We start from the raw sequence: 69,068 nt of genomic DNA on the forward strand, positions 1-69,068 counted from the left end.
GTGTGTGTGTGTGTGTGTGTGTGTGTGTTCTTTGCACTTTAAAATGTGGGTCGGACACAGTGTACTAAATATGACTTCGCTGCAGGTCTGTACCTGAGCCGGTCGCCATGGTGACAGTGTTTTGTGTGTGGCTGCACTTGGCAGTGTCTCGGCCAAACGGGCGTGTGCGTGTGTTTGTGTGAGCAGACCACATGCAGGGCGGGGCCGGCAGTTCTCACCCCTGCAGCTCAGACGGGGGGTCAGAGGAGCAGCAAACGACCCCGAAGAGCCAGGGAGCTCCGAGGCGCTTCAACATCATGTCCCGGATTATCGGATTGATTGAAGCTCGTGGCGCTTTGGGGCTCTGTAACACAGATTTTAAAGGAGCAAGTTGCTGATTCTTCATTTTTATTTTCAGACAAAAACATTAGTTCCCATTGATTTCTAAGATTCGACAATTGAGATTCCAGAGACGTGTAATTAGTCACAGGAAACATCCAGTTATTTGGTAATAATGTTACATAACTGTCATGCACTTTAAAGTAAACAATGTATCATACGCTGCATTCTGTGCAGTGACCAGCAGGGGGCGACTCCTCTGCTCCCATAGACGTCTATGAGGAAATGACTCTACTTCTCTGTAGTGACCAGCAGGGGGCGACTCCTCTGCTCCCATAGACGTCTATGAGGAAATGACTCTACTTCTCTCTGGATTTATTCCCTCAGTAAACATTGTAAACATGAGTTTATGGTCTCAGTCTCTGGTTCCTCTTCACCCCCCTCAGTCCACATATATTAGCTTCTGTTATTTGCTTCAAAAAACCACAACCGTCAGACAGACTTTACCTACATCAGCTCCTCTGTGTGAAAGAGGCTAGTTGGCTACTAGCCGGTGAACACGGTGAAGCATTTAAGCTGCTTTGGTCCATTCATACAATAGATATTATACACGGAAATAACTGGAACCGACGGCTCCGTAGGATCACTCGAGAACACTGTAACGCCCGACGGATCAGCTGGCGTCAACCGGCCCCGTGTTCTCGTGAGCTTTACGTTTGGGAGTTAGGCCTGTTTCACAGGTCGGAGAGGACGGGCTGCTGGGTAAAGTGGGCCAGCCGGTTTTATTAGTGACACGCAGGCCGATGTTTGTTGTGCTCTTCAGTCGCATCCTGGCATCCGCTCGCTATCAATTAGCGCGGCGACGCGTGTCTTTCTGGGAAGCAGCTGCACGTAACTTCCCCTGTAAAAAGCAAACAAGTGACTTCTCTCTCCCAGTCACTGCGTGCACGCAGCAGCGTGGCGCGTGTGTGACTTGCAGAGATGAAAGTGGGTCATCTGAACACGGAGGTCCTGGAGGCCTCATTGAGGAACGGGTCAGGCGTCTATTTATAGCCGTCGCCGCTCCGACTGTTTCCTCGTGCTTGTTGACCCTCTGCCAGCTTTCTCTTTTATTTCGCCTCGGTTCAGTTTTGCCCGGTGCTTTGGAAGGTGACGCACAACTTCCACGCAGGCCGCTCTGCAGCGAGCGGCGGGCAGCAGAGATGACGGCAGTGATGTCATAAGTGGAGGATGACGATAACAACGTTTTATGAAAGAATTACCACACTATCTGAAGCCTGTTTCCAATTGGACCAAATTAACATTTACTCACATTATTGTAATTTATCATTTATGTACATTTTACTTAGCAAGACATAACTTAAACTTACCAAACAATACCAGATAGAACTTGTTTGTTTGTGTAGTTGTGGTATTGATTACGACAAGAGAATCTAATTCAACATTTAAGAGAGCTGGGGCCAAAAAGGTGACTTCCTGACTCACATCCCTGTATATTAACTTTCCAAAGGTCAATAGAAAGTTGATTTTGAGCCGCTGTTCTCAACCATTGGGTCTCCACGGCGCCCTCCGGTGGCCGCGTGACGCCAATGAGCCAGACTCAATAAATACATGCAATTAAGATGGTTATGTTTAAAATTGAAAGGCATGATTTCAATGACCATCTGGGTTTGAGTATCACCAGGCCGACGGAGACAAACCCGTTTAGTCAGCGGACGTTTCCAATGTAGAAACAAAACGAAAAGAGAGAACTGAAACGTGACCCCGAACATGAGTCGATAAAAGCAAGCAGACGTTCGGCACAATATCTATTAAGCCACCACAGCACATTCTGTTTCTCTCTCCTTTTATTGCCGTGTTGTGTTTTTTTCCCTCTGTTCCTTTGAGAAAGTGGTTCCCTGATTATTTCCAATCAGCTTTCACACGTCTGTCCCCCGAGACCAGGGCCACGCATTCGGGGAACGTCCTAATCTCCCTTTGTCAAAGTTCAAATCGTGATGGAGACGTGCGTGTCGACGTGAGGCTTTCACAGGACAAACGCTCAAAAACAAAAAACCTATGAAACAAACCAAACGCTCCAATAAAAACTGACCAGAAGAGGAGATTTCTGCCTGTGTTTGAAGACCTTTTATAACTCTGTGATATTTCACAGCAAATGAAGCAGGAAGTGAACTGCTAGGTTGGCGGTTTGAATCGTGTCCCTGATGTCAGTCACTGTCCTGTGATGTGAAGGTGAAGGAGGAAGGGAGGGGAGGAAGCGGGCCGCAGGAAGGATCTGGACGGGGTGGGGTGGCAAGAAGAAACCCACGGGAACGGGTGGAACAGGAAGGAGATTCTGTAAAGGGGCGAGAAACCGTGTTGGAGGATTTGCTGAGTACGCTTTTTTTCTCCCTCGTTGATCCTCTCGACCTTCTTCGGGTCCCAGGGGCCTGGTCCTGGCAGGTACAAAGAAACCCTAAATTATTACACATATACTCTAAACAACACCAAAAATACTCCAAACAACCACAAAGATACTCAAAACAAAAATAAGCAAAGCAAATACAAATATATTCAATATAAAAACAAGAAGGAGCTTAACAACTACGAGTCGGGACTCCTTTGGAAAGGTTGTCGTAATGTGGAGAAAGTCCTGCAGCGAACCGGCGGTGGCTATCGGCGTAACCATGGCGACTAAACCTGCGACAGATGTGTACCATTAACGCTCCCTCTTTCCCACTATCCCATCCCTCCACATCCACAGGCGCCGCCCTCCTTTCTCTGTTGAATTATTGAACTTCAACCCGGAAGCTAAACGTCATTGCAACAGATTTTATTAGGAGTGGTTTGTTGACTTTTTTTCAAAAACTGGAAAATGAAATAAATGATATGCAGTCAACCTGGGGACAGCGTTATGTAGTTAAATGGTCATAAACCCCCATAAATGTTAAATGTGTACGATATTAACGCCGCACAACCAGTATTTCACTTAATATTTATAAATACCACCTTTTTCTACCACTAGACAAAGATAATAAAGAATAAATACAGAAACGCAATCTGCTCTAACGGTGGTAAATATTCACAAACAGTTTGACCGAAAATAAAATCTCTTCTGGTGAGACCTGGCAGATTTGTCATGGATCACAAACACTTTGCATTCTTATTTGTTATTTAGCGTCTTTGATTTACTTTATATAGTTTAACAATGTCCATTACACGTTTGCACTGCGTTAACTGCATCTGTAAACCCGATGATGTGCGCGTGTACCAATAATAATAAACCGTGTCTGACTTTAAAAAAAAGGAAAGTTCCAGCGCTCACTGCGCATGCGCGTAGAGGAAACCGGAAGTAAGCATCATGTCGACGGAGGACCCGTTTTTCGTCGTGAAGGGGTAAGAGACGGACGAATTAAGACCCGAATTCGCGGGTATCTCGAGCTGCGTCACGCGGGTGTTCACCCGGAGTCGAGCGAGGCAGAAAAGTGGACGTTGTCCCTCTAAAAGTAACGTTTATATCGGCCGAGTCGGGGCTAAAGGTAGCTGTAGCTAGCTAGCATGGGGCGCTACCCAGCGGCGGCCACTTTGTTGACATTTCGTTTAAAGAGTCTGGAGGCCTAAAATTCGCTCCTGTCACCTCCTCCTCCCCCTCCTCCTCCTCCTCCTCCTCCTCCTCCCCCCGCTGGAGCTCCGTGGGAGTCCGCAGGCCGGCAGGTAGCGAGGCGGCGCTGGTCCACAAGGACGCCAACGTGGAGCTGCTGTTTGTTTTGGTTAACGGGTTAGCTAGTTAGTTAGTTAGTATGACCTAACTGAGATACTTAACAAATGTGTCTGCCCCCCTCCCTCCCCCCTCCTTCCCCCCTCCTCCCAGGGAGGTGCAGAAGGCCCTGTCCCGTGCCCGGGCCCTGTTTGACAGATGGGAGGAACTGCTGCAGGATGGGACCCAGGTGAGCTTCCCCCCCCACACCGAGCAGGAGGAGCTGCTGACGGCGGACACGTGACACGAGCCAACCAATCAGAAACGGTTTAGCAACTTGCTGCACCTTCCGTGGCTGCAGCCTGTATAATGTTATATTACATACATGACGTGTGCCTTGTAGCCTATGTTGCTCCTCCCCAACATGTCTTAACCCCGTGTTGCTTTAAGTCTGGATGAAGTGCCCTCAAACGCTCCCCTTCCCACTACCACAGTCCCACGGGGGGAAAAGGGGCTTCCTAAGGAACGCCGCCCGCGTGTCCCCATTTGTTACAACCCAGAACGTGTGACCGTGAGAACGCTTCTGTGGTTGGGCGGAGTTGACGGTTTGTACCTGCTGTCTGTGGCCTGAAGGTGAGTCGGGACGAGCTCGACTGGAGCGCCAACGAGCTGAGGAACTGCCTGAGGGCCATCGACTGGGACCTGGAGGACCTCAGTGAAACCATCAGTATCCTTTCAGCAGGAGGAGATGCTCCCCGCACCACCGCCCCCCCCCCATCTGTCCACTCATTGAACCTTCTGAAGACCCAACGTTTTTTAACTCCAGTGATACGCAAATCAGAGACCTTTCATTTATTGTCTCCTTTAATCCTGTTGTAAATAAATAACTGAACAGGTGATTTTTCTTTTCTTGGGGGCTGCGTTCCTGAGTTCTTCTGGTCGGCTTCCTTAACCCGCTCAGGTATCGTGGAGTCCAACCCGGGGAAGTTCAGACTCGCCGACAGCGAGCTTCAGGAGAGGAGGGGCTTTGTGGAGCGAACGCGGACATCCGTCCAGGTAAAAGCACCTTTTCTTTGTTTACTGGTGTACTCGTTTTCTTTAGAGTGCAACAGAGTTCTCTTCTAAAGGGACACGCTGTGGAGATGTAAATAGTGTGTGTGTGTGTGTGTGTGCGCAGGAGATGAAGGATCAGTTGTCCAGCCCTTCTGCTGTGGCTCAGGCAGAGAAGAAGAACAGAGAGGTTGGTTCAAGTTTAAACACACACATGTTGTGTTACTCTCCCGCCTCTTTGCAGCATCTTGTCGTCCACGTTGTTTCTCACTTTTTGTTTCAGCACGTTGCTTTGACACTTGTTTCCTTCATTAACTGTGTGTGTGTGTGTGTGTGTGTGTGTGTGTGTGTGTGTGTGTGTGTGTGTGTGTGTGTGTGTGTGTGTGTGTGTGTCTCCAGGCTCTGCTTACTTCCTCGGGTCAGGACCGCTCAACGGGTCTGGAGGCCCATCTGGTGTCGGCCAACTCCAAATACCTCCAGGAGCAACAGGAGCAGCAGCAGGTAGAGAGGAGAGGATGGAGAGGAAAGAGGAGAGAGGAGAAACTGAGAAGGGAGAGAGAGGGAAGAGGAAAGGGAGGATGGGGAGGAGAGGGAGGAGAGAGGGAAGAGAGGGAGGGAGGGAGGAGAACGAGGCAAGAGGAAAGTGAGGGAGGAGAGAGGGAAGAGGAAAGGGAGGATGGAGAGGGGTAAGGGAGGGATGAGAGAGGGAACCTTAACTATGAGGTGTGTGTGTGTGTGTGTGTGTGTGTGTGTGTGTGTGTGTGTGTGTGTGTGTGTGTGTGTGTGTGTGTGTGTGTGTGTGTGTGTGTGTGTGTGCGTGCAGCTGATTGTGCAGGAGCAGGACGAGCAGCTGGAGTTGGTGTCGGGCAGCATCAGAGTCCTCAAAGACATGTCGGGACGCATCGGGGACGAGCTGGACGAGCAGGCTGTGTGAGTGTAAACACACGACGCATAATTCCATCCAGCGTTCACACAGGCCTCATTATATTCATATAACGTTATATTTTATATTGTTTTAACGGTGTGGCCCCTCAATGTAGTTCCTCCCGTCCTCTCTAGTGTTATATTGTTGCATCCAAGCATTCTCTGTAGTGACCAGCAGGGGGCGACTCCTCTGCTCCCATAGACGTCTATGAGGAAATGACTCTACTTCTCTGTAGTGACCAGCAGGGGGCGACTCCTCTGCTCCCATAGACGTCTATGAGGAAATGACTCTACTTCTCTGTAGTGACCAGCAGGGGGCGACTCCTCTGCTCCCATAGACGTCTATGAGGAAATGACTCTACTTCTCTGTAGTGACCAGCAGGGGGCGACTCCTCTGCTCCCATAGACGTCTATGAGGAAATGACTCTACTTCTCTGTAGTGACCAGCAGGGGGCGACTCCTCTGCTCCCATAGACGTCTATGAGGAAATGACTCTACTTCTCTGTAGTGACCAGCAGGGGGCGACTCCTCTGCTCCCATAGACGTCTATGAGGAAATGACTCTACTTCTCTGTAGTGACCAGCAGGGGGCGACTCCTCTGCTCCCATAGACGTCTATGAGGAAATGACTCTACTTCTCTGTAGTGACCAGCAGGGGGCGACTCCTCTGCTCCCATAGACGTCTATGAGGAAATGACTCTACTTCTCTGTAGTGACCAGCAGGGGGCGACTCCTCTGCTCCCATAGACGTCTATGAGGAAATGACTCTACTTCTCTGTAGTGACCAGCAGGGGGCGACTCCTCTGCTCCCATAGACGTCTATGAGGAAATGACTCTACTTCTCTGTAGTGACCAGCAGGGGGCGACTCCTCTGCTCCCATAGACGTCTATGAGGAAATGACTCTACTTCTCTGTAGTGACCAGCAGGGGGCGACTCCTCTGCTCCCATAGACGTCTATGAGGAAATGACTCTACTTCTCTGTAGTGACCAGCAGGGGGCGACTCCTCTGCTCCCATAGACGTCTATGAGGAAATGACTCTACTTCTCTGACAGCATGTTGGGAGACTTTGGGGACGAGATGGACCAGACGTCGTCCCGAATGGACTCGGTCCTCAAGAAGTTGGAGAAGGTGTCTCACATGACCAGCAGTAAGCTCTCAGACACACACACACACACACACACACACACACACACGCACATGCACGCAGGTGTCTAAAGCTCTCTGCTGCCCCCTCAGGTCGGAGGCAGTGGTGCGCCATCGCCGTGCTCGTTGCCATCATGATCGTGGTCCTCTTCCTCTTCTTCGCTCTCTGATGGCGGCCAAACTCTGACCGCCTCCGACCACTCGCCAACACCTCCCCCGGACGGAAACCGGACGATGAACGCCGCCCCCCCCACCCCATGTCCTTCCCTTCCTCTCCACTGAGGAGTCTGGGTCTTTTCTCTGCTTTAAATGAATCAAGTGGAGAAAAAACACAAGAACAGAGGAGCTTAACGGAGGTGTTATGATGTCATCAGTGATTTTGGTTGTTGTTGATGGTACTCAATAGGGAGGGGGTGTGGGGGGGGGGTCAGTGTTGCCTTAAATCTATTTTTATATTGTGGAAATGTGCAGTATGTCTATGTGCCTACATGTGAGTCAGGGTGGAGGAACACTACCAAGTTGTGTAAACAGAGGGGGGGGGGTCCTTTGTCATCACAAGTCTGCATTTTTCTATTCTCGTCCCCTCTGAAATCAGCAAACCCCCCCCAAAAAAAATCCAAATTCTTGGAATGAGAAGTGGAGGGAGGCTGGGGGGTGGAGCAGGTGGGAGGGAGGCTGGGGGGTGGAGCAGGTGGGAGGGAGGCTGGGGGGGGTGGAGCAGGTGGGAGCGGCGGTTGCTGGGCAGGATGCGTCTCCAACTCCCACATGCAGGAGGACGGCGCCCTCTGCTGGAGGCGGCGGGTTGCGTTGCTCCTTTGTGTCATTCCAGGTGACGACACCCACGCGTGGATCTCTGCTCAAGAGGCTCCAGCTCGTCTGCCAGGTTTTACACCATCAGAGGACCCGGTCCAGAGGACCCGGTCTAATGGACCCGGTCTAGAGGACCTGGTCTAATGGACCCGGTCTAGAGGACCCGGTCTAAAGGAAATCAATTGTTACTTATAATGTTTTGATTGTAATTAAATTCTGAAAATGAATCCAATCTTTATTTCCGAGGTTCCATTGTTTGTTGTTTCCATCCCGCCCCCCGCGGAGCAGAGAGGCTCTATTACAAATAACCAAACAGTCTTTTTTACCATTTTTTCTTTTTGTGCGATGTTTTATTGTCGCGTCTCCTTGACGACGAGGGTGCGAGTGCGTGACCGGCTGCCGTTGTGCCGCTGAGCGTCAAACACACGTCTCCTGCAGATCTACGGCTTCTGCTGGCCAGAAACGGACGGCGGGTTTTATGTGCTGACTTTTCACTAAACATTACGTGGAGAATAAATGTGACAAAGACAACGTGATCGTCATAAAACGCTTTTCTCTTATAAACGCTAGAAGTCTAAATCAAAGGTGTGAATGAAAGTCCGTCAGGAACTCAATATTTCTTTGAATAAAGTAAAACTATTGTTTTGAAAAAGTCAAAATACTTTTATGAAGTTCAATAATTTCTTGAAGTAATTAGAGAAAAAGTAGAAATTTCATAAAATCTATATTCCCTTTTCTAGAAAAGATAAAAAGTCAATGTTTTATAATCAATGAATAAAAGTAAAACTTTCTTGAAAAAGTTAAGATAGTATGTCAAAATAATGTCATGGAAAGTTACGTCAAAATAGTTTAAAGAAATTCAAATTTCTTAGTCATAATATGGAATTACATACATTACATTACAGGTCATTTAGCTGACGCTTTTATCCAAAGCGACTAAATCATTAGTTTTATCAAAACAACTCATAGTCGAGTACGTTGAAATAATCTATTAACATTTCATGAAAAATGTACATAGATATAGTATGTGAAAGAATTCTGACTGCTGATGAAATGTTGAAAAAGTCCTAGAATAAGTAAAAAAATATGTGTGTTGAGAAATGTCAAGAACAGAGAATAGAAGATGTAGGAAAAAACCTCAACAAGAACACAACATTTTGTCAAAGTTGAATATGTAGAACAATGTTTAAATCATTTTTAATGGTCCAAAGTCCACTGAAAAAAAGATTATTGTACGGTAGAAAAAAGGCCTGAATGGAAATTCCTTCATACTTTCACCTGAAAGCAGAACCTTCATTGCAAAGTCAGTCATAGTTTAGTGGAAGCACATTTTCTACATTCATTATTCGGCCTTGTCCTACACATCTATGTGGGGGGGGGGGGGGGGGAGAAAGACGCAGCGGGACGTTTGTTAAAAACCTTTTATTAAGATATTCAGATTTGTCCTCATGTTTAATCAGTCGGGTTTCTTTTTCTCTTTACAGTAGTTAATGTGCAATCATCTTTATTACTGGGTCACAGTTAGGAATTCACAAAGTTATTGGCACTTGGAACACATGGGGAACACTGGCATGTACACGGGGGCGTGTGGTCGGATTGGAGAGGGGGGGGTTAACACGGTAGGGTTGGGGTCTCTGGGGGGGGGGGGGGGGGGCATTATCAGAAGACACTACTGTATTGTTCTGCTTTTGTCCTTTTTTTTTTCATCCGTTTGCCTCCGAAAAATCTGTTATTTCACTTTGTCATTTGTCTGCGTTCTGGAGAATAATAAAGGAGAACTCATGCTGCGAGTGCACATCGAACAACCGAACTTCCATAGTGCTTCTATGTCATAATGTACAGCGTATATATTTATATATTTATAGTGGGGGGAAAGCAAACAGAAAGAAGAGCTCTGCAGGATATCTTATTATTTTTCTGAACCCAACAGCACCAGAGACATGAAGAGGACGACTGAAACACGCCAGTCACGCGTAAGCCCCGCCCCCGCCCCGTCAGGAGGACTCTGAGGTAAGACTGTGTTGACTCTCGCCGTGTAAAAACCCTGCGCTGAATGCATTCAAATGGTCCGGAGGGAGGGAGGGAGGGAGGAGGGAGGGGGGTGGCGGCCCTGCTGAGGCCCCGCCCCCCCCCCCCCTCGGGGGCCCTTCCTGAAATCAAAAGGAGACTATGTACCTGCTTGGTTACGCTGCAGGGTCGGCTATGGCTGACGGCTCCCGAGGTAAACTGGTACTGGTTTTTATAAACTGCATCAGTGACGCAAAGACGAGCTTCTGCATCTCAGAGGTTTCCCTGTTTCTGTTACTTTATACATATACAGTATATACGCAGATATACATACATACATATATATATATGAGGGTGTGTGTGGTGTCTCTGGTGTGTGGGGATTTGGGAAAGAGCAAAGTACATGTTTACTGGAGAGGAGACCTGGGCTGGGGGGGGGGGGGGTGGAGATGGGGGGGTATCATGATGTAGATGTAGTCTCACATCGCTCCTCAGTTCTTAAAAGTCGAGCCGAGCTTCATCTGGAGACAGGAAACACCTCGCCAGATGAATCTCAGCGGGTGGAATGTTCCCCCGAGTGAAGCGATGGACTCTGAAGACGTTTGAAGAAGAAGAAGAAGAAGAAGAAGGTCACACAGATCCCTCCCGGCACCCAGCAGCCAATGGGACAAATGAAAACGCGGCGAGCTCTTTGAAAGTCCGCCTCCCGGGTGTGAGCCTCGGCCCATCATCTCAGAGGTCCGGAGCTCGCTCCGTCAGAACCGCCCGTGCAGGGGAGTGTCTGTGCGCTCACAGGTCGATTACATCATCATCGTCTTTTACAGTAAACAGACGTCATAAAGAGAAAAGTTACAAAATAAAAAAATGGAAATAGTACAAAAAGATAAAAACAACCAAAATAAGGACAAAAAAAATAAAAAAAGAACCCTTAACCCCCCCACAGAAAGTCCGGCACAGCATCCGGACCTCCGACAGGAAGTGACATAGTGAGCGTGCTCAGAAAGGTGCTTTTATTTAGAGGATCGTCCCGCTCGGCCCTCGTGACGTCACTTCCTGTCTGCGGGCCGGTGGCGGGAACCAGACGGGAAGCGGACGGACGGGTTCACGCACGCAGCCGCTCTCTTTTTTTTTCTTCTCTTTTGGAAAGTCAAGTCCAGTCAGCAACTTTCCATCGACTGGCGGACGTTTATTCGGCGCCGCGTGGAATCGGTAAAAGGGGGCGTGGCAGCAGAAGCGTCCGGCGGGTCTGCCGCTAAGGTGCTCGGAGGATACAGTGATGGAGACTCTGGCATTACAATCGTAGCCTGCTTCTTGGGACGGGACACGCCCCCTGGTGGGCGTGGGCAGCTTCTGGAGCCCCTAGCCCCCCCCCCCCCTCAACACACAGTCACACGTCTCTGGGCTGCAGTAGCTGCTTCTAGCCACCAGGGGGCACAACGACAGCGTAGCTCATTCTGCGCGGTGACGCCGGTGAAGAGGAGCTCAGGGTCGGTTCTTCGTCAAACAGACATTCAGGCGTCGGCCCTTTAAGCGATGGGAGCCGCGCAGCGTCTCCGTGACCTCGTCCGTCCGCCCCCCCCCGACAAAAACAAATCTGGTCCAGCGTTAAACCCCCCCCCCCCCGTCCACAGCACCTCAGTCGTACAACAATCGCAATGAAAAAATATGTGGTTCTCTTTTGTCTTTCGTTACCGTGGAAACAGTTAGTAGCATCTCTCTACAATCCAACCGTAAAGGACTTCAGCACAGCAGCTCAACAGAAAGGGGAGGTCAAAGGTCACCGTTTCAGATCTCAGATCAGAGAGAATATCCCCCCCCCCCCAAGACGACTTAAGCCTCAACTTTCACAACTTTAACATTATTTTCTAAAACGGTGCACAGTGAAAACAAAAACATACTTACTGTAGATACTGTGTGTTTCAGTGTCTGGGGCTTTTATTGTGAAAGGGAAGAGCTGGAGTCTGGTTTGCCCTTGTCAAGGTTAACGAGGATTAACAGTTTCTCCGCTCGACCTGATTGGCTGATGACGATTGCGATCGATTACTTTCCTTATTGATCGAGGACTTACTCATCGAATATCCAAATGTCATCAACATTCAACCGATCGATTGATCGATCCGAGGGAGCCGCGTGTAGACGGGTTGTGTGTCCACAAAGGTGACAAATAACACAACTTATTCTTATAATTAACAATGAGGGGAGGAGCCTCCCCCCCCCCCATCATGTGATGGCAGACTGCCGCAATGCCTCATCTGTCCTGGTGATTCTTAACAAACGTCTCCTCCTCGGGAAGAAAAGCAGCTCCTCCTCCAGCTCCCCCCCCTCGTCTCCCCCCCCCCCCAGTCCTCCCCCCTCGTCCCCCCTCCCTGTCTGAGATGATTAGAATCATCCTTTTGTCTGGCTGATGTATTCGTCTCTCTTCTGATTCGTCCTGGAGACACTTCTCCTCGTCAATAGTCAATCGATTTAAAGGTGCAGGAAACCCAAAACGCACACAGTGTCCCGCAAGAGGGACACACACACACACACACACGCACACACACACAGACACACACACACAGGGAGAGTTTGTCAGGGATTTGCATCCTATGAGGAAAATGGAGTCGACACAGAAGTGGAGCAGCGGTGGAGAGAACGATGGATTTACGTAATGAAGCGACAAGGGACCGACACTATTTAGCTCCTTCCTGTGTGTGTGTGTGTGTGTGTGTGTGTGTGCGTGTGTGTGGCAGAGAGGGAGCGAGACGACAATGCGTACACAAAAAAAAAGAGAAAGACAGTAAACAAAGAAGAGAGAAGGGCGAGGGCAGCGAGCGAGGGAAGGGACGGGGGACGGGGGGACGGTCCCCATGCAGGACATTTAAGGGGTACAAAAGGGAAGAGTTGACAGAGGTGACATTTCAATGATCGTGATCACATGTGTGTAAGAAAATAAGAAAAGAAACGAAAACAAACAGCGATTCATCTCCACCTCACACACACCACACACACACACACACACACACACACACACACACACACACGCACACACACACACACACACACGTAACAGAGCTGAGCACCCAAACCACCCACACAGTGACAGACATGCGCAGTCGCCACGTGACAGTAGACACACACACACACACGTATGCAGCGTACAGACCCCAGACGCACACACAGGCTGGCATTGACACACACACACACACTGTCAGAAGCTCTGCGGAGTGAGCAGACATTAACATGCCATAAATGGAGGGAAGAAAAGAAGAGAGCTGCATACATACATTAACACGCACACACACAGACACACACACACACACACAGACACACACACACACACACACACACACACACACACACACAGCTCATCACAACCGTCTTGTTTAGGGCGGTGTGTTTTTAAACAAAGCATTGCCCCCCCTCTCTGTTCTCAGTAATTGAACTTAGCTGAGTCTCCTGGATTGTTCCATGTGCTGCAGAGGGAGGGGGGGGGCAGGGGGGCTCTGGGGCTTCTAAACGCTACAGAAGCTCCTCCCCTTTAAGAGGGCGTCGGCCTGTTACAAGCCTTATTTGATTATCAAACAGTTGGCGATTAATAGATGAATATTCGCATTGAAAATTAAAGGAAAGCTTCGCCTTCGTGTTGATTGTCTGAGATTGATTTTACGATCCAAAGTTCTGGTGTCGCGAGGATTTGAATCAACGGCGTCAATTCGTGTCGGAGCGAAATATATCTGACAGTAAAGTAAAGATGCCCCCCGATCGCCCCCCCCCCCCCGGTGCTCCATTTAAAATGAGTAAAGTATCTCAGTGGGTAAAGTAAAGTAAAAAGAAACTGCCGTGAGACCAACCAACACTTTGACAGTTTCCTTCACGTCAGCCAAATAAACGCACTTTAGTTATTTAATCACTTTGAGCGACAGGCGGCGGCCCTCTTGGCTCCGCCTCCAAGTCCCTTTTATTTCCCATGCTGCTCTGCTGCACTGTAGCTGATGAGGCTGACAGCGGCCAAATGCACATTAACGCGCTCGGCGCTGTGACGGCTGAATGGAGCGACCGCACACACACACACACGCACACACACACACACGCACACACACACACAGAGCTGTGCTCGTAGCAACGTAGCGGTGCCTGAATTAGCACCTTTGTGGCGAGAAGAGGAAAGTCCTGCTGACTGGTGACGCCGCTTATTCTGAGAGGAAAGTGTTTAAACCAGAGAGGAGAACGAAAAGAGGACACACACACACACAGACACAGACACACACACACACAACTGATATTGGATATTTGGTGACTTTCCTTCAGACTGAAACAAGCAGGAGGACGATGACGAGACACATAAATTGGATGTCAGCTTGTTTTCCTGTCTGTCTGTCTGTCTGTCTGTCTGTCTGTCTTTGACCCCCTTACGTATAAAACGCGCGGTTGGAATAACAGGAAATGACACCAATCGCTGTCTGACAAACATTCAAAACAACAAGGAAGATTTCAAAACACCCAAAATGACTCAACGCCTTTAAGTTCAGACGCTTTCTAAACGAAGCAAACAGCATTTTTTAAAAAGGCCGGTAGGTCAGAGGGTTGAAGAGCAGCGTTGGGGGGGGGCGGGATGTCTTAAACCGTGCCGATATACATATCAATATTCATTTACCCCCCCCATGACCCCTGACCCCCAACCTCCTCGATGCTCTCAGAACGCATACATTCAATATGAAAAACAACAGTGTTACCGGAGTTTGGGAAGGAAACATCACTTCCTCCAAACGGGACGACCCCCCCCCCCCCCCCACATTTTCATAGCCCCCCCCCCCCCTTCACAGACCCCGGGAGGGTCTGGGATTAATGATGGCAAGAAAAGGGCCACAAAGAAAGTACACTTTGAAAAACAAAGAAATAAAAAGGTTGAAACAGTTCTGGAAAGGGTGCAGAGGAATGAGGGGGGGGGGGGGGGGGGGGCACCCCTTCCCTCTGCAACCTCTCTATCTCTCTCTCACAGGAAAAAGGGGAGGGGGGGCAGCCCGAAGTGATGCATTCTGGGCTGTTGAGACCAGAGAAACGAGGGGAGCAGAACAAACGACGAAGCGCCGTAGAAGAAGTAACAGAACGCCAGATGCTTGGTGGCACGGGGGGGGGGGGGATATGAGTGACAGCCGTCATCCCGCCCCCCCCCCCCGCTGCCCCCCTCCCCCCAAGGAGTAACGGCATCCCTCCCTCCGTCAATCCGTCCGTCCACTCACTCAAAACAAAGTGCTGCCGTCGCCTCCCGTCCCGTGGAGGCCGTCCACCTGCGAGGCTCCGCCCCCCGCCTCGTGGTTGGTGGCAGCCGCCACCGCTTCCAGGGAGGCGGGGTCAAAGCCCTGCTCCCCCACCAGCGCGTCGGCCTCCATCTTCACGCTGTCGGCCAGGAAGGCGGAGTAGGCGTCGCTGTCGGCCATCAGCAGCTTGAGCTTAGGGATCCAGCTCTTGCGGACGACGCGGCGGGCGTTGGTGCACATGTCGGCTGCGATGGCGTTCATCTCGCTCTCCTTGAAGCTCGGCGCAAAGTTCTGGCAGTAAACTGGGGGGTCGTGGGGGGAGGGAGGGGGGAGAGGAAAGAGAGGCAGATGTAGAAAGAAACCAGCTGGCAAACAGGGTCTGAAAAGCTAGCATTGGGGATGCTAATCGGGATGCTAACCGCACGTAGCTCCCGTAGTCGCACAGCTAAAGACTCACATTTGACGGCGTGCAGCACCCGGTTGTCCAGCGGCTTGCGGCTGGGGTCGTTGGTGGAGGAGCGGATGCCGGTTCCACAGCTGTTAGCCAGAGTGCTCCTGAGCAAAGGAGAACAAACAGCAGCTCGGCGTTAAACACCCAGCCGACGGGGGGGAGGGGAAAGGTCAAACGGACCAAAGGCTCCGAGCTGCCGACCTGTCGAAGAAGGCGGCCAGCAGGCGTCTGAGCAGCACTTTGTGGCGCGTGCCGGCGCTGACGTGGCAGTTCATCAGCTGGGCGCGGGAGATGAAGACGGAGGTGCCGCTCACCAGCTCCAGCTTCTCCGCCGGGTCGCCCTCCTCGTACATCTTCGGGTGGCAGCGGTTGCCGATCTGGCTGATGAGCTCGGCGGGCAGCGACGCCAAGTCCTGCCGGGACCGCGCCCCCCGCCCCCCCCGGCCGCCGCCCCCGCCGCCCGAGTCTGGGGCCAAGTCCGGAAGGGCCTCCACCCGCTCGCCAACCACTGAGGGAGGAGGGACAGCGGAGGGATCGGTTCTTATTAACGGCCGAGTGGGAAATGATACAAAAGCTTCCTGAGATTAAAAAAAAAAAAGACTAAATATGAACAATTGTTTACTGATTCTGCAACATAATAGCTACAGTTAATAACAACATAAAAAACACTTACAAATGCACAAATATACAAAATATTATTATAACTGAAACCATTGGAGGAATATTTACTGATAACAAACATCTATTCATAAACAAGAATATATATCTGTACATATTTTGACCCCAACAAAATATGTAAATCCCTTTCCACTGTAAACATTGAGTAGAAGCCCCCCCCCCCCCCCGGGTCGGCCCCTCGGCGGCCCCCTCGCTCCACAAGCTTTTGCCTCAAGCATTAAAATGCAGTGAACCTCCTGAAGTGGGTTTTATTCTTACTTCCATCTGAAATATGAATTCAGCTGAATATCAAACCAAAGAAACGGCTCGCCGCGGTGCCCTTTGACCTTTGGATCAAACTTCTGGAAGACAGTGAACTTTGTAACTTTGTGTCGGCTTCTACGCCGAGATCAACGAGATCAACGCGATCAATGAGATCAACGAGATCAATGCGATCAACGCGATCAACGAGATCAGCGCGATCAATGAGATCAATGCGATCAACGCGATCAACGAGATCAGCGCGATCAATGAGATCAACGAGATCAATGCGATCAACGCGTTTAACGAGATCAGCACGATCAACGAGATCAGCACGATCAATGCGATCAATGAGATCAATGAGATCAACGAGATCAACGCGATCAACGAGATCAATGCGATCAGCGCAATCAATGAGATCAATGCGATCAACGAGATCAACGCGATCAACGAGATCAACCCCCCCGGGGGTGAGAGAGGACCCGGCAGCCCCCCAGGTGGACGTACCTGCCGTGCCTGCGTTCAGCATGCTGTACATGGTGTACATGTTGCAGATCTGTCTGTACTGCTCCTCGGCGCTCTCGTCCGCCACGTCGTCCTCCTCCTCGTCGTCGTGGTAACTGATGGGCGAGTCGCTGGTGTACATGCTCAGCGTCCCCGGGCTCGTGCCCTCGGGGGTCCCGCCGCTGTTGTTGTTGTTGTTGTTATGGTTGCTGTTGAGTCCGGCTCCTGCCATCGCGGTGGCGACGCCGCAGCCGCCCGCCATGCCGGCGTTGGCGGCGGCGCTTCGCCCGGAGGCGTCCTGGGTGGTGGTGTTGTTGGAGGAGGAGCAGGTGGAGGAAGAGGACGAGTAGCGGGCGGCCTTCCTCAGCCCGCCTCCCCCGCCTGACCCCCCTCCGCTGTCCCGGTTGCCCCCCTCCCACAGCCGCTTGGCCACGGGGGTGCAGACCACCGAGTAGGGAGAGACCTCCTGCCGAGAGACAAAACCGTGAAAATATGAAATAAAAAGAGGAACAAGGAGCAGAGTGAACACGAAACAATCCTACGTCAATCCTTTAGTCCCAGCGCAGCTCCAAAAAGGAGGACAAATACGCGTCTTGATGCCGCGCCGCTTTTTGGAAACAACCTTTCTTCTTTCCCACGAGCCTTTCAGCTGTTACAACAGGCCAGCGGATGATTTGCCCTGCGCCCCCCCCCTGCCCCTCAACCCCGCCCTGCCCCTCAACCCCGCCCTGCCCCTCACGCCGCTTTATTAGCGTTTCTGACTAGAAAGGCCCGGACGAGTTCCCGGCGCCTGCGCCCACCTGCTGCGTCTGCGGGGTGGAGGCCGTCTGCTCCGTCTTCACCTTGGACACGAGGGGGAGGGGCGTCAGGCAGGAGGCGGGCCTCCCCGCGGCCGGGGCGACTGTCGTCTGGGTGACGGGACTCTGGGGCTGGGAGGGCGGGGTCTCCTCGCTGTGGAGGCCCTGGGAGTCACAGCTGGGAGACGACACCTGACGAGCACATGGAGCCTGTGAGTGATTCTGCTCATCGGCTCCAAAGATCAAAATCAATACTGATTTATTGTACGTATGCAAATTGTACACATCTTTTGCAATTACTGAAAGTACGTGAACGAATTTGGAATCCGGATGAGTGACGACCTGTCAATCCTCGTTTAGCCCCGCCCTAAAGCGTCCCCTGCTATGTTTGACTCTAAATGAACATCATGCTGTATTGAAGAAGACTTGAAACTAGAGACTAAGACCATGAACTCACGTTTACAATGTTTACTGAGGGAATAAATCAAGAGAGAAGTAGAGTCATGGGAGCAGAGGAGTCGCCCCCTGCTGGTCACTACAGAGAAGTAGAGTCATTTCCTCATAGACGTCTATGGGAGCAGAGGAGTCGCCCCCTGCTGGTCACTACAGAGAAGTAGAGTCATTTCCTCATAGACGTCTATGGGAGCAGAGGAGTCGCCCCCTGCTGGTCACTACAGAGAAGTAGAGTCATTTCCTCATAGACGTCTATGGGAGCAGAGGAGTCGCCCCCTGCTGGTCACTACAGAGAAGTAGAGTCATTTCCTCATAGACGTCTATGGGAGCAGAGGAGTCGCCCCCTGCTGGTCACTACAGAGAAGTAGAGTCATTTCCTCATAGACGTCTATGGGAGCAGAGGAGTCGCCCCCTGCTGGTCACTACAGAGAAGTAGAGTCATTTCCTCATAGACGTCTATGGGAGCAGAGGAGTCGCCCCCTGCTGGTCACTACAGAGAAGTAGAGTCATTTCCTCATAGACGTCTATGGGAGCAGAGGAGTCGCCCCCTGCTGGTCACTACAGAGAAGTAGAGTCATTTCCTCATAGACGTCTATGGGAGCAGAGGAGTCGCCCCCTGCTGGTCACTACAGAGAAGTAGAGTCATTTCCTCATAGACGTCTATGGGAGCAGAGGAGTCGCCCCCTGCTGGTCACCACACAGAATGCAGCTTTTACCAGTATTTCTTCCTTTACACAAAACTGACAGTTAACAATGATGCTTTTAATGATGTAAACATGATAATCAAGGTAACGATCAGAGATGTTTCCTTGTGTCACGGTTAGAAGTATAATTGTCATCGTCCTCGTTCATGTTCATACAACCATGTGCGTGATTAAATGAAGTTGCTCTCCTAGATTTCTTAAACACGCTGCATTGATGTGTTTAACTTTCCAAATGAGTAAATGGGGTTAAATAACTCCTGGGAGAAGCCCGTCTGATGAGCGGCAGGAAGCGCTGCCATGTTGCTTAACATCCATCACTCCACGCGTAGCTGCTGCCGCGTCCCCTCCTCGGGCTGGAGGTGTTAAAGAGTACTTTCAAGAAAATCACTTTTTCCTCGTCAATATGCAGATTTATGCAGCGCAGCACTCGAGATCTAATCAGATCATCTGCTGCTCTTATAGAGGGGAGCTCTTGGTGTCAGAACAACGACTCGATTAATCTCCCCGAGATGAACAAACCGTCCACAAACCGGAGACGGCCTCAAGACGCTGTTACCGACGGGGGGGGGGGGGGGGGGGGGGGTGGGGGCGGCGCGTTGGCGGTTGCGCCGTGTTCACAGCGCTGGTTTGTTCCCGCTCACCTTGAGGAAGAACTCGGTGCCTTTCTCCATGATCTGCTGGATCTGCAGGAAGCCGGCGGTGTACATGAGCAGGAACTGGTCCCCCACGTTCATGCTGAGGCGCCCCGTGTAGCAGAAGGCCAGGATCTGCTGGAAGCTCTGCGGCTGCACGGCCGGCGGCAGCTCCACCACCGCGCTCTTCCCGCCGGCGTTGAACAGATCCCGGAAGTAGGAGCTGCTGGCCGCCAGCACGGCGCGGTGGGCCTGGGGGGGGGAGACACAGCGAGGAGAGGGAGGGTGTGGGAACATGCTGATTTCTGACTGTGAGCCACTTTGTGACAAAGAAAACACAGCGAGGTGGCGAGAAGCCTGAACAACGGGAGCTCCGCCTGCAGTCAACACGCCTCTGATGGAGACGGGAGACGATCAAACCGATTCTACTCACTGATGGAAGGAACCGTTTCCAGATGCAGCTCGTTCTGAAATGAAGCCAAGCTTCTAATTGCAGCCTTACAGTTCTAATTGTATTGAGCAGCAGCAACGCCGAGGGTTTGTTCCCATTGTGAGAGAGGAGGCCAGAGGGGAGCTCACACAATCTATTACGGCGTGATTTAAAGCACACGACCACCCGACTCCCATTTCCCTGTGAAAACGATTGATTCCTGCATCTCGTCCGCTTCCTCTGCGTGCGGCTAATCAGGTTTTACTGCAGCGCTCACAAGCTACCGGGAGAAATGTGGGCAACACAAAAGGAAAGTATCTGCAGAAACATAACAGGTTAAAAGATCTCCAGCCGGCCTGTGGTCAGTTGATATAAATAACGCTACACGTCCTTCAGCTGTAATGTCCCAGTGAGATGGACAGTGCCGTCTCGTCTCGCTGGTCCTAATATTTGAAATGTTTGATGGCTCCTCCTGTGTTTATATCTGTTTACAGAAACAGAATCGTCCGGTTGACGGAGGCTGTGGACGACCAGCTGGACGTCCCGCCGCTAACGGCCGTGTGGAGACGGACATTAAGTCCACTTGAGACAATGCTAAGCTGACGCCGCGGAGCACGCGGCCTCTCGGCCTCGGCGGCGGGCGAGAACCGACCTTGAAGGCGTGTCCCTTGACGACCACGGAGACGTCGCAGTAGAGGCCCTGCAGCCGCTGCTCGTTCAGACACTCCAGGATGTTGTTGCCAAAGTTGGGGATCGCCATCTGCAGCGTCTGAGCCATAACGCTCGGCCCGGCACCACGGGGTCTGCAGGAGGCACAGAGGGGGGGGGGTGTTAACACGGGGCGCATTATCTTCACAATAACCTGATTGTTAATTAAAACCAAAAGGTGTAAACGGGTCATAATGTCCTCTGTGAGCACTTGAAGCCACCCGCGCCTCACACACTCATTTTTACTGGACAGCACTTGAAGGCATCGTGGAGCAACTCCGAGCAGGACTGTTCGCTTCCTCTCCTCCCTCTGACTCGGATTTGAACCCACAGGAATTCCCCGGAGGTGTCTTGCTCAGGGACACTTGGACATGGAGCAGCCGGGGCTCGAACCGCCAACCTTGCGGTTCCCGGGCTATTTGATCGGTGCATAAACGGATCGGAACAACGCTTTGACGTTAATGAGTATAACAACACTGTGGACGATCGGTTAAACAGCGAAAGGAGCAAATGAATGAAGAGTAGCCGGTCCGCCTTAAAGGTCCGACCACCTTCAGAGACCCACATCTGTCGCTAACTTCTTTCATTTTAGCCACACTCGGTTCTCAAGGAACTTCGCCGACATATCAGGTTGCCGCGGCAACGTTACGCACCTTTCTGCTCCGCGACACAAACACCTTTCCCACTCAGAGGCAAACTGAACTAACGTTCGTTAGGAGATTTAATCCTTGACGTGTGAGTCGGTGTACGTGATGTTCTGTGTGTTACATCACGGCGTGACTTCAGGACCTCAGTCGGGTCGACGCGGCTCCTCACTCCACCCGGTCAGGTGGAGATAACCGACGGAGGGAACCCAGTGGGACGGATGATGGAGGAGTAATGAGAGGAGAATAAAGAATGAAGGAGAGGCAGACAGAGCTGAGGAGGAGGAGGAGGAGGAGGAGGAGGAGGAGGAAGACTTCCATCCAAGCGTGATGATTAACGACTAAACTTTATTCCAAACTTCAAAATGAAAGCGAATGTTACATAAGGAATCTCTTTCCTTGTTTCATTACATCTAATTCACAGTTAATAACCGTTTGGTGGGTTTTTGGCCTACTTTGTTGTCGTCGCTCCTCCTCGGTTACGTAACTCGTCTGTTTCACTCTCCTCCTTCATCATCCGGCAAAGCGGGCCGAGATCAGAGGAGCAGGAGGAGGAGGAGGAGGAGGAGGAGGAGGAAGGGTCCAACGTGTGACAGACTAACAAACGGGATGCTCTAGGCTGGACTCTTATTTCTGTCTACAAAACGCACAAAATGTCACAGTTCGACTTTGATGTAAAATGATTCCACGCCCACAAATTGGTCTCACAAAGCAGAGCTGATATTTACTTTCATTTCGCACCGGTTTTAAATCTGATGAGAGATTTTTTGCTTTACAAGTGAGAGAAACATTGCCGAGTGTTTGTTGTGTGTGTGTTTGTTGTGTGTGTGTTTGTTGTGTGTGTGTGTTTGTTGTGCTTTCAGCAAAGGGTCCCGATCGGAGACCCGTCCAAACGGTGATGTCATCGGCACACGACACACATGGTGACATCCGACAACGTTTCGGTGTTCTTTTCTTTTAGTTTGGTAATTAAATCGCCGGCGTTGCCAGGGCGACTGACGTGACGAGGAAACCGTCCTTTCTGGACTCTAATCGCGTGTGGACAACCAGTCAGCGTTGGAGGTGTTCACGTCTGATCTGAACAAGTCGGTGATTCATTTGAATGAATCCAGGTGAATTATGTTCATGTTATTATACAGCATTAATGACAAAAAGGTTGGATTTAAATCAATATTAATACACTGATTTATTCCCTTTGAGACAATAACATAAACTTCTGATGGTCAATGATCATCTTTAAGTATCAGCAGCAACACATGATCAGAGACATAAACGGGATGTTTTCCCTTTAAACGGTCCAAAATCGATAGTCTGTCATTTTAAACAGCTTCAGAACTAAAAGGAGCCGCTGCAGAGTCGAGACAAATGACCAGTGCTGTTAAATAAAGCCGCCGCATCAGAAGAGATCCAGAAGACCGGAGGCCGAGCGGCTCCTCCATCCAGACGCTTGACCCCAAATGACCCGACCGTTCAGCTGGGCAGCATGCCAATCAGTGTATGTCAACGGGGGGCCAGCGGCATGCAGCACACGGGCCCCTTCACCGCGTCACGTTTAATTCATATTAAAAGGATTTCAAATACTTGAAAGCACCGGAATAAACAGGCGGGTGTCTGCAACACGTCTGGACGACGTGGGAGAGAAAGTTCTACATCCTCATTATATATTTGTTTCTTATATTGCACCAATACAACAGGTCAAATCCCTCTACGTGTAACACATGTGCCCATAAATGGCTCCCGATGCCGATAAAACCAAAATGTTAAAAATCATCACGCCAGCGGTCACATGATGGGAACAAATAGCTCCCTGATAAATAAACTATTTACATGTTACGCGTCACACGAATAAACAAACGCCCCGACCTTTGCTTCTTCATAAAATACAGATGCAGAGGATCCTCCTCACGCTGCACACAAACGCACAAAGCGCCAGAGCACCTGGTGGACGTGAAGCGGCGTGCGCGCTCAGCTGACTTCCCCCAGTTAATAAATAGAGGGGGGGGGGGCGAGTGGGCCTAACGCGTCCCGGGCTGCAGACAAACGGCCACGTAAGGAGGCCCATCGGCATTTCATCAGGATTCATTTCATCAGCCTTCTGAATTAATTATACGTGTAATAGATGTGGACTCACACGGCGACGGCGGCAATGACGGGATCCGCATCTCTGCAGCTTCATCAGCCGTTAGAAGACGTCAATTAAAAAGGTGTGACTGCCGATATTTAGTTTGAGTACTAATTGTGAAGACTGCCATTATTAACTAATTATGATTAGTTCATTGAAACATTCTGTACCACAGAAAAAACAAACAATTAAGATGGCAGACGGTGCTGATGGGACTGAGAGCGCTTTGTACAATATGATCTGAATATTAAATGCCGTCATATCAAAACACTGTTAGTGCCCGAGTGTACAAACTCGTTTTAACTACTTGTTGAAAATCAATAGTGCTTCTAGTAAACTGGCCATTGGCCGTGACACATTATTGTACCTCAACAGTTTGTGTCGATGTAAAGAGATCAATATGCATTGCATCAATTATGCAATATTATCCAACTGAAGTGGCTCAGAGGGGCATTTTCTCAGTGCATTCTGGGTATTATGCAGGGTCGGCTTACATGCGTTACTCCTACGTTAACTATTACAACGAGATCTAAATGCCCACGAGGATTTTGGTCGTCATCAAAAAACAGGTTATAACACCGGCGTGCGACGACAGCGAGAGGAAGCAGAAGAAAAACAGCTGGATTTCAACTCTGACAAAGTGCTCAGTCTGCCTGTCTTCTCCCTAACATCTGCCCCCCCCCTCCAACAAAGGCCTCCCGGTGGAGCTTCTGTGGCTGTTTCCACGCGTGAACACGTGCGATCACATAAACAATGAGCAACGACACGCTCCCCTCCGTACGCACGCCGGCAGAAACCTCCAGAGCTGCTATTTTCCGTCGCCCCGACATCCCTTTTCCTTTGAGACAATCAATCCGATTTAAGCGCCCGCAGACATCCTCCCGGCCACCTTTCCCTCCTCTCGGGTCAGAGGTCACAACAGCTTCCAGGAGACATAAAAGGGGAGTTCATTCACACCACTTGACCTTTGCCCCGCAGCCCCCATGTGAGCTATTATATGCTTTCTGTGTGGGCTGCTACGTCTCTGCGTGTGTGTGTGTGTGTGTGTGTCCTTGACAACCGTAAAAAGTTCATCTCCAGAGGTGGTTCTGCTGTGTTTACTGCGTGCACGCGGACACACGCACACACACACACGCGCGCGCGCGCGCTCCCGCTAACAGCAGAATGCAGTGAAAAAGAACAAAGTGACTCGATGGCCGCAGTAAACTAGCCGACATTTATATGATAATCCACTTTGAACGGACCGCGTGTGACATCAGCATCGATCACGAGTGATCGAACGGGGCTTCCTGGTTTGGGAGGTTGAAAGGTGGCCTGTTAGCAGGTAGCAGGCTAACGCTACAAGCTAACGCCCGTGTGCGGAGGGAACGCCTTCACCCGCAGAAGTGGGCAAAAGCCTTTAGATTTGCATTTAATTTCGTTTGTGCCTCATTCTGTTTTAGGGCATTTCAGCATTTGCCGACACTCGCGGCGGGGGGGAGAGGGCACCGACAGCTAAAGTGTGTAGCCTCCCCCGAGCCCGGACTAAGAGCCCAAACTTCCTACGTTTTTTTAATGTACCCACATTAATTATACATCAAGTGATCTCACATGAAACGACTGGCGGAGCCGACGTCTCGCCGGTAAACGCCTCGGCGAGGAGGAGGAGGAGGAGGAGGAGAAGGAGGAGGAGGCGAGAGGAGTCGGGGAGGAGGAGGGGGTGAGCAGGGCAGTTAGCAGCCCCGGGCAGAGCTCTCGGTGCCCCGCCGTGTGCCAGCCTCGATGCCCCGGCGGGGCTCGCGGGAGTCCTCGGCTGGCCCGGGCCCGGTGCGTTCAATGGAGGCGGCGGAAAAACGGACACGAAAAAACCGGGCTGCTTCTTCTTCTTCTTCTTTCAACTCACACACTCGCGCGTCTGTCGTCCCGAGGGCACGGCGGGAGGAAAACGGGTAGCAAAAATAGTCGCGGGGGTAAAATATTTAGCACCCCCCCCTCCCGTCTCCCCCCCCCTTTCTCTCTCGCTCCGCGCGGTTTGATGTCGGTGAAGACTTCTCTCCTTCCTCCCGACGGCCGAATGGCAGCTAACCGACACGGGACGGACACGCGTCGCCTTCCCTCCTCCGAAAGAACGCCGCCTGTGATGTATCACCGCCAATTAATAATGCACCCCCCCCCCCCCCCCCCCCCCTTCGTCACCCTACCCCCCCGGTAACTCAGAAAGCCCCTCGAGCTCCGCGGACTCGGCAAAACGTTTGCGTCAGCGGCGCCTTTTCCGCCGGCGAGGAGGCGGGCGGCGCTCCATCTTTTTTACCCCGACATCAACAGGTCATCCCGGGACAAGAGCACGCGCTGCGCCGGCAGAGACGGACGGATCCGGCATGGAGGGAGGGAGGGAGGGAGGGAGGGAGCTGTACGGTCTAAATAACGGATATTAACGGGTGGATTAATGGTTGCTCTTTTTTTAAAATAAGAAAATAAGACGTCGCCCCGCTTTACCCACCTGCGAAGTAGCTTTTAATGTGCTGGAAAAGGGGGGAGTCAAATCAGTCAGGGGGGAGAGGACCGGGCCGGTGTGGGGGAGAGTGGGGTGAAGTGGTTAAAGTTTGGTCCCCCCCCCCCAGGAGGATAGTAGCTAGCACACAACTTTAACACCCATCCCATTAGAACAATCAAACAACAATAGCTTAACCCCGCCCAGCCCAGCCTCAGCACACCGCCGCAGACCAGCAGCCCACTAACCAAACTCACCCATCCGAATTCAGACTGGCTACACACACACACACACACACACACACACACACACACACGGTTCGGACAACCGACGGAGCCCGTCTCCCCCCCCCCCTCGCCCCGGCGGACTCACCCCTCTCCGGGCTGCGCGCGTGTCTAAATGTCCGCTGACGGGGTTCGACGGCGGGCGGCGGAATCGAGGCGGTCCAGCGTCTCCGGTGCGCGTCGCTACAGGCAGCCATTCATTGTGAGCGCGTCAACACGCGAAGCGCCGCGCGAACCAGCAGCCGGGGCGCGCGCACACCAACATGCTTACACGTGCGCTCGCGCGCGAACTCACTCACGCTTTGCAGGCGGGGAGAATGAGCGCAGAGATATCGAGGAGGGGGGGGCAGAGAGGGGCTTTTATTTGGGGGGGGGGTGTAATTCTCCAAGGGGCTGCAGACAGATCGCAGAGCTACTGATCGACTAGACAGTCAGACAGGCAGGCAGGTATGCAGACAGACACACAGACAGACAGGTGAGCAGACAGACACAACGACAGGCAGACAGGTGAGCAGACAGACACACCGACAGGCAGACGGCGTCTCATTTGTCAGGGCTGCTGCTACCGAACGAACGCCCTCCGTAACGACACTAATGTTGATTGACGTTAACGCGGGGGGGCTGGACCCCCGAGGTCCAATCGATGAATGGAAATGATTATCTCCCCCGACATTAAACACTAAACACATGCATCATATGAGTATAAGGCAGAAAAGATGGCTTGTAGGTAGAATTACTATTTTAACCAGTCACAATAAATGTGAGATAACTCAAATTAATGGTAATTACATATTTATACAGGAAATAGATAATATACTATATAATACAAGTAAATAAATAACTTAACCCATATTAAATGATTTTTTAATCCATGTCGTAAAAGAGGCTATTATTAAAAACACGTTTATAAATCCATCACTGACTTAAATGAATCAACGTGATCTGTGAGATCACATTCGAAGGAGTGACGTGTCACGGGTCGGGAGCACGCACGCGCCGCTGCATCCAGGTAGACGGGCGCGCGTCCCCAGCGGACCCCAAAGTCGGGAAGGTGGGGGCCTTCCAGGTGTAGTGAATGCTAAACAGGCTGCAGGTCACGGCACTGCCCCCCCCCCCCCCCCCCATTTACTATTAACTCCATCATTCTCCCGTGTCAGATGGAGCCTCCATCCAGATGTGCACTGAGGATTCTCTATTTTTTATTTCTCACAGTTGTTATTTTTTTTATGGTGAAATGGACTCAATGAAACATGAATCGTGAAATACTTTGAAGCAAGTTTCCAGGAGGTCCTGAGTACATTTATGTGCAAGTCGAAATAATGTTTAATAATAAAATATAAAAGCCATATATCCACTATTCCATTGCTGAGCCTCAATCAGTTAATGATTATGCCCTTAAATTCATTTTACTTTCACAAAAAAGTGTATACAAGATTATAGCTCATACATACCACAATGCAGGATTAGAGTCATGTTAGTTTTATTTTTACATAATTTTGCGCAGTTTAAGCTGTGAAAATGTATATTGTTTTTGCAAACACAGTGTTTGTTACAAAAATGTGTGTTATATTGGGAGCTTGGATGGAGGTTTTGTTAAATATTCTTTTTAATTTGACAAACAGATACGTACACGTAGGCTTCTGCACGCAGTGTGCAGCTTTAGCTGCTGTTGGATGATTAACACAAAGCCACAAAAGAATAACCCAGAGTGTCAATGCAAACCGGCGCGTGATATGAATTGTCCTCGCACGCTCTGACGCCACAGAGCACCAGAATTCAGTGCATGGCGTCATGCAGCGTGATCAACATTAACCTCATCGTCTCCCCCCTTTTTAATCCCACGTTTAGCATTTTTGCGTCTGAACGCATCACGGATTTCTGGTGAGATTAAATGAGATTATCCATGCGGGCTCATGTGTTTTGCATTCTACTCACATGTTCCTCCCCCTCCCTCCCCTCCGTGTCCTTAGATTGCGCCGCGGTTTGCCTGCCGCCCGCGCGGGCTTCCGTAGAGACGCTCAAAAAAAAACATGGCCGCCTCCATGCGCTAACGTGAGATTAAGTAGCACGCAGCGAGGAAACGGTTACTGCCCCGGTCACACGCATCGACCATCACAGTGAAACCCGCGGAGGATCCGGCCGAGGGTGTCGGCTTTCAAAGGGAGGCGACACAGGTGAAAAAAACGACATGTTTACGAGGGTTAGCATAGCTAGCAAACAAGCTAGCAATGGAGGAATAACATCCAGCCTGGGGTTTGGTAGCTGGGGTCAGTTTCAGTTCAGCCACTTAAACCACATGTGTGCGCTGTTCTTTCACACGCTAACTAAGCTGCGGTTTATTGAAAAGACACGAAACCCAAACTGCACATTAGTTTAGATTGAATCCCTGAGGTTAATCTGAAATCTCCTGTTGTGGATCGATACAGTCAACTACACCGACGTTACTGTCTGATTCGGCAGTTCATGGAAGCTAACTTGTGCTTTTTGGTGTTATGAAAGTGGAAAACATATAAAGTCTAAATGCTGCCCGAACAAATAGGTAGAAGCAGACTTCACTGCTCCTTTTAACATCTAAGTTACACCACTTCGTCTTCACATAAACGAGTCACATCTGGCCCAGATGATCGTAGAGATCCGTGAAGCCTTTATTTTACTAGGTGATAAAATGCAGCGTTATTCTGTAATCAACATGGTCGTGTGTTAAATGTTGGTGTTATCAAGCATGGTGGCACACACGCGGACACATTCACATGTCAGTGAAACCTCTCTTTGCATCATCAGACTCCTCCCGGCGGTTTACCTTCATGCTGGTGCGGACCGGCCGGCTGATCCCCGTCATCTCCCACCGTCTGCGCCGATCCTCCACCCGCTCAGCCGCACAGACGTCCGGGCGGAGTTCACGCACCGCCTCTGCTTCCTGCCGGGGGCCGACGTCCATGGAGCCCCTAGATACGACCCCGGGGGTCCCGGCCACCGCGACCCCGGCGCCTCCGGGCGCGGCGGCTGAAGGGGACGCGCGTCCCGTGGGACTGTTGCCCGGGGAGACGGTGGTCAAGGAGGGCAAGGCCTCCATCTTGTTTCCCAGTGCCAACGAGGTGTTCTACAACCCGGTGCAGGAGTTTAACAGGGATCTGACGTAAGCGTTTTGGTCCTGCTGCGTCGGCCTCGGTTATCACGCGTCACAGAGTCAGATATTCATTCCTCATATCCTTTCGTGTGTCACAGATGTGCGGTGCTCACAGAGTTTGCCAGGGATGTGCTGGCTCGGCGCGGGGTGAAGCTGGTGGTGCCGGGCGAGACGGAGCGGGTGGTGGTCTCTCCGTCGGAGGAGGAGGAGGCCGACGAGGCGATGGAGAAGAAGCGAGCCGAGTCTCCCACCGTCACTGCGGCGGTGGGGGAACGGTGTGAGGTACGGGAGGGCGACGTGCAACAGCCTGTCAGTCGAACATAAAAGTCATTCAAGAGAAGCGGAAAAACATGATATTTTCTTTTCTTGATGAATCCAATGTTGGTGGTGGTTGTGGTGGCAGCCCGGAGCGTAACACGGGCAGGGTTGGTGGGTTTGAGTCCCACGAGGTCTCCCCTGCTAAAAATACACAGTGCGTGGATGAGGGTTTCCGTCCGACGGCTTATGTTAATGTTGCACGAGGTAATTTCACACTTCAGCTGTCAGAGGGAGGTAATTGGATCAGACTTTGAAAACGTGTGAGGATTTTATGGAAGTGAAATAATGGCTTCAGAAGTCATTGAAGACTTCCCTCTCAACAGTTTACCAAATGAACATCATGCTGTATTGAAGAAGACTGGAAACTAGAGATTGAGACCATAAACTCTTGTTCACAATGTTTACTGAGGGAACACATTGATTCATAGACTTCAATGGGACCAGAGGAGTCGCCCCCTGCTGGTCACAGCAGAGAATGCAGCTTTAGCACTTGAAGGTTCCCTGTATGACAAATTGTAGAAAAAACTGGGGATAAAATGTCCCCACTGTCCGTTCAGCCTGTAAGACCTTTAAATCCCCCGGCCTTGCGTTGCAGCTCGGCCTCCGCGTGCTGGAGGGCCTGTCGGCGTCGGGTCTGCGCTCGGTGCGCTTCGCCCTGGAGGTCCCGGGCCTGCGGAGCGTCACCGCCAACGACTTCTCCACCAAGGCGGCGGCGCTGATCGCCAGGAACGCCGAGTACAACGGCGTGGGACACCTGCTCCATGCCAGCTGCAGGGACGCCAGGTACGGTCCTCTCGCCACATTGGGAGGTGGGGGGGGGCGTGGCGCTGCCTCGGTGATTCGCTCCTCTTGTATTTATCCTTCTCTCCTCTTCAACCTTTGACCGGACTTCTCTCACTCTTGTCACTGACATCCAGCATGCTGATGTACGAGATGCGAGGGAAGAAGGAGCGCTATGACGTCATCGACCTGGACCCCTACGGGAGCCCCTCCTCCTTCTTGGATGCCGCCGTGCAGTCAGTCAGCGAGGGAGGTGGGTACCTCCATCTGTAAAAGTCGGATGCTCAGCAGCAGATCGCCGTGAGCCGCCCGGGTCGACGCGTCCGGGTCACAGCGCCGATCCTCCCGCTGATGCCTCTGTGTGACCGACCTCTGCAAAGCACGCGAACCCCAGAATATCTCATTCGTTTGAGTGTCACTCACTGCTTTGACCCCGCCCCCTACGTCCTCTCCGTCAGGTCTGCTGTGCGTAACGTGCACGGACATGGCGGTGATGGCAGGAAACAGCGGTGAGACCTGCTACAGCAAGTACGGGTCGGTCTCCATCAAAGCCAAATACTGCCACGAGATGGTGAGCGCGCACACACACACACACACACACACACACACACACACACACACACTCTGTGTGACAGAAACCCAGTAAACGTTGTCATGGATTCTGGCCTGAGGCACAAATGTCATGATGTCAATCATCCGTTCATCTCATGCATGTCTGCTGAGGAGGACGACGACTTATTCTCAAGGTTGATGATCTTCATTTAACGGCAAATCGTGCAAGAAGATCAGCCTGTGTGTGTGTCTGCCTCCCCCCCGGCCCTCCCTCCCTCCCTCCCTCCCTCCCCCGGCCACCTGCAGGCTCTTCGTATCATCCTCCACAGCCTGGACCAGCGGGCGGGTGTGTACCAGCGGTACATCCAGCCGCTGCTGTGCGTCAGCGTGGACTTCTACATCCGCGTCTTTGTGCGCGTCTTCACAGGACAGGCCACAGTCAAGAACTCATGCAGGTACACACACACACACACACACACACACACACGCACTAATGATCGCGTAGCGTCTAAACGAGGTCTGGGCAGCTGCTTGGAGGATCTGTTTGGTCACAGTTTGTCTCTGTCCGTCCCCGTGTGGCAGTAAGCAGGCTCTGGTTTACAACTGCGTGGGCTGCGGCTCGTTCCACCTGCAGAGGATGGGACGGAGGACGAGCAACGGCAAGAAGTAAGGCTTCTCCCTTCTAGTGCGCCGACCCATGACCCCCCCCGTCACCCCCCGTAGTAAGGAGGACTCTGCTGTGCTTTCAGCGTCAAGTACTCTCCCGCCATCGGGCCTCCGGTTGGACCAGAGTGTCAGCACTGTGGGCAGAGACACCAGGTGAGACACGCACACACACACACACACGCACACGTGTTGCGTTCACCATTACACACCGTCTCCGGTGTCTGCAGCTGGGCGGTCCCATCTGGGCGGAGCCTATCCACGACCTGCCGTTCGTGCAGAAGGTTTTGTCGGCCGTGTCGGGGAACCCGTCCCGCTTCGGGACGTCCAAGCGCATCGAGGGCGTGCTGAGCATGGTGACGGAGGTACTGTCGTCGTCGTCGTTGTTGTCGTTGTGTGTACCGCGTCGTGGGGGTCTGACGCGCTCTTTGCTTCAGGAGTTGGACGACGTGCCTCTTTACTACACCGTGGACAGTCTGAGCGGCACCATCCACTGCAACACCCCCCCCCTGCTCCAGTTCAGGTGAACCCTCGGGGAACTGGCCTGCAGCCTGGCACCTGATTCCAGTCTCATAAAGGATCTTTGTATCTCACGATGCGCTGACTCCTCCCCCCCCCCCCCCTGCAGGTCGGCCCTCCTTCACGCCGGTCACAGGGTGTCTCTCTCTCACGCCTGTAAGAACGCCATCAAGACGGACGCTCCTCCTGCAGTCATCTGGGACATCATGCGCTGCTGGGTAACCGTCGCCGAGCGCCTGCTGCCATTCTGCGCGTGGTTCATTTTTAAACACGCGCCCGCTTTTCACAGGAGAAGACCAACCCTGTGAAGAGGGAGAAGCTGACGGAGACGAGTCCCGCCTTCAAGATCCTCTCCAGGGAGCCCGGGTGAGTCCGCCAGGACACCCCGATGACCACGTTTCATGCTGCTGAAGTACAAACCTGACTGTGTGTGTGTGTGTGTGTGTGTGCGCAGCACAGACGCATGTTTCACCGTGCGAGAGGACGCCAACCCGCAGTCCCGTAAACTGCACCTGACCCGCTTCCAGGAGAACCCGCAGGCCTTCTGGGGCCCGAAAGCTCGCGCCAAAGCCGGGTAACGACCACAGAACCTCGATGATCAATGAGGAGGAATGACTGAGAAACGTCCGTTAGACGCGCTGCTCACACATGCTGCTTCCTCACCCCTCCTCCCCTCCCTCCCTCCCTCCCTCCCTCCCTCCACACACACAGTGGCGGCATCGGCACCGACCTGCAGGACAAGAGCAAGAAGTGCCAGAACAAGAGGAAGAACCAGATCACGGAATCGGAGCTGAAAAACATTCAGTGCAAAAGGTTCAAACAGGTCAGAGGAAACTCCCCGTGAGTGACATGACGCCATTAAACCCACTTCAACTGTCCTCTTAGTCAGCTGCATCGCTCCCCCCCCTCGGGGTCGCCTGAAACAGCTGATGGCTCTTTGAATTTGTGCTTAATGTGAAATTTCAGTAACGTCCTGAGCTCATTTGCAGAGTGTTCTTAGACCTTTCGGGTTACATGAGATTTGTTTCTGCTTCCGAGTGTCGATGGTAAAGCGTCTCATGCAACAGCGCCTCTGCAGGCAGCACCAGGTACTACAGACCCAGGGTTTAACTCTCTGAATACTAAAGAAGCATTCAGTCTTTTCTCCTGGGGGGGACAGACTGGATCAGGAGCTGTGATGGAACTTCTGGCTCGGCGATAACTGACATTTATTATTTGTCCTTCTTCCAGGGAACGTGTGCACATGGAGACAAATGCTGCTACTCCCACGATCCGGAGGAGAAAACCGAGGTCTAAAGGAGATCGAAGTGCGCTTTTTGTTTGATTTAGTCATTTTATTTCTGAAGATTGCGTTTGGACAGATGAAAAAAAAGGACATGAACATTTCCGGAGCTTTTGTTTATTTCTACTTTGAGTCCAATAAAAATCCTCCCGCTGAATATAATTAATTCTTTTGTTCCTCTGGTGAAGTTTTAACTGGTGGTTCAGTAGCTGCAGGGAGCTCAGTCTGATCAAAGCCGCTAACATCTCCCCCTGCTGGGCTTAATTAATCCCTGAGAAGCTGTAAATTAACTTCATTTATGGCTTTTACAAAATAGAAATGTAGAACAACATGAATTCACTGTTATTATGAATATTCTATAGTCAATATGAACTCTGGAAAGAGTCCAACGTGTACAGAGAGACTCAAAAGGTTCAAGTGGAGACAAAGTAACAATGAAGATTTTATTATCAATTGCTGGTCAATCAGTAAAAAAAAATTATGTTCAAACTATTCACACTTATTGGCACCATTTCCTGTTGGAATCAATGGTCTGTAAGGATTTCTGTGATTGTGATATTTAGGATCCACAACAAAAAGGCAGCAGAGGAGGAAACGAGTCACAATCTACTCCGTTCCCCTGAAGAGACGCAGATGTCCTGTTCTTTGATCACAAGCGAGAGAAGGTCAAGGCTATCTGACCCTCAGCAGAAAGGTTCTGATCTCCATCGGCATCAAGGTCACCTCCAACGCCGAGGGGTCTCCAGGCCTCTTCAGCAGGGGCTTCTCCTCTGCAAAAAATAGATGCAAAGAGAATAAACATGAATAAAACCCGTTCTGAGCACCTCCAACACCCAGCAGCTACTATTAAAGCGTCTTTGTGACCCCCGGGAAAACCAAACTTCTCTCTGGGTTTATTCCCTCAGTAAACATGAGTTTATGGTCTCAGTCTCTAGTTAAGTCTTCATTCAATACAGCGTGATGCTCATTTAGTAGATTATGGGCCACGTAGAGTCCAACAGACCATGAAGCAGGGGATGCTTTGGGGCGGGGCTTACAATGATTGACAGGTCTCTACTAGAGACGTAGTCCACGTGTGTGATGTCACATACCCATCTGTGGCGTCCAATCAAGGCGCGTCATCTCGTCTTTCCACTGATTGGCCGACAGGTTCAGCTCAGACACTCCCAGCACCTCCAGAGTGGAAAACAGCTTCTGCACAGCAGGAGAACACGGCTCTTCATCATCATCATCATCACCTCCCCTCGGCGGGAACGGGGCGGAGCTAAAGTCTACTGGCCCAGCATTCAAAAAGTCGGTTCCAATCGCTGACCTGCAGGTTGACGGTGACCGGCCCCGAGTTGCGTTTGCTCTCCCGCCTCTGGAACTGGTGCTCCAGCCTCAGCAGCACCGAGTCCTCGTCCCACCGGGTCAGTGTGAGCAGGTGCACAGCAGGGGGCAGCGCAGCCTGCAGCGCGGAGAACTACAGAGGAGGACCAGGGACGGAGGTCAGCCGGATCCCAATCATTGCAAGTCAACAATACGGTGACTCTAGAATGGTCTGAGGTCGCCTCCCCCTCCCCCCCCTCACCTGCAGCCGGGTGTTGGGGTGCGGCTCCCCGTCGGTGAAGGAGAGCGTGGGCTGCAGCACCTCCTGCTGGGCCAGCGGCCGGTGGGCGTCGGCGGCGCCGTCCGGCCGCTGGAGGGAAAGGAGGAGGCGGCCTCGGACCACCAGACCCTCGGGGAACACCGAGGAGGTCTCGTTGAGCGGCTCGGCCACGCCGCGCACGTCGTCGTACAGCAGCCGGCGGTGGAGCTGAGGGGAGGGGGGGGGGGGTTAGCACGCATGGGTTTGTCTAAATGTGTGTGTGTGTGTGTGTGTGTGTGTGTGTGTGTGTGTGTGTGTGTCCCACCATGATCTCCAGAGAGCCGTTGTGGATGCTGGCCCCCCCCTGAGAGCGATCCGTCACCACCGTGAGTTGGTCCTCATCGTCCTGAAGGAAGGAAGTTTATTAGAATTATTACTATTCTGTTTGAGGGAAAAACTACGGAAGCCTGAGAGGAAAGTGAGACGAAATTATTCTGGTGATTTAAGGTTTTGAAACACCGTCAATGATGAACTCCTCGCCGCTCACCTTGATGAAGGCGCGCGAGTTGATTGGATGATAGTTCCCAGCGATGGGCTCCGACTGACGAAGCTTCCAAGTGGGCCGGAAATCTTTCCTTTAGGACACACGGACACACACACGCGTTAACAAACGGTTTGACTCGTTCCTTCAGGCTATTGAAGATGTTCAACCATCCTACTTCCTCTGCAGCATTTCTCTGCCGTTGGAGTCGGTGTAGAAATACTCGGCGGTTTTGATGCTGGTGTCCAGACGAGTGATCACCTCCTTCCCCAAGTTGTCCCTTTGAGAGAGAGGACGGTTTGACACCGAGAGATTATAGTCAGACGTCTGATCACTGAGGATCAATAGTAACACATAAACACGTCTTTGGTGCAAGTTACAGTCACTGAATCGGTGTCATCACGCCGCTACTGACGGGAGCCTCCGGTGGTTAGCCGTTAGCCGCGCTGCTAACGCTACTAGCTCCTCTTCCTGTTGAACTAGACACTGATTGGTTGTTCAACGGAACGGGGAACCCGTACTCCTTGTGCACGAGGCCAACACGCGCACTCACCGGATGGGCAGCGGCCCGACGGTCCACTCCAGCTCCAGGGCTCTGCTGTCCGCGTGGAGACGAACCACCTGAGACACCCAGGGGGCGAACCGCTGCCTGACCTCCTGCAGCACGGGGGTCTTTGGGGGGGGCGACACGAGACACTTCGCATCAGCTTCGATGACAAACAACCAGCACCGACACAGCGTCCCCGTCCGCTCCGTCTCTACCTGGATGACCTCCGTCTTGGCCGCCGGGCTGATGAGGAACGGGGTGGAGGAGTTGGGTCTGAAGATGTAGGCCCCCGACGGCTGGTTGCTCCGCGTGTTGTTGCCGTCGCTGGCGTTGTACCTGCGACGCGCGGGAAAACGATTAAACCCGACCAGCGAAAAGGTGTGTGTGGGCACGTTACATTTCAGGAGGAGGAAGAAGAAGATGAGGGCGAGAGACTCGCCAGAAGAAGTTCTGAGTCAGCTTTATGGTCCGTTTGGTCTCCAGGTTGCTGAGGCCGCTCAAGAGGCCGGTGGCGGGGTCAAAGGTCGCTCGTAGGAACTGGAGCAGGCGGACACGGAAAAACTCATAAGGCCTCACGTGTACTTTCAGACATAAAAGGAGTCTCAATTTTCCCACGGCCCTTGAGCACATCACCACCTAAAAGTACCTGGTTCTGGATGGCGGTGGGCGCGCGGCGCTGCGCGGGCGCCGGCGGAGGCCCGTCCCGGAGCAGGGACACGGAGTAGGTGTTGAAGCCCAGAGGAGGAGCCCGCACCTGGAACACCAGCTCGTTGGGGGCGGAGCCTCGGCTCCTCCTCACCGCCTGCGTCTCCGCCGACACCGGAACCACCTGGAGGCAGAAACGACAACGACAACCGCCGCGTGACAGAAGAACGGGCGACACACACCAGGAACACTAGATGCAATTTTCTCACACACACACACACACACACACACACACACACACACACACACACACACACACACACACACACACACACACACACACACACACACACACACACACACACACACACACACACACACACACACACACACACACACCTGGCAGTCCACGGATCTTCCTTCAGCGTCCGAGACTTCGTACGATGTTCCGTTCACCGGCAGTCTGACCGGCCAGATGACGGCGCGAACCAGAGGGTTGTACACGTTGACTGAGAACTGAGAGGAAACAACTTCATGTCTCCCTGCACGCCGCTGGAGTCCCCGTGTGTGTGTCTGTGTGTGTGTGTGTGTGAGTCACCTTCTTGCTGGACTCGGTCAGGGGACAAACGCTGATGTTCAGGTTGTCGCAGTAGATCCGCTCGGCAGTCGAGCCGCTCAGAGCCGCCAGGCTGTTGCTCACCAGGACCTGAGGCGCCCAAAAAAAAGGAAAAAGGAAAAAGTCAGAGCCTGGCGAATCACTTCGGTCACGGCACGTCCCCCCCCCCCCCCTCCCCCGCCCGCCCGTACCTGACAGCGCTGCCAGCCGCTCGCCAGCCTCCTGGCGTAGTCGTCGGCTACGTGTTGCTTCTCCGTGCCGGAGACGGCGTCGTGGTGCTGAGCCACCGCCACGGCTTTCTCTGAGAGCACACAGCGCTTTGTAACATGCCAATCATAGATCAGGATGACCCCCCCCCCCCCCCCCCCCCCGCCCCCTGCGGCTAAAGCTCACTCATGGTCTCGCTGTCGCCCTTCCCAAAGGGTCCGTTCCTGGAGATCGGCCCGCCCAGGACCTCCAGCTGGTTACACGTCTGTGGAGACGCAGAGAGGAAACCTGAGCGGATGAACGCTAACGTAGCACAACATGCTAACGGAGCGATGACGCCGTCATGCGGTCGGACAGGTTTTCTTTCTTTTGGGGGCGTTTCGGGCCTCGTGCTACCTGCAGGCGGCCGTTGCTGATCCTCTCGTAGCGTTTCAGCGCCGGCCGGCTGGTGAAGTACCCGGTCCAGTAGTCGTGGGCGGCGTCTGCGTAGGGGAAGAAATCGTCCGTCTTCAGAGCCCTGCGTTAAAAAACAACAACAACAACAAGAGATGACATGAGAATGAGGCCTCGGCGGGAACGTCTGGCGTGCTGTGGCGGCGCAGGCTACCAGCTGAGGTTGGCCCGGTGCAGCTCCTGCAGGTAGCAGGACGGCGTGGAGTAGAGCGCGTTGACCCGGCCGCCGCGCGCCTGCTGCGCGTTGACGTAGCGGATCAGCTTGTCCAGGTTCTTGTACCACAGGTTGGCGTTCTCGTACTGGAAGTCCGATCCCATGGTCATGATGATGTGGTTGGTCTTGTACACCTGAGCCTGCGGGGGGGACGGGGGGGGGGGGGCGGGGGGGGGGGGGCGGTAACAGCTGTAAATGCGTCCGGGTCGACGTACTCATGTTGTTCTGAAAGCAGCCTGCATCATTAAAGCGTCTCATCAATACTACATTTCACCGAGCAGAGCCTGAACGCATCAAAATGTGGCCTTGTTAGCCATGCGGCGAATGCTAGTAGCCCCTCCCCCGGTTACACTGAACACCGATCGGTGTCACAGGATCAGAGACTAGAAACACATCAATGACCTGATCAATGATTTGACTCAATACTGGAGCATGAAACCTGATGTGACGGTCAGCTGTCTGGTCCGATCGGTTCCTGGATCTGATTTTCAATCAGACGCAACGTGAGGTATTCTGTGTGTGTGTGTGTGTGTGTGTGCGTGCGTCTCTAACCTGCTTGTGGGCGATGGCGAGGAAGCGCCTCACCACATCGTCCACGTTGTAGTCCTCCAGCTCGGGGTCGTCTCTGATTGGCGGGTCGTCACAGGACTGGTCCCAGCAGAAGCCGTCGGGGGGGTTGTACCCGTTGGGAAGAATCCCTGTCGGGGGTTCAAAGACCAGACGGTTTGTTTGAACTTTGACCCCCCCTCCCCAGATTACAGCCTCCTCCACATCGTCGTTTCTTCACCAATTCACCCTGTTTGGACATTTGTAGGTTTGTTTACCCGTGAAGAGGTCGGCCATTGGGGGGGTCAGGCTTTCAGAGGCCCTCCACAGAAGCTCCTGCTCCCGCGCGGTCCTCCTGCGCTTCCGGTCCTGGTAATCCAGGCGACCGAGGAAGAAGCCGTCGTACCCCATCTGAGAAACGGTATTCAGGTTCGTAACAGGTTAGGTCTCGTTAGTTTAAGAGTACGGTCACGAGTATGGGACCGGAGGAGTCCCCCCCCCCCGCCGTGCGTTGAGCACACCCCCACGGAGGATGTCACCTGGCCGTGTACCTGCTGCCTTACAGGACAGCGGGACCGGCCCTTTAAGAGGAGCTACCTGGGCGAACATGGAGGCGTGTTCGCGGGCGTGGCCGAAGGGGTCGATGTGCCAGGCGACGCGGGGGCGACCGCACGGCCCGAACGTGTCGTTGAGGAACCTCAGGCCCATGGTCATCTGGTCGATGACGGCGCTGTAGTGGGTGGTGGCCTCGTCGCTCATGCACCAGCCGCCATTCACAAACTCCAGGCGGCCTGAAGAGAGAGCGAGGGGGGTGAGGGGGGGGGGAGGTTATGTTCCGAAACCCTCCCGTGTAAATGCACCAGTGGGTTCATTCACCTTCGTCCACCAGCCGTTTGACGGTCTGCTGCATGCCGGAGCTCTGCTGCTTCCACCAGCGGTAGAAGAACGCCGTCTCCACGTAGATGAACCTCCTGTCGGGGTTCTTCAGCAGCTGGTCCACCACCGAGTCCAGGATGTACTGCACGCCCGCATGCTGGATGTCGTTACGGTCTACACACACACACACACACACACACAGTGTTTAGATTGAGGACAAGAGGGGATTTTACTATAGGAGGTTGTGTGTGTGTGTGTGTGTGTGTGTGTGTCTCAGACAGACCTCCGTAGTAGTACTGGTCGACAGTCTTGAGCCAGCCGACGTCATCGTGCGTGTGAGGGACCAGGTGGACGTTCAGCATGTCGGGTTGAGTGACGTGACATGACTGCGCGCGCAGAAAACACACACTAAGGACACGTCTACAGGGCAACGCACTACTGACCTCGGCGGGGAAGGCACACGATGAGGAGACGATGCATATTATTCAAATAGACTCGTTCAGTAGCATTTTGTCGTAAAATGTTCCACTTTCAAACCGACAAAACAGGGATAGAGAAAAAAGCCGGAAATAAAACGGCGTCGAGCTTTTTTTCTTTTTTTTTTAGCCAAACTTTCGTGAAACAGAAAGTAACGCGCAGAGCGGCGGACACGTGAACGCACCTCGTATCCGCAGGCGGGGGTTCGCTCGCCTTCTTGCCCGAGAGGGAAGCTCCAAACCCCGCCGAGGACGAGCAGCAGCAGCGCCGCAGCGGAGCGCAGCAGCGAGTCGGCGTCCATGTTGGGAGGGAATGAACCCACGAGTCATGTGACATCTGTTTATGTTCGCCGCGGTCACGTGACGAGGCGAGGCATGGACCGGAAGTGGCTCCCTCAGCTCCGACACTGTTCCTTTAAGTGTCCTTATTGGGCTAAAAGAAACAATGAACGTCCATACAAATGTAAACACAATCACTGGATACACGTAACGGCCTTTTAGAAGTATCTACAAATAAGTATTTACACGTGGTAAAAAGTTGTTGTGAGTTAAGAAGTAAACACTTGTCAATCAGCGTGCAGTCCCGCCCTAAAGCATCAACTGCTATATATATAAATATATATATATATAAAAAAAGAATTATATATATATATATATATATATATATATACACACACATATATATATAAAACTAGAGAATGTTTACTGAGGGAATGAATCCAGAGAGAAGTGGAGTCATTTTCTCATAGACGTCTATGGGAGCAGACATGAAATAAAGCACTTCGTGGTCGATCCAAACCCGAGGCCGCAGTACGCCGTCCGTTCGAGTTTCAACCAGCGAATCATCAGGATCCGTTTCCTTTAAGGCTGCAGTTCAATGTCCAACGTTCGCTGCAGCAACTGTTTAAAGTCACATTCTGACCTTTGCTGAATGGAGGATTTGGTGCGTCAATGAGACTGAAGGATTTCATGACGTGACCCATTAGTCAGCGTATTGAATCCAGACGCAGCATCAGCACAGACAAATAATGATAATGATGAAAGGTGATCAAACCATCTGATTATTGGCTGCATACTGACACAGATATGACGAGCTGCCATGTGAACGTTAAAGGAATAGTTCCACATTTCTGGAGGAATGCTTCACTTTCTTGCCATGAGTTGGATGAAACATCAGATTACTCTTAAATTATTCCTTAAAAATGTACGTGTTCTGATTTAAAGACCTGCGCCAAAAGAAACTACCTCAATAAAATCAACATTCACTGCAAGTTGACGAGGTCGAGATGCTTAAATCCAACAGATTGCCGGTACAAAACATCCAGTCAGTCTACGGAACTCCATTTAAAAAAAGGAAAATCCAATAAATTTGTTTTATTTAAGAAAAAAGATACTAGTACTGATTACGTCTCAGTATCTTTCTATTGTGGGCAAATAAAGAAATCATTTAATCAGATCTTAAACCATAAAAAAAGTTATTTTTTAATGTTTATATATATATATATATATATATATATATATATATATATATATATATATATATATATATATATATATATATATATATATATATATATAATATCCAGCGTCCTGATGGGAATTTGACGGTTGAAGTTGAAGAAGCTGACGTTATAATGTCACTCATTAACTGTGATTGGCCAACTTCTTCTTAGACCCGCCCCTTTTGGACACGGCCCGAGCTGAGACGAGCAGAGGACGTGCAGGAAAAGCATTAATTACTGGATATATTCCACGTTTCAAAAACACAAATAGACACATATTGACGATTTGTAAAATGTATTTTTAATAGAATTTTAAAAATTCTAATCTTCTCTAAGGAGCAGCCGCCAACAATCAATCAACAACACAAATCAATATAAAAATAAAAGTCAATATATAAAAAGAGACAACAAGCCTGTCGTCTGTCAGAAGCCTTTCTGTAATCCTCACAATAGAAAAGTCGTCGGCGTTTAACACATGTGCTCTATGTGCGGATTGGAGTTCCTTTATAGTCTAACATGAAGTCATATGACCTCATCCAAAGATTTGTATTGTCACTTACACACGCCCTGTGTATTGGAATTCTTGTGCTTGCCTTTCCGGAAAGCCGACCAATTTTAAAATTAAAATAAAAATACAATATTTACATAAATATATATATATATATACATGATTGAATAAATAAAAATAAAAATGAGGTAAGGAGGAAAAGTGCAAAACTGAGCAGGTTGTAAAAAAAACAAACTTAAATGAAATGAAATGTGCAATATAAATTAACAGTACAGTAAGTGAAATCCTAACAAGCTGAAGTGCAGACCAGTTGTGAGTCAGGTTAGGTCAGGTCAGGTGAGTCCTCTCAGCGGTTGACAGTTGGTGGTCCTGCATTTGGCACTTCTGTACCTCCTGCCTGAGGGTAGAAGCGTGAACAGTCCATGTTGGGGGCAGGGGGGGGGGGGGTCTTTGAGAATGGAGGCAGCGCTCCTGTGAACCCCGCGGTGGTAGATGCTCTGCAGAGAGGGCAGTGGGGGCTTGATGATCTTCTCCGCCGTCCTCACCACTCTCTGCAGGCGTTTGCGGTCCACGGCGGATGCGCTGCCGTACCACACGGTGATGCAGCTGGTCGTTGGAGCTCCTTTAGAGCCGTAACGCCGTAAAAACTTCAAAGATCAGAATCTCACTTCAAACAGTCTAATAAACCGTCTCGTGCACATTTTGTGTTAAATGTGGACTATTGAGATGAAGGTCTTCACCAGGGCCATGAAGACTCTTTCCCATCCTTCAAAAGGAAGTTTATAGGTTTCTGTTTGGTTGCATCTTTAACACAAAGCTAAACGCTCCTATGACTTCCTCACTTTGTCCGTCCGCCATGTGGTCCCATCCCAGATAGGGACCCGAGCGTGGTCCAGGTCCGGGTCTCACGCTGAGCTCGGAGCAGGCGGACGGACAAAAGCCCCCGTGAGGGGCTCCGGTCCCTCGACTCCTGCGACCCTTTCTGCTCAGAGCTGCCATGCGCTCAGCGTCAGAAAGAGCCTCTTTCAGCCGTAAGCGGATCCTGGGTCTTTCACCGACCAGGGTGTGCCCCGGCCGTCTTTGGTTTACTCACGGGACCGCCGGGGCGGAGGGGAGGGCCGGTCCTCCCTGGGCCTCGTAGTAGGGGAGAGGGTGGAGAAGAGGAGGGAAGCAGCTGATAGGGGAGGAAGGAGAGAGAAAGGGGGGGTGGAGGGACGGATGTAAGGCGAGAATGCTGAGAAAGGAAAAAATAAACAAAGGTGGCGATGAGGGTCTGAGGTGAATTAATTGTATCACGGTCTTTCTCTCCTTGGTGCCGGTCTCCAGAGACCAGAGACCAGAGACCAGGGAACAATGGAAACAGTATTGGACGGGATGAGAGAGACCTGCAGTCAACTGGCTGGGTAACACGTATGCTGATGATATAAATAATCTACTCTAATATGTATCTCTTTTGACGCATCTGTACTAAATGTACCAGTAAATCATTTCTTTCCCCTCTAGTAAACTTAATCATGACAACCTAACGCTGGTCAACTTGTTTTACCATCAGATCACAGCAACTTGTGAGACATAAAGGATGGTATCGCTCACATACATCATAATTCTCTAAGCCCTCAGGGGCCCGTAGCGTCCAGACCAGGCAGAGGTACAAAATGCCATATCAATAAACCAATAAAGTCCACAAAGACACAAAATGTCAGGAAAGAGACGGCATGACCACAAGGAATTCCCCAAAGAGACACAAAACTAATCCAAAAAAGGAGCAAAGAGATGCAAAACCCAAACATTTAAGATAGTAAAGCGTCTTCCTCCTACAAAGGAGCGGCAATGGAGCTGCGTGCAGGTGGTTTGAGTAGGAAAAGATGTTAACTTCTCAAATAAATGGGTTCATTATCAACCGGAAGTACTATTGCACTTCTCAAACTAGCAGTTTATTGTGAAATCCACGGCAGGAAGTCGCACCACTTTGGTTCCATGTAGCTTGACTACTGGTGTCACTGGGCAGGCAGAGTCTGTGACAAGTCACATACATGCGAGGGACCGGAGATGAGAGGAGGACAATCAGCTGTATCCTCTTTGAAACAGGAGGGACACCAACCCTACAAATCCATTACAGCGATTACATCATTCTGATAACAACAGGCATTCAACTGAATACTTGATCAATGGGGAACTGCCAGGATTCGGTTCAAAAAAGGAGGAAGACGTTGTGATGATGGAGAAGAAGCCGCCAAATAACAACTGAAAAAGAGCATGAGGAGAAGAAGAGGAACTCGGTTTTCATGGGATCTAAATGAACACAGAACTCCACCATGCGGAGGAGATCGATACGTCGGAAGTTGCCCGTCTTGATCGTCGCCTTCTTCTTCATTCTCTACGTGGATTTTCAATTAAGCACGAGCAGCCATCCCAAAGTGAGCGTGGCCCCGGCCAAGGGGCCCCCGCGGGACCCGGCTCCCAGCAGGGGACCCCCGCCCTCCGAAGGGGCCCCGCGTGCTGCCGCGTTGACGCTGGAGGACGTCTACGTCGCGGTGAAGACCACCGGGAGGTTCCACCGGACGCGCCTCGCGCTCCTGCTGGCGACGTGGATCTCCAGGATCAAGGCGCACGTGAGTGACGGAGGGTCTGTCCTGCGCGGACACCCTCGTATGTGTCTTTGCAAACATCGTAGCTTGTGAGAAAGAGCTTTCACTATTCGAGAGGCCACATTTATGAAATCATTCACTTCCTGCTGGTAACTAATGCAAAGATTGACAAACCCCATAATCTCATTTGCCACAAAACCGACAGGCTGACAAATATAAACTTTTAAAGGGTTTGTCTTTTGTCTCAGACACCAAGTAACAAACTTTTCAGGTGAGAACCAGACTTTGATTCTACAAGAAGTCCGGCGTTGATCGCTCACCTTCCCTCCTCCTCTTTCACTTTAGTTCTTGATGAATGACAAAGTGACTTATTCACCTCTGCTCTAATATTCACCTGTACAGTGAAACACAAAACTACTACAAAGAGACACACAAGTAACCCACAAGGACACTAGATGACTTTAAAAGAGACACAAAATGATACAAAAGGACCTCTCAGATACAACAACAACCCACTGCCCAACATTTCAGTTGCTTTAAAGCAAAACCAAAACAGAGTGAACCACATGAGCTGCAAGAGGAAGCGTTCATCCGTCAGCTTCTCGTTTTCAGAGGAGAAATATACTTTCTGAAGAAGAGACACGATTCTTCGGGGTGAAAGAATAATGCAGTGGGTGAATTCCTGAAGATTGAACATGGTGTTTCATGGTGTAATAGAATACGGCCACACTGGACGCATCTCTGATGCAAGAGTAGAGACAGCCACAGGAAGCTGCAGGCAGGTTGTCTGCGCCGTGCGGAAGCAGCTACTGTGAACAATACTCAAACGGAAGCTGGTCGTAGAACAGGAAGTTGCGAGGCTGATTACAGAACTGAACCCTAACCCACCCAACCCCCCCTCCCCCCCCTCCCCCCCCCACACACACCACACACCGTTGTCTGAAACGGCAGCGCTGCGACAGAAACGTTCCCTTAAAAACTGGATCGGTCCTGAAAGCGTCGGCCAGCTATCGCCGTCAACGCGGTGCTTGTGTGGATGTTTAATAAGTACGTTGTTCACTGTGTTCCCCCTCTTAGCATTGTGTGTTAGCATGCCAATGACTAATCTACAGATTGAGACTAATGTTTCTGATACTGAGGGAATAAATCATGAGAGAAGTTGAGTCATTTTCTCATAGACTTCCATAGGACCAGAGGAGTGGCCCCCTGGTGGTCACTACGGAGAATGCAGCTTTAAGACGTGAAGCATTGACTTCATTCAACAGAACCGAAGGTTTCCATCATTCATAAACCAAAAGCCTTGGACATATTGAACGTTTGCCTTAATGGTTTGGCTGTGGAGGCAGCCAGAGGATCGCTGAAGACAGGAGGAAGTTATACAAAGCAAAACAGGCAGTTTCAACCTGCGCAAATGAGAAGAGGGTTTTTCTTCCGTTTGTTGAGCTGCACTATGCGATTAAATATCAATCAGATCTGAATGTGGACACATTTATTCAGGATAAATCATGTCGAGATCCAATCTGGAGACTAGACATCGCATTCTGTGCGCACAGAGAATCAGGCTCTCTGTTTCACGCTGTCTTTTTATTCAAGCTAAGCTAAAAGGAGATATTTCAAAAAAGGCATTACGCGTATTTCCCATTTCACTACTATTATGAATTAAATCACGTTGTCCAGAAAACCAAGGAATTTCCAAAGTATTGATTAAAAATCATATTGCTAACAAGACGCTCCATGCTGACAGCCTGGTGTTGTCTGGTTTCAGTGCTGATATGTCAGTTTGAGTTACGACCTGGGGTGGGGAGGAAACTGGGGTGGTGGCACTTTCTCCGTTTTTCGTATCAGGGCAGATGGTGGTGGTGGTTTCCTTGGTGATAGTGGTGAGGAGGTCTGAACCAGGTATCTCGTTGTTCCTCCTGCTGCAGGATGGGAGGACCAGAGGGTTTACGTTACGGTAAACCTTGTGAGGAGTATTTAAAACTGATGAAAGGACTGAGGTTGTACTGTATCACAAATGGACATGGTCCTCGTAACGTCAGATATTGGTTCTCGTTGACATGCTGTTTTTTTTACACCAATAAACCGAAGTTACCAGGTCTGGAATTCAAAGCATTATACGTCCCCGGTACAATTTGGTCAGTCACAATAGTCCCGCCCTAGAGTGTTATGGTCTGTTTGACTGTAAATGGACCATAATTTACTAAATGAACATCATGGTGTATTGAAGAAGACTTGACACTGGAGATTGAGACCACAAACTCATGTTTTCATATAGGACCAGAAGAGTTGCCCCCTGGTGGACAGCAGAAAGAATGAAATACATATAACACACTTTGAAATTGGTTGGTTAAGGGCCAGGTTCTTTTTGGAAGTCAGTGTGTCACACTGTGAACATGTGTTGGTCTCCATATGAGCCCTACTGCGATGCTAGCGCCCTTCCCAAACCCTGACCCTAAAACCCCAGAGCCAAGTTCAAACGCCCTCACCCTCAAGGTTTAAAACTCCAAGCCAGGCAGAGGATGGTGGACAAGAACAAAGATCTGGATGGGAGCTTTAGTGCCCTCCACTGGACAGATGAAAGTTCAATTTTCTCTTCTTCCCTTCTCGGTCCACAGAAGTCCTTGTGAACTGTATGACCATCAGAAGTTAATGAAATCAGAAATATTTCATTGATATTTTTTAAATCACACACACACAGACACACAATTGTTGGAGTTTCCCTTTGGGTATTTTTAAAGCTGGATTTTACCAGCTTTTCAAGTCTAAACTAGGTGGTGGGGACATTTATGGTGACATTCTTTTCAAAAAAGATTGACATTTTTACTTTTTGAAGATTTAACTGAATAGTTTGCCTTTTTTTCAAAATAATTTGATAAGATGAGATTTTGCCCATATTTCTTCTACCTACATATTGATCTATCTACTGATATATGAACTAATATTGACATTTAATTTAGTTTAATTTTTCAATCTTGACACCAAATATTTTGACTGTGTATTTAAAAGCAATACATAATTTTTATGGAGGTAATAAGAGAGCTTTAAAATGCACGCTTGAAACATTGAGTATATGGACAGAAATACGCATTGCTTTCTGATCCATATAGCTGGTGCTTCGATGATCCATCCCTCTCGGAGGTCACTTTACTGCTCGCCCAGCTAGGGATGGCCAACGCAAAGGCTCAAATCCCTGAGAATGTGTAAAAATTGTATGTATTTCTATTGAATTCGTCGAAAGCTTTCCAGGTTCCAGGATATAAAACACCCACAGTAGACTCTCCAACTACAACTAAAGCAATGTACCAATTATTGCAAAACTGGAAATTCTGAATGTTTTTACAGTTGTACACCACCAGAGATCAGTGTTGTATCATCTATCTATCTACAGTGGGTACGGAAAGAATTCAGACCCCTTTCAATTTCTCACTCTTTGTTTCATTGCAGCCATTTGCTAAAATCAAAAAAGTTCATTTTATTTCTCATTAATGTACACTCAGCACCCTATCTTGACAGAAAAGTCAAGTGCAAATTTATTAAAAAAGAAAACCTGAAATATCACATGGTCATAAGTATTCAGACCTTTTGCTCAGTATTGAGTGGAAGCACCCTTTTGAGCTCGTACAGCCAGAAGTCTTCTTGGGAATGATTTGGGGATCCTCTGCCATTCTTCCTTGCAGATCCTCTCCAGTGCCGTCAGGTTGGATGGTGAACGTTGGTGGACAGCAATTTTCAGGTCTCTCCAGAGATGCTCAATCGGGTTTAGGTCAGCGCTCTGGCTGGGACGGTCAAGAATGGTCACAGAGTTGTTCCGAAGCCACTCCTTTGTTATTTTAGCTGTGTGCTTAGGGTCATTGTCTCGTTGCAAGGTGAACCCTCGGCCCAGTCTGAGGTCCTGAGCACTCTGGATGAGGTTTTCTTCCTGGTGATCTCTGTACTTGGCCACATTCATCTTTCCTTCGATTGCAACCAGTCATCCTGTCACATGCAGCTGAAAAACACCCCATAGCACGATGCTGCCACCACCACGTTTCACTGTTGGGGTTGTATTGGCAGGTGATGTGGAACTTTCTCCCATCTCCCTACTGCATCTCTGGAGCTCAGCCAGGGATCTTTGGGTTCTTCGTTACCTCTCTCACCAAGGCTCTTATCCCACAATTGCTCAGTTTGGCTGGACGGTCAGATCTTGGAAAAGTTCCGGTCAACCCAAACTTCTTCCATTTATGGATTATGGAGGCCACTGTGCTCTTAGGAACCTTGACTGCTGCAGAAATTCTTTTATAATCGTGGCCAGATCTCTGCTGTGCCACAATTCTGTCTCTGCGCTCCTTGGGCAGTTCCTTCCACCTCCTGATTCTCATTTGCTCTGACGTTCGTTGTGAGGTCTTGTATAGACAGGTGTGTCCCTTTCCTAATCAAGTCCAATCAGTTTAATTACACACAGCAGGACTCCAATGAAGGAGTAGAACCATCTCAAGGAGAATCAGAAGAAACGGACACCATGTGAGTTCAATATGAGAGTCACAGCAAAGGGTCTGAATACTTATCACCATGCGATATTTCAGTTTTTCTTTTTCAATACATTTGCAAAAATGTCTACATTTCAGTTTTTTTCTGTCAAGACGGGGTGCTGAGTGCACACTAATGAGAAGTAAAATGAACTCTTTTGATTTGAACAAATGGCTGCAATGAAACGAACGAAAGAGTGAAATATCTATTCATCAATCTCTCCATCTCTACCTTTCTATCCATCCATCCATTACAGGATAAATATCTGATATCTGACGTAGTTAAATCACCTTTTGTTATTTTTGTTTTTCTTTTTTATAGACGTTCATTTTCACAGACGTGGAGGATGAGGAGTTACAGTCAAACGGTGAGCAGCTTTATTTACCTCAATTATAGATTTAGATCAAAAGTATGTGGCCACTCGGTGATGTTTCTCTCTCTCTCTCTCTTAGATTGAATGATCACTCCTTTTTTTCTTGTTCTCATTTTATTTGTTTTGGAAAAAAGTACATCGTGAATGTTGACAGTATAATAATGTGTGAAACCTTTGACACAGAAAAAACAATCTCCCTCTGTCTCCAGGTTACAACATGGTGGTGACGGGCTGCCAGTCAGATCACAGTCAGCAGGCTCTTTCCTGCAAGATGTCCGCCGAGTACGACGGCTTCATGGCCTCGAACCACCGGTGAGACATCCGTCTGTCGTCCCCTAACACGCTGGATTCAAAAGGTTCCAGCAGAGCTTACAAACTTTGATGGTCCCCGCTGAGGATTTACTGCCATCAATTTATTACCTTTACACTTCATTGTTTTTGTATTGTAAACATGTTGCATGTGTATTATTTCCCAGCAGCAATCTCTCAATCAAACACACACAAAGGGGAAAAGCAAGATACAAACACACAGGATGCAGAAAAAAAACGGCAGCTGACCCACAACACCAAAGGGGTCTTCTCACGTCCTCTTCACCTCTAGGTGGCATTATTATGGCTCCCCAAAGGCCGGGTCGCTGCTCCCTCAATGGCAAACAGGTCGGAGGTCACCAGCACCTCGAGCCATGCTCACAGTTAAAAGTTATCCATTAATGAGTAAAAAGAAACTAAAAACAAACTAAAATGTTAAATTATAAACTTGCCAAGTGGTCTCTAGAAGTAAACTGTGGAACTGATGTGTTCTGACAGCCTCTCACCTACGGTTCTGTGACACATCAACAGTAATGACAGCAATGTTGCTCATTTGCATAGTAACATGAAAAGACCAGCTCCTCCAAACATTTAGGAATTTAGCTGTTCAGTGACATGTATGTTTGGATGACCAATTAATCGTTGGGGGATTTATAAAAAAAAAAAAGAAGAAATTTCAGGCCTCCCTTTGGTTCTTCCTCCAGATGCACTTCATTCTGCGACCACGACTAGTTTACTTTCCTACCTTCCCTGTCAATGTGTGTCTCGATATGAATGTGGCCGGGTCTGCAGACCCCCTTGTGGGGGGGGATCAGGGGGCACTATGTCCCCATCCGCAAGGCAAAGGTGAAGGAAAAGGGACACAGTGAGGAGAACGGCCCTTCATCTCTGGGTCCTTGAAGGAGGTCGCTGGGTCTGTGGATTTGATACCTGTGCTCGCCCTGTGGTGCCAGTGAGGAGCCCATGGAGCTCACAGTCATCGCCATGACGTGTTGTGAGGGCCTCTTTCCCCGTGTTGATGATTTTGTTATTTATGTGGACATAATTATGTGGCATCTCCTCTGGGTCCTCAGGTGGTTTTGTCATGTGGACGATGATAACTACGTGAACGCGGAGGCCCTCCTCGCCCTCCTCTCAACCTTCCCCCAGGACGCCGACATCTACGTGGGCAAACCCAGTCTGGACAAGCCCATCACTGCTCACGAGCTGCTGGAGGGCAACGCCACGGTACGCTTACCTGAGTGTTTACAGATTCAACGGAAGGATCGCTTAGAGGGGGGGGGGGGGGGGGGGGGCGCGCCCCGCGGCATCAAGGGAACAGAGCTCTAGAACACCTCCGCCGGGGGGGTTTGTGTGGTGGAGGGTCTTTTGTGGTGGAAGGTCTTTTGCATGAACTGATCATATGTCTGCTGTTTCAGCACCACGGACAGCACCACGTTTGCTCATTTCACTATGAAATCACTTGCTGCTGACGTGTACCAGATGCCTCAATGTTTCCCCAGAGCTGTTTCCCCAGGATTGGAAAAGCCTCCCCACTAAAACGCCTTCCAAACAGAGGGAGAATTTAATTGATGTTGACCGTTCGCTCTGGGAGGCGAGCTGACCCCTCTGAGATACATTACCTTCTTAAACCGGACAGATTGATGTCCTTCTGTCCTGCTTCCGGATTCTTCACCTCCTGTTTTCCATCTTGAATCCCTTCCTAGTTTCCTTGCTGTTTCTTTGCACCGATTATTTATTCCTTCTTCCCCACGTGGACGGACCTGCTGTGTGATTCACTCCCTGGTTCTCGCGAAGGCTTCGCCTGCTACTTCTTCTACCCTTTGCTCTCGGCTTCGTTTGCATTCTTTTGTCCTTCCATCTGTCTTGGTTTCCTTTCTTCCCTTTTTCGATGTTGCACTGTGGGAATATTCCAAACTAAAGTTACTGTACAAGTTAACTTCTGCCATTTTAATCATCTAACTTATTGGAGGTTTCTGAAGCATTTTTATCCGCCGCTCGGATGTTTCTCAAGAAATAGTCTTCTGTTTCTAAAAGAAAATTTGAAAGGTTTGCAGGTCACGTCAACTGCAAGAAAAATCCATGTTTTACTCTCCTAGTTGAATAATTTTATTGCTAATTTCCGCCAACTGGAGAAACTGAGCTTTAATTAAAATGACATTTTTAACTCCCCAAACAGATAGCGCCATAGTCCAGTGTGTCTGTCGTTTAAGTAGAGGTTATCTCAGGTGAATGGCTGCTAAAGGGACAAAGGGACAAAAAAAGAGGCCAACTTTGTGAAAAGAAGGAAATCTCATTTGTTTTCCTTGTTTTATCCGGCCGTGGTTCATTCCTTCATTCCTTCTTGTCATTTTGATGCTCTGGGGCTCCAACGAGGACACTAATGATCTGGAAAACAAAGCTGATGTCTCTTTTTATTGGTTTTGTGACAAAAAGCAGCCCGGCCACGTTAACCACTGCCATTCAAAATCAATACGGTCCAAATCAATACTTACAGTTTCTACTCTCATCAATGCTTATGGGACACGAGGAGAGGAGGAGAGATGATGGATGATGAACAGATGGAGAGATGGATGGAGGACTATGGCTGGATGCATGGAGGTTGGAGCACGATGGATGGATGGACTGATAGATGGAAAATGATGGAGGGATAAATGGATGGATGGTTAAGATGAATGAAGGATGCTTGATGGAGGGATGGATGGACGCAGGATAGAGGATGACGGATGGAAAGATGGATGGAAGAAGGATGGAGGATGATGGATGGAAAGATGGATGGATGATGGATGGACACAGCTATTCACAGGTGTAACTATCATTAGAGCCAACAGGAAATGAAGAGTATGAAAGAAAATGGAGAACACAGGAAGGAATACAAAAGAAAGATGCACTGGAATGAAAAGTACACAAAAGGAATCGAACGCAGGAGGATGAACGGGAAAGTGCAAACATGGGTCATCAAATACATTGAAGAAGCCAACAAACACGTAGCATCAGCTGGAGAAATGAGCCGAGGCCGCGGATACAGACGTGTACTTCATATCAGGGGGTTTGGAAAGGACCGAACGATCAATACGAGTCTGAAGGGAAACCAGATAGGAGAGAAAAAGTGTTATTCAGGGTCAGCGAGTGACGCACTCCTTCCCTTCTTTTGTTGTTTCAGATTTCATCCTTCCGATACCATCGGAAAAATAACCAGAACAAAAAACCCTGAAAACCGCGTTGAATGAGCCTCCCTTTGTTCCTACATTAAGCTTCCTTGCATACAGATGTACGAGATTCCATTGTACAGATCAATTATCCAAGATAACGTGTTTTTAACTGTTCTATTCTGCACGCCGACTTCTTTGATTCCTCTTCGCTTGCATCCGTCATGGTTCATGTTTCACAGAGGAGAAGAACTAAAACCGTAAAACACTATTGAATGATCAGCGAGCGGCTCGGTGTAGCTCAGTATGTACATACAATATATATATATATATATATACTGTGTACTGTATGTACATATCAAGCTATATATGTATGACATCGGTGGTGTATTTGTCAAATATCTGTGGTTTGTCTCTCAGAGGGAAGTGCGGTTCTGGTTCGCCACGGGCGGAGCCGGGTTCTGTCTGAGCCGGCGGCTGGCGGAGAAGATGGCTCCGTGGGCCAGGTACGTACCCAGTGCAGGTTACCCCGTCTCACCCCGTCAGCTGCTATCAGACATTACTTTAGTTTTTGCTTCCTATTGTTTACTCGCCACGCCGTGACGAACCAGGGAGATTAAAGGCCACAATGACCCCACCTTTGGGGCTGTGAAGGGACGGTTCTAACACAGGAAGAAGTCAATGTGGAATTATTTGTCCCAAAACTGCTGTCCTTAAATGGCTGAAAACCACCATGTTTAAGTTTAATTAGAAAAATCGTTATGCATGAACGAAGATTATCATACAAACCAATGTTGACTTCAGCCAGGTAATCCGTCCCAGTCAACACAGTTGCCTTCGTTTGGCATTTGAGATCCTTAAATAAATGACGTACAATAAGATATAATTAGATTACAACGGCCTCTTGCTGTAGGTGAACACTTAAAATCCTGGTTCCATAGAAACACCTGAACGCGCCGACATTTTCCAAACAGCCTCTTTCGCCAGTAGAAAAACAAACACATCAACGTCCACAGTGATGAATCGCCGACCTAAAGTCAGTTTGTATTCAACCAGCTGAGACCCCCGCGGGGCTGCAAGGCGGGGAGAGCTCACGGCGCTCTGGAGTAGGTCAGCAGTAAAGTACACGCAATAAGTGGTTAATGGGCCGAAACATGCAGAACCTGCAGCATCGGCCTTTCAGTTCAAGTGTTTAGAGGTTTGTAATTGTCTCCCCTCATAACCAGAAAGGTGATGTGATGCAAACCTGACTTCAACCTGCATCTTGTAAGTCTAAAGGAAGGTGTGTATGCGTGTGTGTGTGTGTGCGTGTGTGCGGGTTCCAGCGGGCCGCGGTTCGAGAGGACGTCGGCGACCATCCGTCTCCCTGACGACTGCACGGTGGGCTTCATCGTGGAGAAGAGGCTGGGCATCTCCATGGTCCACTGCCCTCTGTTCCACTCCCACCTGGAGAACCTGCTGCTCGTCAGCCGCCGAAGCATCCTGCACCAGGTAGCCCCCCCCTCCCTAACCCCCTCCCCCCCCCAACACACACACATGTGTCTTATTACCTGTGTGTGCTTGTGTCCGCTGCAGGTGACTCTGAGCTATGGGATGTTTGAGAACAAGATGAACAGCATCGAGGTGAAAGGAGGCTTTTCTAAAGCGGACGACCCCTCCAGGTTTGTAACCCCCCCAGACCCCCATCGGCTGGAACCTTCTGCTGGTTTCCTGTGCATGGTATCGATCCTCCTCTTAGAAGACCCCCCCCCCAACAGCTCTGACCCGACCCTCCAGCTCCAGTTCACCACCTTCTCGGTTCACTCAGAGATCAAAGCTATTTGATGTAACACAACTGTGTCCTGGGAACAATGTGAGCTGCTTTCACCCCCCCGCTGAGCTCAGAGGTTCAACAGAAGGAACGCAAATATCCTCATGAAAATGGGGGGGCGCAGGGGGGTCCATCGGCTCCAGGTGGTGCTAAACACTTTCCGTCCAGGAGCAAATGTTTCCCACGCATTTGCATCTCAGACAGAACAATAATACTAATAATACGAGATGTTTTACAATCCAGGCTTCGTCCATTACCCCTCCAGCCCCCCCCCCCCCCCCCCCCGCCGAGGTTTGGACGTTTCAGACAAACAAACAGAGTCTCCTTGCCGAAGGACATCATGGACCCCAAAATCATCCCAGCGTTACGGCGTCCTCTGTGACATCTTCAGTCCAAGCTGCTTAAGCTTTAACATCAGAGTCCACCGGCTGCTGTTAGAGGACAAACAAAGTCATAGAGACACTCAACGTCTCCCTTCGAAGTCCCTCTTAAACGTCCCTCTTCAACGTCCGTCTTCAACGTCCCTCTTAAACGTCCCTCTGCAACGTTCCTCTTAAACGTGAGGAGCCACGGTTGACTGTGCGTATTGTTGTATAACATAATAATTTAATATAATAAAATAATATTATATTATATAATATGTCATATAAGGACGGACATGATGCTGCTTTAGTTGAAGTGTCGTCGAGGCTTCAGAGGCTCTGACTCACGTAGTTTCCCCTTTAAATGTCAGAGAGGGTCACCCCCCCCCCCCCCCCCCCCCCACTTTACACCACAACATTGGACATTTCATTTGAATATTAATACCTTAAAACAAAGTGGACATTGCATGACATCATCTGGAACAACCACGCTGAAAGTCAAAGCCGATTCTTCTTCCTCTAAGTTGCTTTTAACCTCTCGTGTCCTTTGCAGGTTTAAGACGGTCCACTGCTTGCTGTATCCCTTCACCAGCTGGTGTCCTTGAACTCATAGAAGACCTCCGCCCGGGTGGAGTACTTCACCTGTGTGTTGTCTCCTCCAGGAGAGAGCAGATGGATGTCGGTCAGAGACGTACGGCAGGCGGTTTCCTCTGCCTGCTCACGAGAGATGAAAGTGAGGTTCTTCTCTTCTTCCCCGGACAGACGACAAGCAGACAAGACAGTGCAGCGCTTATGGTTTTCACAGGAATTTCAACAAAAATCAAAGGAATCTTTGTAAATTGCACAGACAATTTTCCACGGACCTTGACTCTGATATATATTTGGTCTGTTGGCATCCAGGACTTTAACGTAGCGTCCCTCAGTCGTGCATGAAGGTCCCACGCCTTCCTAGTGGATTCCTATTGCTCCTCCTGCGGCTCCCTTTCAGCTGACCGATGTTAGCAGCGTTAGCCGCTAGCTGCCCGGCGGCAGCCGTCGCCATGTTGGGAGCCGTATGGAGTCAATCGATGGTGCACGCAGCACGAGGTCGCCGCCGTCGCCTGATTTACCTCCAGGTTGAAGTTGCCAAATTTATTTCAGTTTTCTTTGATTTGTTGTTTTTGGCCTCGTGTGTGTGTGTGTTTTTATGAAGGGGACGGTGTCCTTGTGCCGATGGAGTCTGCACACAATAAACAATTCTGACCTGCATCTCCCTCCTCATCCAAGCCTCCTGTCCTCCCGCCCTCCCTCCCTCCCTTTTTCTCCCTCCCTCCCTCCCCCTCCAACCCTCCGTCCGCCCCGAGGCGCTTCACCCGGAGAGTAAAATGAGCCGAGCCTCAGTTGCATTTATTCATCACCTCGAAATAAAACAAACACAAACCACTGAAGAAGATCACAGCTGACGTTGCTGAAACCTGCCCCCCCCCACATCTCCCTCCTCTCCCCCTCTCCCCCCCTCCAACAATTAAGTACGCTTGTGTGTCACACTGAAGGTGATGAGATCCATGAGAAAGCTGCTCCTCCCCACGGAGACCAGAACCAGCTCTCATTAGCAGGCGTGAGGAGAAACCCGGAGCACGAGGGCCGGAATACAAATCTCACAAGGACCCGTCACACCGCGCCGGCCGGTTTGCCGTCACGTCAATACACACCGGTGGTTACAGAAAGGCCCCTCGGTGGTCCTCACCCTGAGATAAGGGGAAAGGAATCGGATGTTTAGGTGATGCGTGTGTAACAGATCGAAATGACCAATGAAGATTTGTTGCACGTGGGTGTGGAGCATTTGGAGGATGTGTTTTCATTCAAAGCGCTGCGTATCAATGCGCAGTAAAGATTCAAGGATATTAATCTAGCAAAAGACGCAATCTTCCACGTTGCACCTTTAACAACTTGAAGAACCTTTCATATTCACAGAGTTTGTGCATCTTCAATATTTATTTGCTCTTCGTGTCCAAGTGTGTGAAAATCAAGTTCCGGCGTTGAACCGATTTATGACCTCGGCCATAAACGGGACTGACGGGGAGCAGAGGAGCGTTGGGCTGTCGGAGCATCGCGGTCCCTCGTCTCCTCCCTCCATCGGACAGCCGGGCAGGAGAACGGGCGGATGGAGAGGGAGGTGTGCTTCAGTCATTTCACTGAATTACCATTTGACGCATCATGAAGTCACAGTCAGTTCCACGTCATCAAGCGGGACAGCGGGACACCCTTTACATTTAAACCAGAGCCGTAAACAGAACTTCTGAAAGCATCAAATACGTAACGGCTTTTCGAGAGAGATTCTTCCAGTTTCATTCACTCGGTCACCTCTGCGTTCCATCCCGTCCACGGAAGGGAACGTCAAATACTGGCATCAATGGAAATACGTGATCTGTATCTGGCTTCCACTGCCTGCACGTCTGCCGCCGGCCAACCCATTTATTCTTTGGTTTTTGTTTCCTCGGCTCTCCTGCTCTTTAAAGGCCCTTATTTCTGCTTTTGTATTTTTCCTCTCCTGCATGTGCTGAACGTAATGCAAAGACGTCAGGCTGCTGTGCGCTCTGAGTGTGTGTCTGTGTGTGTGTCTGTGTGTGACACAGACATGAACTGTCACACTCACCTGTGGATCAGCGGTGTGTGTTGCAGCCTGAGAGGCCCGTTGGCGGGTTTCGTTACTGTTAAACAGAACTAACTGAAGCTACTATCAAAGAGAGAGTGGACCCGTCCTCCCTGTGAGAGCTTCCATCCAGACACAAAGCTCGAGCCTTTAATCGCCACATGAGGGCTTCAATGCAGACGAGGTGGGGTTTCCCCTTTGGACCCTCTTTCCGGATCACATTTGGGCCTCTGTTGGATACAAGTCCCTGTTTGATACGAGTCCCTCTGTTTGATACGAGTCCCTCTGTTTGCTACGAGTCCCTGTTTGATACGAGTCCCTGTTTGATACGAGTCACTCTGTTTGATACGAGTCACTCCGTTTGATACGAGTCCCTCTGTTTGATACGAGTCCCTGTTTGATACGAGTCACTCTGTTTGATACGAGTCACTCCGTTTGATACGAGTCACTCCGTTTGATACGAGTCCCTCTGTTTGATACGAGTCCCTCTGTTTGATACGAGTCACTCCGTTTGATACGAGTCCCTGTTTGATACGAGTCACTCTGTTTGATACGAGTCACTCTGTTTGATACGAGTCACTCCGTTTGATACGAGTCCCTCTGTTTGATACGAGTCCCTCTGTTTGATACGAGTCACTCTGTTTGATACGAGTCCCTCTGTTTGATACGAGTCACTCTGTTTGATACGAGCCACTCTGTTTGATACGAGTCCCTGTTTGATACGAGTCACTCTGTTTGATACGAGTCATTCCGTTTGATACGAGTCCCTGTTTGATACGAGTCCCTCTGTTTGATACGAGTCATTCCGTTTGATACGAGTCCCTGTTTGATACGAGTCACTCTGTTTGATACGAGTCACTCTGTTTGATACGAGTCCCTGTTTGATACGAGTCACTCTGTTTGATACTAGTCCCTGTTTGATACGAGTCACTCTGTTTGATACGAGTCACTCTGTTTGATACGAGTCCCTCCGTTTGATACGAGTCACTAGTTGTTGGAGCCCATGTGGAGCTTTTCGAGGCCTTTTGCAATGCGACAACTATTGATGGGAGGCAGAGAGACCTCACGAGAGGAGGAACAGACTGGGGGTGAAGGTGGAATTCGGGAATAAAGGTTCAGTTGGGAAATGGAAAAGTCCCACAGACAGGTGGCGAGGAAGAGCTGGGAGCAAACCCCCCCCACCCCCCCCCATTTTTATGAAAACACCGCAGAGCAGGAAACTCATTAATGTTGACGGCACCGAGCGTTCCGCCGACAGCCACCGAGAGGCAGCCGCCTGCCAACAAACGGCCGCTAACGAAGGGAAGGGCGGATCGGGGGGACCAGAGCCTCCTCCTCCTCCTCCTCCTCCTCCTCGGCGACTTCCTGTGTGATCGATGTGAGCGATTTGAAAGAATCCATCCGACGGCCGTGTTGGAAATGAGGGAGCGAGGAAGAGGAGCAGAGAGGACGAGAAAGAGAGAATGACACAAGGAATGGGGGAGCAAACAGGGAGGCAGGAGAGAAATGAACATGGAAAGATGGGAAGAGAAATGAATGAGATTAAAACACATGGAAGTGATCCAATCATTTTGTTTGTCCAAAGACCCTTCGCGTTCACGGGGAGCCTCCCTCCTCCCCTTCAATCACCGCACGTCACGTCAACCTGTCCTCGTCCTGCAACTGCAGAAGACGTGTGGAGCTGTGGTCTGTTGTGTGTGTGCGCTCACAGCATGTGTCCTCTCCCTGACCCATTTAGCACCTAGAGGCAGGCGGAGCGATCGACCACCGAGCCAATTTTCAGATTCCATTTCGCCTCAAATGCATTCAGGAGCAGGAGAGTCTAACGGAATAAATTCTGCAGGATTGTGGAGGATTAGCCTCTCCGCCGGTGATTTGCTCGGGCTGCTGCTACCCGAGTCACGGATTAATTGTCGAGCCTAATACGGCGGGGAAAGGATTTGAGAATTTACACTATAGTAAGACAAAAGCTACGTTAAGAAGTCCGATGGCTCGTCCAGATAGGACCACAAAGGTGTGTGTGTGTGTGTTAAAGATCACAGGAAGCTAAAATGAGTCAAAAATGTAAATCTAAAAGTTCAGTTCCAAACAGGGGTAATTAATGTTGAACCACGGTTGTCCATCTTGTCTCATCTCCTGGTCCCTCTGCTTCACTTTGGTCTCCTGGTTCCTCGGCTTCCCACCTCAGGCACTGAGATCAGACCTGAGACACGTCAGGGGGGATTCTTCTCAGCCAAACATACAATTAAAGTAAAGTTGGCTTTCACTTGCACAGTTGTCTTTTTGGGGGCGTGTTCCTGTCACCATCAATCCATTTGCATGAACTTCTTCAAGGATGAACAGACTGTGTGAAAGTAACCGAGGTTCATAGAGGTATCAGTTCTTGAATGGCCAGAAAGTACGAAGCCGGCGACACTTTTCACAGTTATTCTCTTAATTTGAACACAATGATCTTTGGATGACGCTGTAGTCACATACAGGGTTCTCCTACAGCCCTGATAGGACCGAGCTGGCTGGAGAAACCTCAGTTTAATTGTTGCGTTAACTGAAGCTTCTTCTTTCTGCTCCATGCGTCAGAGCGCCATCGCCACCGTTGGTCAGCAGCTTGAACTTTGGGATTCAGTCCCCAACCTTGGCAGTCCAAAGTGTGAAGCGTAGAGCGAATGTGTTGGGATTCATATATTAAACCGTGGCTTTACGGGCAGGTGGAGCTTTGATAAGAAGAGCTTTGGGTGGTTGTAGGTCTGAACACTGCAAGTCCATCTTCCATCTACACAAACAAGTTCTGTTTTGCTGTGTTTGGTTTCATGTTAGCGACGTAATAACAGTGACTTTCCGCTACACTTGATTCCTTAGTTTAAAAACCTCATTTAAAACCAAACCATGATGTTTTTCCAAAACTTAACAAGCGCTTTTTGGCTGCATGCAGGAATGCGCTACGCTAAGCTAACGGCTCCAGCTGTAGCGTCACATTGGCTGCACAGACAGGGGAGTATTATCTCTCTCATCTCATTTTAAATGCACGTGAACGGAGCAATACATCAGAAAGAAGGTTAACGTGACGGGACGGGAGCCTCTTCCGTGTGCCGTCACTTACGCGTGAATGAAAGGGAGCCCAGGCGCTCGGCGCGGTACAAACACGCACCAGCACTCGGTGGCAAACAAGGAAGCAGGTGGCGGAGTCGGCCAAGCGCGAAGACGCACAAAGAGGGAGAAATCCCTCCCTCGCCTCACGCACTTTCCCCCTCCGCTCCGCTCGTCACTCTCCGCATTCATCAGCTTTTTTCCCGACGCCGTCCTCTGCAGTTCGCTCACGTTCCCGTCGCCGGGGGCAACGACGCATCTGGCCGGGCCCGCCAGCGCGCCTGTGGGGAAGTGTTTTTTGAGGATCGGCCCGGGATGACTAATGGAGCTGAGGGTGAGGCGGGTCCGTGTAGGCTGGTTTCCCCAGCAGCAGAAAAGAAGACAACATGCTGCGGTCTGCGAGGGGCAATAAGGTGTGTTGCCCCCTTGGGTCGCGGTGATGTAGCGTATCTGAGAGGTTACATGGTCGCACTTAGTCAGTAGTTAAAATGACTGCAGAGGCTCAGCGATTGAAAACATTCTCGGAGGAATCTGGATGCTTCAACCAAACAAGTACAAATGTCTGCATGCAGTTTGGTAACATGTGAGTTGAACAAGACTTTCAACAACCAGATGTTGTGATGCTGGTAATAGTTTTGATTGCATGCTAACGCCTCTTGATGGGGGGGGGAACAACCCAGGGTCTGTATTCTATATCACAGCTGTTTCTTTAATTTCAGCCACACCGGCAGTAAAGCACACATTTGTTCGGGTGAACTACTTCAGGTGGACATAGTTTGTACAGAATGTGCTTCGTTGTAGTTAAAGATGCAGGCTGTCTGCATGCTGCAGGCCAACAGGGGGCAGCACATCACCTCTGTCACGTCCACGCGACCAAACCCAGTTAACGCCGTTTGGACGTGAAGCGTTCAGCTCAGTGTCCAGAATGAGGAACAAAGACCTCAAGGATTTGATGTATTATCGTTAGTAGATTTAGAATTATTATAAAAAGAGAATTACTAGAAAAACTTCTTAGTATTAAAAGCAATTCTTTTGTAAGAAGGAAAGAAAAAGCCGTCAGAGGGAATATGTGCATGCTGAGACAACTGAAAACCAGGTCTGATAAAGGGTTAAAATAAAGGACTCCTGGGGTTCAGATACAGACGGAGCTTCTCACACCAACAACATGGCGTTTTCACCTGTGTTAAGCCCCGCCCTGCTGTTTGTCCCCACGAGCTCCGCTGCAGAAGGTGATCATGTATCTCGTCACGTGCCGAGCCAGCCCGGGCCCTGCGGGGTCCCTGAATCCAGCTAATCGCGATCGATTGGTCTCCGGGCGGCTAATCGCCACCCAGCTGCTGACGAGAGACTTCTGCAGGTCGCCGTGTCGTTTGTTTGCCGCGCCGAGGACGTTTTTATGACGCGGCGCTGCTCATGATGCATCTCTGTTGGCAGCGGCGTGGACTCTCGTTCCATAAGCCTCTTAGCTACTCTCAATCACGGACCATAATGCACTGGGCTACGCGTTTGGCAGGGTGGAAACGGACCCCGGAGCGCGTGTGAATAAATGAGAGAATCAAACCCTTCAGGGAAATCAAGTCGCTACGGCATTTTGAATTTGGGGTTTTGTATTTTTTTTTTTCAGCTTTACATTTGTGACAAAAACGACAGTTTGGAAAAAGCGTGACTTGCAAAGCTTCCTCATCCTGGTAAAGTGCAACGTTCTTCCTCAGTGCCTCCGTCCGCCTTCTAAGTGGCTCTGATATAATATCAACTTCTCCCTCTTTGCTCCACAGAGGTAGAGAGCTTTGTCACTAAGGCAGAAACTAATAAATCGCTCTCATTTTCAAAGAGCACAAGTGGATTTTTATTTTCCCAGCCAACAACAATAATCACGTCAGCCCTTTAACTCGCTGCTCTGCCGTTTGTTACAGAACATTTTGAGTCATTGTACATTAATGAAAAATGTATTGACCCGGACTTAACCCGATTAAGCCATCTCTTACTTTTATTGAGCTTTGTTGTTGTAAAAATGATAAAATATGATTATTATTGTCCAGAAAGTGACATTGCAAGGACATGATCTAATAATCTACTTTTTCTTAGCAGAACGTTGAAGGGATGCACTTTCATTCCATTTAGTTCACTTCATTTAATAAAGAAAGGTTCTTGGTTGCGCTGGCGTGTTCAGGGCGTGGCCTGGGGCGGCACGGGCCACCCCTGAAATCTGATTGGCCACCCCAATATCTTAAGATATGATTGGCTATACGCCCAGTCAGGGGCGGGCCACGGCCCTGAACGTAAACTGCGCGCTTGTTTAGAGCTGCAGTTCCTTCTCAAACCTGAGAGGCAGCGATGCGCTACAGGTGTATGTAGCCTGCAAAAACAACAGGCGCGAAGAAGAAGAAGAAGTTTGAGCGGGAAAACCTACAGGTGAAACAAACTCCGTCTATGGAAGCAACACGTCTCTGGAGCGTCGTCGTGAACGATGTGAGTAGCCTACATTTTACTCCACTCACTGTGCCTGTAGTTAAAAGCTGTAACGGTAATCAAAAATGTCCGCCCTCGCTTGGTTGGCTGTTGTTTCAGTGTCTCAGACACATGAAATGATGCGTTTGCATGCATCTATACACGTGATGTATGTTTGTAACGATACGATGACGGTGAGTTCGTCTCAACCCACGGATCTTCTGCAGCTGCTCAAAGGCTGCCGGGCAGCTCTGGAAGGAAAAGGCCGGTAGTCTGAATCCCAGCAGATAAGCAGCAGAGCGAGTTTAAAACTCCTGAGAAAACACACACACACACACGCACACACACACACACACACACACTGCGGTCAGACTCTGCGTTTGGAGCCACCGGTCTCATCGCTGTCAGTCCATGTTTGATCAGGGGGAAGAAGACGGATGCAGCCAGAGACCGAGATCATCCGTCCACTCTTCTGGGGACGGGAGACACGGCGAGAGACGGAGAGGGAGCGAGTCCGTCCGTCTGTCTGCTGCTCGTCTCGCCTGGCTGCTGTTACCATGACAACGGGCCGAACCCAGCAGCGCAGCGCTTGAGATTCTCCTCGTCTTCCTCCCCTCTTCTTCAGGCTGTCTCTCCCCTTGACCCACTCTCCCTCCTTCCACCTCCTGCTAAGCTCCTGTCCCGTGTTTCACATGAATGCCCCCCCCCCTCTTCATCCCTCCTCTTCCCACCCGACCACACGGTTGTTTGCTTTGGCAAAAGCAAGGCGCAGTTTGTCGTCTCCAGCTGGTCCCCCCCCCCCCCCCTCTCCTCCTTCTCCTCCATCCCTCCGTATCGACTCCCCCCTCCGGCGATTTTGCAAATTAAAGCATATTTCATCCGCCGATAAACTGCAGGGCTTCCCCGGCTGTCCTGCCGCTCCCTGTGCGTGTTGTTGTTTGTGTGCGTGAGGGATTGTGTTGCAGCAGCGAGCCTCCAGGTGACACAACCTGAGAAGGAGGAATCTGTAGTATCTCCATGGACCCCCCCCCCCCCCCCCCATCACGTCTCCTCTAACTTCCTGTTGTGCGCTTTCTTCCCCTTTTCGCGCCGCGTCCTTCGCCCTCTTTCTCTCTCCGACTTTCGGCTTAATTAGATCTTCTACTCTTCTCCCCCTCCCTCCCTCCCCCGTCCTCCCCCCTCCCTCCGAGGCCGTAAAGTACCTTCTCACACTCATCTTTGAAGTTTCCAGCGAGTCAAAAAAGAAACTTGCTTGCTGTGTGTTTTTGAAATGTTTTGTCATTTTCTATCAGAGGTTTTCAGTTTTCCAGGGAGGTTTCTGGAGTGATGGACCTGGGGGGGGGGTTCTCCCTCTCTGACTTCACCACATTGTGTTTATTTTACCCGTCTGAGATCACGTGCCTGCGGTGCTTTTTGGAGTTCTCTGTGATCTGCATGATCAAGAGCACCGGAGCTCACCAGAGGGTCTCAGATGTTCTTCCCGCCTCCTTTAGGAGTCAAATCCAACCCGCCAACCACAGATAACGTGTTTCTCTTCAAACCCCAAAACATTCACAGTGAATTGTCTCTGACAACAACCTAAGCGCTCGGTCACACCCTGCTGCTTCTGAGCTTCGGGCTCTTCTCATCCAGCGTGCGAAGCTGTATCTACAAAAAGCTGCTGGTAAGATATCGCGCCGAATGGAGCTTCTGACTTCCTGCGAAACATCACATTTCCTTTTGGACCGGCAGCCAGAGCCGAATCTCTCTCAGCGCGTCGTCTTTCTCTGCCTCCTTCTTAGTGGCGCTTCTCACTTTGGCCTTCGGCCTAGTGGAGCTAATGTAGAAGAACCGGGAGGCATCACTCAGACAACCTTTTCCTCTCCAATCCGTCAGGGAGCGTCTGTCCTCCTTTGTCTCGGGGGACGGGACCGTTTGCCGCCGTTTGGCTCCTCATTGTGCCTCCGTCTAACTCTGCATTCCACTCCACTGCAGAGTTACACTGCAATCACTGCACAAGCACTGTGATCAAATAGTAGATATATTGACACGTCTGTCAGCCCTGAAGAAATGAATTGTGCATTTAAGTGCTTTGTGACTCGAGGCCGCAATCAGACCAACGATCCACTCGTCGAAGAGCAGAGGACCATTACATGGCTGCATGAAAGCCGTCAAATTTGTATAAAACACAGGTTTCCTCCTCACAGGACGTCTGTGTATGAAGCCAAAAAGGCGACGCTTTTCTACTCACTGTACAAAAAGATGGACGACTTTCTTTTCATTCCACTTGGAGTCAAATGCGGTTATTTGAATGACAGCGACGTTTTGTGTTTACAGCTTTACGTTTTATTGGTGCAAATTAAAACATGAAAATGTGTTCATGGCAACCAAGCTTCTCGTGCGCCAACGTTACATAAATGTAATTAGAAATTAGAATAATAACTCTGGTTTACTTTTCAAAAAAAAAATTGGTTTAAAATTTGGAGAAGTTTTGGAAACTCCAATAACCAAACCAATAACTGATGGATTTCTACCAATTGTTTTAAATGAATAAAAACTATGGAAGTAAATCTGTGTCATCGGATTTTGAAAGAAAAAGGTGATTGAATTTCTAGCCCTGAATATTTGAATTGTTGCATTGAATTTTTTGCGGTTGAATTATTTGCGATTGAATTTTTTGCAGTTGAATATTTTAACGTTGAAAAACATTCAGATACATGATTTCAATGCATAAATATTCAGTGCTAGAAATTCAATCACCTTTTTCTTTCAAAATCCGATGACACAGATTTACTTCCATAAAAAAACACTTTCTAGTAAATCTCTCGTCTTCTTCAGACCACACTACAAGTTTCCTGGACTCATTTGTTTTCGTGAAGCTTATTTTCTGTCAGGGGGAGCGGGGCCAATATTTGGACAGCCCCCCCGGCCTGCGCTGATTGGCTGATTCATGGCTTTGCGGAACACGAGCGAGCGATGACGGATGGACTTGCTGTAGCTGAGATGTATGTTGTGTGTGTGCAACAGGAATCCTCACAGCGGCCCGAACAGAAGGGAATGCTGGAGGGAACGAGGGCATCGGTGTGTGTGCGGCACATGCGTCCGTGCACGTGTGAGCATCTATCCAGTGTGCGTCTCCGCAGGAGGCCAACGAGGGAAAAAAGCAGCTTTGATTGACGGGCTTGTGTCATTCGTGTGCCAAAGTCACGCACCCCCCGACCCCCCCCAGACAGATTCTCTGCTCCCAGTAGGACGAAGGTGAGGACGGGAGACGCAGGTGAGCGGCACAAACGCTCCTAACAAGATGTTGAATGAAGAGCCGCAGAAGAAGAAAAAAAACACATAAAAGGAAAAACACTTTGTTCACAGTTTAAAAACCTACTTGCGCAGACATCTGACCACACACACACACACACACACACACACACACACACACACACACACACACAGTCTCCATGAAATTGGTTTTCTTTGTGTGCGCGTGTTCGGGTTGTGTGTAGCAGCTGAGAGCCGAGCGATAAGCCGAGCCCGAGGTCATCCATCACCTCGATGTCTGGAACCAACCAGCAGCCGGAGGAACAACACGGAGCCGCCATGGAGCCAAGGCTTCATCATACGTGCACCCCCCCTCAGCTGGAGGGGAAATGCCCCCCCCCCCCCCTGCTGCTCAGACTCATTAGTAGTATCTAATATTTTGATTATGATGTGGGAAAGGATGCACAGTTATCAGCACATCCAGGGTCATGTGTTCCTCAGAGCGCAGTCAGCGAGGCATCAAAACCTCAACTTCAACGACGCCCTCAACTGGTTGCTTGAAGGCCGAAAGGGGTGAGACCTTGTAACAGGACTCCTCCCCGACAGGTGGGAAGAATGTCTGTCAAAGGTTCCCCTCCACTGATCAATAGTGGCCTGAATCCATAGAGGATTAGACGGGATTACAGACTGGTGAGAGCACGAGGGCGTATTATTGATGAAAGATGAGATTAAATTAAAAGTTACCACAAGGTTCTTTCCTTTTGAGTTGAATTTGGCTGTCCGTGTTGACAAAAATGTTCCAAGCACCAGGGTCCCTTTAGAACCCACGATCTGGGTCTGAACGGTACGGTGGACTGGTTTCTGTCGGAGGATCTGGGTCTGAACGGTACGGTGGACTGGTTTCTGTCGGAGGATCTGGGTCTGAACGGTACGGTGGACTGGTTTCTGTCGGAGGATCTGGGTCTGAACGGTACGGTGGACTGGTTTCTGTCAGAGGATCTGCGTCTGAACGGTACGGTGGACTGGTTTCTGCTGGAGGATCTGGGTCTGAACGGTACGGTGGACTGGTTTCTGTCAGAGGATCTGCGTCTGAACGGTACGGTGGACTGGTTTCTGTCAGAGGATCTGGGTCTGAACGGTACGGTGGACTGGTTTCTGTCGGAGGATCTGGGTGTGAACGGTACGGTGGACTGGTTTCTGTCGGAGGATCTGGGTGTGAACGGTACGGTGGACTGGTTTCTGTCAGAGGATCTGGGTCTGAACGGTACGGTGGACTGGTTTCCACCCTGCAGGACCTTGAAGTAAAGGTGGTTCTGTTTTTCGTCGTCTCACACAACCACTTGAGCTGATGGTTCTCTGCGTTCTTCCGGTAGACAAAGTGCTTTCCCCCGATATCTGGAACCAACCAGTAGCCGGTAACAAACCATTTTTGGAACTACATACAGAGGACGTGAGGCGATTACATAGAACGTTCAATATTAACAACGGGCTCGAGTGCTCGGGTCTCGCCTTCGATCGGCACTTCTGGACTCAGAAGACAAATGGAGTCCACCTTGTCCGCTGCATCGAGCCGCCATGGCGTCCTTCTGCCCGGTGTCTCCTCTCCACCGGCTGAGCTCTGAGACAAATACTGCTGGGAAGCTGCCACACATGTGACTACGGGAGAACGATGACGGGCCACAGCACGATAATTGGGTGCTGCTGTCTGTGACTGGGTGGCTATTGACCACATTAGCAGATGGATTAGCGACGGGGCCGCTGACGCGATGAGACTACCCTGCGTCTCGAAACAAGCAGCCGCTGTGTGTCCAGTGTGTTCCGACACACAACCACAGGAACTGAGTTTGAGTCCTAGAATGTTCTGTTTGTTTTCTGCAGTGAACATGCTGTGTTCGGAGAGGTATGATGGACCAGGCCTATGGAACGCCGGAGGCATTAAATCTCCAAAAGCAGCCAGCAGGTCCTCAGGGACCATCTGGGAAAAGTGGGAGAAAATGGCTTAGTGAACTAGCTCGGCTGTAAGATAGATCTGCTTCTCTGATCTGGATCAGTAGACGAGAAATGAGTCCCTTAACACAGTAGCAGAAAAATATTTTGATATTTGCAGGGTCTAAATGTTTTATCTAGTTTGTTACAGCAAAACAAGTTACATTATAACAGACACCTTCCTGAGCCGAAGCAAGTTTATGCATTTATTTATGAATCTGTGTTCTTTTTGATTCTGAACATGAAACAGCATAAATATTTTCCTTTTTCAGGCGCAGCATAAAAAGTTTCTGCTCAGTAGTAGTTGTGGTATTTGTCATAAATGAATGTTGGTACACTGATGTTCATAATGCTCATTGACG

The 69,068-nt window shown here is 50.2% G+C and overlaps 5 protein-coding genes across 8 annotated transcripts; 3 read left to right on the top strand and 2 right to left on the bottom strand.

Annotated features, from left to right (window-relative positions):
• The first annotated feature begins 2,161 nt into the window (after window positions 1-2,161).
• Window positions 2,162-8,160, top strand: stx10 (syntaxin 10). The gene is made up of 9 exons (XM_078079873.1): window positions 2,162-3,693; window positions 4,169-4,244; window positions 4,628-4,721; window positions 4,956-5,050; window positions 5,172-5,234; window positions 5,444-5,545; window positions 5,868-5,974; window positions 7,022-7,116; window positions 7,206-8,160. Exons 1-9 carry the CDS (start codon window positions 3,659-3,661, stop codon window positions 7,280-7,282), a joined length of 744 nt encoding a protein of 247 aa, XP_077935999.1. The 5' UTR covers window positions 2,162-3,658; the 3' UTR covers window positions 7,283-8,160.
• Window positions 8,161-14,518: 6,358 nt separating this feature from the next.
• Window positions 14,519-26,526, bottom strand: nacc1b (nucleus accumbens associated 1, BEN and BTB (POZ) domain containing b). Of its 4 annotated transcripts, none has more exons than XM_078079870.1 (8): window positions 26,375-26,526; window positions 20,711-20,861; window positions 19,638-19,880; window positions 17,843-18,031; window positions 17,046-17,508; window positions 15,822-16,128; window positions 15,627-15,724; window positions 14,519-15,471 (listed from the first exon to the last, which is right to left on the bottom strand). In XM_078079870.1, exons 2-8 carry the CDS (start codon window positions 20,834-20,836, stop codon window positions 15,152-15,154), a joined length of 1,746 nt encoding a protein of 581 aa, XP_077935996.1. In that variant the 5' UTR covers window positions 20,837-20,861; window positions 26,375-26,526; the 3' UTR covers window positions 14,519-15,151. The 4 variants fall into 4 exon arrangements, with proteins under 4 accessions (XP_077935996.1, XP_077935995.1, XP_077935997.1 ...); XM_078079869.1 differs by lacking the exon at window positions 26,375-26,526 and adding an exon at window positions 25,123-25,587; XM_078079871.1 differs by lacking the exon at window positions 26,375-26,526 and adding an exon at window positions 25,097-25,229.
• A 1,730-nt stretch (window positions 26,527-28,256) lies between these two features.
• On the top strand, window positions 28,257-33,689 carry trmt1 (tRNA methyltransferase 1). Its single transcript, XM_040170121.2, has 16 exons — window positions 28,257-28,460; window positions 29,068-29,422; window positions 29,512-29,695; window positions 30,327-30,514; window positions 30,649-30,764; window positions 30,970-31,082; window positions 31,370-31,518; window positions 31,646-31,729; window positions 31,813-31,882; window positions 31,957-32,091; window positions 32,164-32,249; window positions 32,355-32,463; window positions 32,535-32,611; window positions 32,700-32,819; window positions 32,957-33,068; window positions 33,476-33,689. Exons 2-16 carry the CDS (start codon window positions 29,091-29,093, stop codon window positions 33,539-33,541), a joined length of 1,941 nt encoding a protein of 646 aa, XP_040026055.2. The 5' UTR covers window positions 28,257-28,460; window positions 29,068-29,090; the 3' UTR covers window positions 33,542-33,689.
• Window positions 33,690-33,956: 267 nt separating this feature from the next.
• Window positions 33,957-40,622, bottom strand: man2b1 (mannosidase, alpha, class 2B, member 1). Its single transcript, XM_040170120.2, has 23 exons — window positions 40,401-40,622; window positions 40,023-40,125; window positions 39,740-39,913; window positions 39,461-39,654; window positions 39,142-39,274; window positions 38,870-39,015; window positions 38,258-38,457; window positions 38,047-38,167; window positions 37,837-37,915; window positions 37,635-37,744; window positions 37,426-37,533; window positions 37,227-37,343; window positions 36,829-37,011; window positions 36,622-36,719; window positions 36,398-36,518; window positions 36,189-36,307; window positions 35,814-35,915; window positions 35,642-35,729; window positions 35,420-35,500; window positions 35,098-35,322; window positions 34,840-34,989; window positions 34,619-34,721; window positions 33,957-34,297 (listed from the first exon to the last, which is right to left on the bottom strand). Exons 1-23 carry the CDS (start codon window positions 40,515-40,517, stop codon window positions 34,200-34,202), a joined length of 2,970 nt encoding a protein of 989 aa, XP_040026054.2. The 5' UTR covers window positions 40,518-40,622; the 3' UTR covers window positions 33,957-34,199.
• A 3,589-nt stretch (window positions 40,623-44,211) lies between these two features.
• Window positions 44,212-56,582, top strand: mfng (MFNG O-fucosylpeptide 3-beta-N-acetylglucosaminyltransferase). Its single transcript, XM_040170122.2, has 8 exons — window positions 44,212-44,837; window positions 49,641-49,686; window positions 49,902-50,004; window positions 51,075-51,228; window positions 53,571-53,656; window positions 54,476-54,641; window positions 54,726-54,811; window positions 55,876-56,582. The coding sequence occupies exons 1-8, from the start codon at window positions 44,541-44,543 to the stop codon at window positions 55,925-55,927; spliced, it is 990 nt and encodes a 329-aa protein (XP_040026056.2). The 5' UTR covers window positions 44,212-44,540; the 3' UTR covers window positions 55,928-56,582.
• Window positions 56,583-69,068: the final 12,486 nt, after the last annotated feature.

This window comes from Gasterosteus aculeatus, chromosome 9 (genome assembly GCF_964276395.1).
Source record: "Gasterosteus aculeatus chromosome 9, fGasAcu3.hap1.1, whole genome shotgun sequence".
Lineage (NCBI taxonomy): Eukaryota > Metazoa > Chordata > Actinopteri > Perciformes > Gasterosteidae > Gasterosteus > Gasterosteus aculeatus.

Bases quoted from the DNA above. Each gene is read 5' to 3' on its own strand.
- mfng (XM_040170122.2), top strand. From the start codon at position 44,541: ATGCGGAGGAGATCGATACGTCGGAAGTTGCCCGTCTTGATCGTCGCC. The intron at 50,005-51,074 runs GTGAGACATCCG...CTGGGTCCTCAG, and splicing joins TTCATGGCCTCGAACCACCG to GTGGTTTTGTCATGTGGACG. The intron at 51,229-53,570 runs GTACGCTTACCT...TTTGTCTCTCAG, and splicing joins TGCTGGAGGGCAACGCCACG to AGGGAAGTGCGGTTCTGGTT.
- man2b1 (XM_040170120.2), bottom strand. From the start codon at position 40,517: ATGGACGCCGACTCGCTGCTGCGCTCCGCTGCGGCGCTGCTGCTGCTC. The intron at 37,012-37,226 runs GTGTGTGTGTGT...TTCTGCCTCCAG, and splicing joins GAAGATCCGTGGACTGCCAG to GTGGTTCCGGTGTCGGCGGA. The intron at 34,298-34,618 runs GTATGTGACATC...TATTTTTTGCAG, and splicing joins TGATTGGACGCCACAGATGG to AGGAGAAGCCCCTGCTGAAG.
- nacc1b (XM_078079870.1), bottom strand. From the start codon at position 20,836: ATGGCTCAGACGCTGCAGATGGCGATCCCCAACTTTGGCAACAACATC. The intron at 19,881-20,710 runs GTCGGTTCTCGC...TCCCCCCCCCAG, and splicing joins TCAAGGGACACGCCTTCAAG to GCCCACCGCGCCGTGCTGGC. The intron at 16,129-17,045 runs GTACGTCCACCT...CTCCTCCCTCAG, and splicing joins GCTGAACGCAGGCACGGCAG to TGGTTGGCGAGCGGGTGGAG.
- trmt1 (XM_040170121.2), top strand. From the start codon at position 29,091: ATGCTGGTGCGGACCGGCCGGCTGATCCCCGTCATCTCCCACCGTCTG. The intron at 29,423-29,511 runs GTAAGCGTTTTG...CGTGTGTCACAG, and splicing joins GAGTTTAACAGGGATCTGAC to ATGTGCGGTGCTCACAGAGT. The intron at 31,519-31,645 runs GTACACACACAC...CCCGTGTGGCAG, and splicing joins ACAGTCAAGAACTCATGCAG to TAAGCAGGCTCTGGTTTACA.
- stx10 (XM_078079873.1), top strand. From the start codon at position 3,659: ATGTCGACGGAGGACCCGTTTTTCGTCGTGAAGGG. The intron at 4,722-4,955 runs GTATCCTTTCAG...TAACCCGCTCAG, and splicing joins GGACCTCAGTGAAACCATCA to GTATCGTGGAGTCCAACCCG. The intron at 5,235-5,443 runs GTTGGTTCAAGT...GTGTGTCTCCAG, and splicing joins CAGAGAAGAAGAACAGAGAG to GCTCTGCTTACTTCCTCGGG.